Consider the following 72,089-nt stretch of genomic DNA (forward strand, 5'->3'; position numbering starts at 1 on the left):
CATAGCCATGTATACTTGCAGGCCACTTTTCAGGGCAGGTGTGCCTGAAGCACTCAATTTCTTATCCAATGCCATGTCCAAACCATGGACCTGTTTCTGTACACCATATGGAGCTGCATAATATGTTGCAGTGTGTGGTTGCTGCTGGGGTGCCCATATCATCACTGCAATTGCAGCAGGAAAGGGAGAGAGCAGAAACATCTTGGCCTCATAAGCGCAAGCGCCATATGTCACTACTGCAACTACTTTATGAATAAACAGCACTGGTTGCAGCAGTGCCACGGTGGTAGCACTGGTGGCTGCAGAACCGCAGCAGCAGCACAAAACGATTTCTGGAAGAACCACGCGGTGGCAAAACTAGCACAAATAACCTCCAGTACAACACCTTTCTCGAACCTCCCTTGATACTTCTCTTGCACACAGTGGCAAACACTCTCCTGCATCCAATAAATGAACTCAGCTCTGCGAACAAGAGGGTAGGCCTTAGGATGCAAGTCCCTTGGACCATCCTTGACATCATCAATCATATCCCTCCCCTCATCCACATCGGCATCTACATGCTGTGGTTGAGATTGGCTACTGATTTCCCATGCTGAAAACGGAACCTGGATCAACTCCCACCCCATGACCTGGTGCAACAAATACATAGAAGAAGAAGCAAAAGACCCATGAGGTTCATCATCAACGTCCAATTCTTCCACCCCAGTGGTTCCTTGTGTCTCCTGAACCAGAGTATCATCCATGATAATATCAACCTCAACCTGCTCGTCATGCAGTCCAATTCTACTGAAATGGCAAACAAAAAATCTCCATTCACCCTTTGGAGGATCAAAATAAATAAATTTATCGCCTTGCCGTTGGTTCGTGATTCGAGATAATCTAAGAGGCGGATCTTGTTTGACTTTGTCTGAAACTTGTAATTTCTTTTGGAGTAGTAGTGTAACTTCAGTCGTCAACCTTTTATTTTTTGAAGCTGGCTTGGCACCGGGTTTGATGTTAGAACCTAGTCCCACCATTTATGAAACTAAAATAAGACCATCTACAGGACCCCCATGAATACGATGTCCCCGATTCATTGCATACCAGTACACGACATTTTTCTTGGGCAATTCATCAAACAGCTGCAATGCCTCATACATCTTCCCTTTCTTCCCCACAGATTGCAAAACAAATAGAGAACGTGTTCTAATACCACTGCCTAATGAAGCAACCTGGTCCAGATAATAAGCAAAGGGAAGCAAGACTATGCAATCCACAAACAAAATTGTGAAAACTGCTTTGATCCTTAGATCAACCTCATTCAAATCTCTCCAACAAATTCCAGCAGGCAAATTAGTCAGGGACTACAATTGAAAAGAAGAGGGAAAACTTGATTCCAATTTCTGAGACACATACCCAACCACACCCTCAACGTCTAGAATAGCAACATCTGCAGTCTCTAATTCACCTTGCTTATCATGCAGGAGCATCCCAATAAGCACAAACCGATATGGGAAATCCACCCTGCTGGTGGTCTCATCAACAGAAAGAATAAACAGCCCCACAATTTCAATTGGGCAATGACCATACACACAAGTATTGTGTGCATCAACATAAAAACAAAGTTCCTTCAAAAAAAATTTGCCGAGACGCTTACCCCCCCCCCCCCCCCCCCCCCCCCAAATTGAAATTTGGGTTTGTGCTGGTCTGCTGAGAAGTAGATTGCGAGTGGGATGTGTTGGCCGGAAATCCAATCCCACCGGAGTTGTGTTCGACGGCGCTGACGGAGCCTCCTCCGTGTCCGGTGGCAAAAGGCAGCCCTTTGGGGCTTCGCCTCTTGGTTATTTTCCGCGACCAAGGGCTCTAGGAAACGCCTCCTTGTCGGACGAATTGCTTTTGCTGGCCGCGAGGAGGGGTTTGTTGAGGATGAACCCAAGTCAACCCTTACCAACAGGTTTGTGGTCGTATACCCCTCCGATTTCTGATTTCCAAGGTCCTTCTTGGCGTCTGCCTCTTCTACAGGGACGTCTGCCTCTTCTGGGAAGTCGGCCGGAAAAGAAGATAAAATCATGAAAAACCATAATCGAAGTCCTGAAAATAAAAGCTCTGATACCATGTTGATTTTCAGGACTCCATGAATTTAGCTCATGGAGAAAAAGGGAAAGAAACTCATTGGGAGATAATTGGAGGAAGAAGGGTTATGGAATTGATTATTAACCCTCCCCCTGAAGCTCTATTTATAGATTTATGAAACTATTATATTACAATAATACCCCTGAACTTAGGGTTTAGGGTTTTAACCCTGGAACTTTAACATAATTACATCAATTCCATCTCTATGAGATGACCGTTTATTTACCATCCTACCATCACTGTATGTGGGCCTATGGGGCTTCTCCTTGATTTATGGGCCTTGAGCCCGTCTTCTATTTTCTCTAGGATCCATGGGTCTTCCTTGGTCTTATGGGCTTGGGCCCATTTTCTAATACACTTTGATATGTGGGCCTTCCTTGGTCGTGTGGGCTTGGGCCCTATCTTCCAATGTTTGTCAACCTATGTTTCATTACCCATGGTGTTGATGCTTCCACCTCGAATTTTTGGTTGCGTTGTGTTCGTTAATCTCCAAAAAAATTAACGCACAAAACTTGATCCTTGTGCTATTCGGTGTCATTTTTGCAATATGCGGTACATCGAAAAGGGTATTGATGCTATGATCCAACTACTCGACGTACATATGTGACTATGGATGTCAAATTCCTAGAATATGATACTTTCTACTCTCTTGCTACATCCAATTCTTCTCTTTAGGGGGAGACACGAGAAGGAGAGCTGGATTGGTTGACATTTTACTGGTTCATTGACACTATACAACGACATCTCTGGAAGTTGAAGTAGTAGAACCTAATCTAGAGCCGACATCTCTGGAAGTTGAAGTAGTAGTACCCCTCCTCTCCTCAGTATCCAACAACCCATCTCCTGAGAATATCAGTGAGGTAAGTACTCCTACCACACCTCAAAATTCTAATTATACAGATACTCCTGTCTTGGCTATTACTTATTAGGCATAATCAGGGCAAATCACTGAACAAATATTCTCCTGAAGTGAAGGAACAAAGATCAAGATATCCGATTTCCAATTATGTATCTACAAAAGAACTGTCTGAACCCTTCAAGAACTTTGTAAGTGAACTCTCCTCACACAATATTCCCACAAGTGTCGATGAAGCTCTGAAAGACCCTAGGTGGGTTCAAGCTATAAGGGAAGAAATGGACGCATTAATGAAAAATGAGACATGGAATCTTGTTCCATTACCTGAAGGTTAAAAAACAGTGGGCTATAAATGGGTATTCTCCATCAAGTACAAATGGATCGATTGAATGCTACAAGGAAAGGCTAGTAGCAAAAAGATACACACAGACATATGGCATAGACTATCAAGAGACATTCTCACCAGTGGCCAAATTAAGTACTGTTAGGGTGTTGTTATCTCTTGCAGCTAACCTTGATTGGTTATTACACCAGCTTGACGTTAAAAATACTTTTCTCCATGGAGATCTTACAAGAAGAAATCTACATAGATATTCTTTCGAGATATATGGAAAATTCAGAAGTGAGGGTGGTGTGGAAGCTATAGTAAACGTTATATGGCTTGAAGCAATCTCTTAGAGCTTGGTTTGGGTGATTGAGCTTGGCAATAAGGAAATTTGGTTTTCAACAAAGTAACTCAGATCATACGCAATTCTTAAAGCATCAATAGGGTAAGGTAACAACCTTGATTGTTTATGTAGATGATATGATCATTATAGAAGATAATCCAAAAGAAATAGCAAGACGTCAAGAGCAAGTGGAAACAAAATATTTTATGGGAATTTGTTATGGACTCAATAACACTGAGTCATCTACTTTACTTTTATTATTTATGTTGCTTTTAATTTTGAATTTTATTGATTTGTAATAAGACTTAAAGGTAGGGGTAGAATTGGGTTTTATAACCCTAACCTATTTTGATGTTAATTACCCTATTTAAGGGGTAAGGATGGAGAAATAAAGCAAGTTCGGAATTAGCATAAACTAGGGTAATTTAGGTTCCTTCTAGGCTCCCTATTCTAGGGTTCTTGGCATGAACTCTCTTGGGGGTTTGCTGCATCCATTGGGGAGTCTTTGAGGAGATCTTGGAAGGAAAAAGAAGAGGAATTACCTTTCTCTTCCGAGCTGCAAGAGAAGATCATCTCTTTCATGAAAATTCTAGAAAGGGAGAAGGGTTGGCGTGAGCTAACCAGGAAGGAGGACGAATTCTGGTTGCTGGATTGGTGTTGACGTTAAGAGGTATTTGCTAATCTTATTCCAATAATTAAGATTAGATTTATGTTTCTCTTTTACGTAAGGAACCAGTGCTGCATGAAATTGAAAACCCTAGCTTGACGTGAGCTATAAGAAAGGGGGTTCCACGTTGGGGCTTCAAGGAGCTTCCTTGACTAGTTGGGTTCATTCATAACTAAGAAAAGGAAACTCCTTTTCAAGGGGAATGAATTCAGTAAAGGGAAAGGGATTGTTCTTGAGTCATTACAGCAAGTAAAACCCTCTTGACGTGAATCATAAAAGAGGGGTTTCATATCTGAGTGCTTAAATAGTCCTTTAACTTGCTGGTTGCATCTATAATTAAGAAAAGCAAAATCCTTTTCAATCCTAACATGAAAGGAGAAGTATAAGAGAGTTCTTTTCACAAAAGCGTGATAAGAAACCCTCAAACAGTGCTGGATTCATATTCAACTCTCCGAGTTACTAGATCCATGGCTAGGGACCATAACAAAATTGAAGTTGCTAGATCAAAGCAAGGCATATTCCTTTTCGAACGAAAATATATCCTAGATTTATTAACTGAAGTTGGACTTTTGGAGTGTAAGCTTGCAGATACCCCAATAATCCAAAATCACAAGCTTAGAGAATATCCAAACCAAGTGTCAACAGATAAAGGAAGGTATTAGAGATTGGTTGGGAAACTTATTTATCTCTCCCATACACGATCTCACGTTGCCAATGCAGTAAGTGTAGTAAGATAATTCACACACTATCCAAGTGAAGATCATATGAATACTATGAAAACCTTGAGGCTAAAATAATTCAATTTTTCGTTTATTAAATCTGAAGACCATTTGCCAAACATACTTACAAAAGTGGTATGCAATAAGAACTTCTACAACTCACTTGGCAAGTTGGGCATAAAAGATCTATATGCACCAACTTGAGGGGGGACTGTTGGCATGAGTTGTCTCCTGAGAAATTAGAGGAGGAAATCCTCTTTTTTATCCTCTAAGAGATTACAGGCGGAAATTTTGTAATCTATGTAATCATTTTTTGTATAAATTGTGTAAACTGTAAAGTGTAAAGCTGAATTGAAATACGAGTGAAAGAGGTTTTTTTGACATGAATGATCCTATGCTTTAACATGTTTGAAAAGATGTATATGATATTTTAAAACATGTATGAAGACAATATATGTCCTAAAGCTCTAAGTTGTCATTGTACCTCAAATCGAAGAGTTTGGACAACTCTCTTTTACATAGACTAAGTTTTGACATATCTCAATAGAACCTAAACTCTAGTCTTCATATTCCAAGGGTGCTTCTTCAAGAGTTTGACTTTCCATGAAGTTTGAGGTCTTTGAGTGGTTTAATTTGTTTGAAGTTTTAGACCTTGTGATACATGTCTCTTGAAGGTAAAATATCTAAAATAATTAATTTGTAATTTGTCTATTCTATTTAGTTATGTTATCATCAAAATGTCTCTTGAAGGTAAAATATCTAAAATACTTAATTTGTAATTTATCTATTGTATTTAGTTATGTTATAATCAAAAGGAAGAAGCGAGTCAACCTACGATTAACATGCCTCACACACCATGCAAGAGCTACCACCTTATACGTCCACCTCATAAACCATGCAAGAGCTGCCACTTCATTCAATCATTCATAAATAGGACCACTACAAAGATCTCTAGATGATTCTCTTACAAAATCTATCACTCAACCAACTCAATTAGTGAAAGACAATCAAGGTCAATTCTTCCCTCAAACTACTCAATCAATATGAGAAGATCAAGATCAAGTCAATCAATCAAGAGAAGAAGAACAAACTTCAACAAATCATGAAAAAAATGGAAGGAAAATTCTTTGATTTGCTAATGATAGAATGCCAACAAGGTGACACAATGAAGCCAATGTGTACCTCATTCTTTCTTTTCTTTTTATGTGTTGTAAAAAAACTATATAAACCCCTTTGTACCTCTCTTATCTTTAATGAATTTTATTGAAGCATACATTTTCTTTCTCATGGTCTCTCTTCCCATTCTCACTTGGTGATTTAAGATTTCTCTCAAGGTGAAGAGTAATGATGGGCAAATGAGTATGTTAAGAGGAAGGACATCGGGGTTTGTAAGGTATGTTGTGTTGCTTTATAAATGTGTAATATTTAATACATCTCAAATTGGAAAGATAATGTTATGTTATATTCTCGAGCTTTTTCAAATATTACAACAAATATAATGGAATTATATCATGATTCGGAATATGAATGACGCTTTTGCGCCTAGTTGCGCGGACAGCGTCGCTTTGCCATTTTTTTTCTCGTTGCCTTTTTTCCAACGAAGGCAGTCGAAGAGTGACCAACAGCAGCCATACGAGAGACGTGCCGCCTCTGGACTCTAGACCTCCTCTGAGTTTAACAGCACCCTCTCTTCTATCACTCCCTGAACCTAACGCTCCACTATGGCCGTCGGCGTCCTGGCTTTACAGGGCTCTTTCAATGAACACATTGCTGGTGTGTTTCCTTCTGTAACCCAACTCATTCCATTAATCAATTATTACACTTTCTGTCGCATTTACTGTCATTTGTGTGATTGATGGTGTTGCAGCGCTTCGGAGGATTGGAGTGAAGGGGGTGGAGATAAGAAAGCCGGAGCAACTGGAGGCTGTGAGTGCTCTTATCATTCCTGGTGGAGAGAGCACTACCATGGCCAAGATTGCGGAGTACCACAACCTGGTTGGCTTTTCTTTATAACCGCTATAGGTCTTCTAATGCTTCTCTTTGTTCCGTTTCATTCTGTCATCATTGTGCTTACTGTTGTGCGTATTGATGTTTAGTAGAAATCGCAAAAGCACTGACAGTGTTTCCATTTGATTTGCAGTTTCCTGCTCTTCGCGACTTCATTAAAATGGGGAAACCTGTTTGGGGGACTTGTGCAGGGCTTATTTTTTTGGCCAACAAAGCGGTCGGTGAGTGAAACTGTGGTCCGGATGTTGCTTTCAGGAATCCCAACTCAACTATTTGGCTTGAAGTTATTAAACCAAAATTGGTTACTCAGGGCAAAAGTCCGGGGGGCAGGAACTTCTTGGTGGCCTAGATTGCACTGTACATCGCAATTTTTTTGGTGGTCAGGTACTTCATGGACTTTTCAAATTGAATTCTGTTATTTTGTTCGCTTGGATGGGGTATTATACTCGTGTCAGTATCATTCTTACGAATGTGCTTAATCTAACTTTTTGGTATCTCCAGCTTTACAGTTTTGAAGCAGAGGTTCTAGTACCTGAGCTCGCAGCAAAGGAAGGTGGCCCTGAAACCTTTCGTGGTGTGTTTATCCGTTCGCCTGCCATCCTTGAAGCTGGGCCTGATGTTGAAATTTTAGCTGCCTTGTCTGTTCCATCTGATGAATCTACAAAATCAATTAGCGAAAATCCAGAGGTCTGGTGGTTTCTCGTTTCTTTTTCCTTTCTATTGCTTTGTAAGTTGTAACTGCTTGTGAGATATTATTACCTATTCGTCCGTTTCTGAATATGCTACCACTGATGCTAACTTTTGGAATATATTAACTTCTTATCAAACCATGATAGATATTTATGGAACATCCTTATGGATTGATTAGCTGGTTTTATGCACCATCCACGTTCTTTATTAGTCTTTATTGATAACATTCTGTCTGAGTTGCAAGTGGTGTTGGGTTTATAAAGTTCTTTGTCAACAGCAATATTATCACTGCATGTTATTTCAAATTGCTCATGCACTTTGGAACTTATAGAGCAGTTCATGTATTTGTAACAATTACGTGTCTGGCTGCTACAAGTTATTAATATTGTGTCTTATGTAGTTTCCAACATGTAGTGATGCTGTATTGGATTAAGATCGTTTATGGTTTGTTAAGGATTTTTTTTTTCTAACAGTGAGTGAACAAAATGCTTCTGAGTCCATGTTTCATCAATGTCAACACAAGCTAAACAAATGCGAAATTATTCTTAACCTGTTTCTTGGAAATACTATTTGAGCTAGTATCTTGCTGTTTTGGGCTGATTCATATCGACATAAACATTAAATGCATTCACTAAATGAGCATGCTGAGAATTTAATTGGGCATGAAGTTTTATGTGAAAAAGAACTGCCTTTGATGAATTTATGGGAGTAACGTCCTAATCAACTAATCAAGTTATGATTATCTTGCCAATGCTTGTACTTCTATTCCCATGCCAGTGTTGTTGCTGAATATCTTTTTCTTCTTCAAAATCCTCTCATTTGGAGTTTAAAAGCTCAAATTGGTGCAAATGCAATGAGAATGTTTCTCTGAACATTGTTGGTTATGCTGCAGGAGAAGAGTCAGACTCCAGAAAAAGTGATTATAGCTGTAAAGCAAGGGAATCTGCTTGGAACTGTTTTCCATCCAGAATTGACAGCAGATACTCGATGGTATGTACTCTTGTTAGGTGTTTCCCATGTCAACTGGTCTTTGAAAATTGTTGATCAACAAACATTGAAAACGTATAAGTAGAAGTTGGAAATTGAGAAGAGAGGACATAACAAAGCACGAGAGATAGGAGAAGGCTGCGTTTTTGCAGCACTTGTTGGTTATCTGAAATCGACCTCCAACTCTATTAAAGAATCATTTAAATAAAAATTATAGTACAATGCCAATAAAACCCCTCTATAGTGAACTCTATATACATGTCATAAAAGACTGAAAATTTAATCAAATAACTACCATATGAAGCAAAACACTCCCTACTCTAGAGGGATAATCTGAAGAAGGTAAAATGACCATAATACCATATAATTCAAAACTTATTAAGAGAACAATTTGGAAGCTCCTTGTGTTAGCTTCAACATTATCCATTTCCTGTCTGTGTAGTTTCCAGTATACCATAATCTTGTAGTCTTTCAGTCTTTTAGAATGTCATAACTTGTCTTTTGTTATTGACAAGAAGGCTTGTAGAACTAATAAAAAAATGTTGGAACACGGGAGAGTAAAGAATTAGGTCTTCAGTAAAGTCCCTTGTTGTGTTTGCCATGTCCTTGTTTATGTATTTAGTCCTACTTCAGTGCAAGATACTGTAGCTTCACCTCAATGGATATGAGCTATGAATGAGGAGATGATTACTTTGGTTTGTTGGGGCATGTGGAGTCTTTGTGACCTTTTTGTTGGAGCAGATGTTGTGGGCCGTCGTTAGGTGTGCACAATAAAGTATAAAGCTGATGGGAGCATTGAATGATACAAATGGTTGGTTGTGAAGGTGTACACTGAAACAATTGTGTGGATGTGTTGATAACATTTTCTGCAATTGCTAGACTTATTAGTGTTCGAATTTTGATTTTTGCGGAAAGGGGACCTTTATTTCAGTTTGATATTAAAAATACATTTCTTTACAGTGAGTTGAAGGAAGAGGTCTATATGGAGCAACCTCTTAGGTATGTTACTCAAGGAGAGACAAGGAAGGTGTGCAGGTTGAAGAAATTTATTTATGGCCTTAAGCAAAGTCTCAAAGCATGGTTCGAGAAATTTGGCAAAGTGGTTATGGAGTTTGGATTTTGTGGGAGTTATTGTGATCACTCTATGTTTGTGTTATGGAGACAATTAGGTATAGTGGTTTTGTTAGGATCCTGGGTTAAGTACCTATGCCTTCCGCTCCTAACAAGCCGGTCTTTTGGGTAGTATTGTCTAGGTGTTTAACATTTGGTATTAGAGCTGGCGCTACGTCACGAGTTCGAATACCCGAGGGGAATCCCGGCATGGGCGATCGCGAATCCCAGACGCAGTGTCCGTAAGGGAGTATGGGCTCCTGACCCGGACCCCGTCACTAAGTGTTAAGCCGCCGTGGACATCGGCTCGTGAAGGTGGGTGTACTGTTAGTATCCTGGGTTAAGTACCTATGCCTTCCACTCCTAACAGGGCGGTCTTTTGGGTAGTATTGGCTAAGTGCTTAATAGGTTCTAGTTGTATAAGTGAACGATATTGTATCATCTAGGAGTGACTATGAGGGGATTCAAGAGGTTAAAGAGTATCTAGCAAGACACTTCCAGACAAAGGATTTGGAGTAGTTGAAATATATGCTTGGAATTGATGTAGCTCGAAGTCGAAAAAGGATGGTCTTATATCAGCAGGAGTATGTAGTGGACATATCAAAGGAGTATGGATTATTGAGTGCTCGTTCTGTAGAGACACCCATGGAAGTTAATCATGATCTTCATGACGACAGAAGCCCTGAGCTCAAGGACAAAACATAGTGTAGACATCTGGTTGGGAAATTATTGTATGCTACAGTTACAAAACCAAACATTTCCTTTGTAGATGGTGTAGTCAATCAGTTCATGGAATCTCCACGAAGGATATTTTTAAAGGTTGTCCATAGAATTTTGAAGTATCTAAAAAGAGCTCTTGGAAAAGTGTTGTGGTACACTTCACATGATATAGTTGATGTTATGAGATTTTTTGATGTTGATCATGCTAGATCAAAATCAGATTGAATGTCTACAACAAGATATTGTTGTTATGTAGGAGGTAATTTGGGTAGTTAAAAGAGTAAAAAACAGTGTAGCCTCTAGATCAAGTGTAAAGGCTGAGTACAGAACCATGACACCTACAGTGAGTGAACTCCTTGGAAAAAAGTAAGAAGAAAGAAGTTGAAGAGAGAATGAGAGGGAGAGAGAGTAGAGAAGGTTAAATTGAGAAAGAAACTGAGATGAGGGACCTGCATGTCTCCCAACTTCTATTTATAACTTAGGGTCGAGTGGGTTGAGTGCAATTTACAACATTGCCCCTACTTTAAGTGAAAACCCTAATTCTCTATATCTCTTATTCTATGTGTTCTCTTTACATGAAATTTGGTCCATAACATAGTTTGTTATGTAGAACAAGATTACATCAAGAAACATAAATAACGATAAGGTAAAATGACCAAAAAACCCTTGTTCTTGTTTTTAAACATTCCAACTTGCCACAAAAGTTCAGGAATTCACGCTTTCCCAGTGCTTTAGTTAGGATATCACCGAGTTGATAACCAGACCGAACATATGGAGCAGTTACCTCTTTCCTCATTATTGTATCTTGGATGAAATGACAATCTTCCTGCTATATGTTTTGTTCTTTCTTGAAAGACCTTGCTTGTAATGAAGACTGCTGCTTGTTTATCACAATACATAGTCATAAGATCCTTCTAATCATGGACAAATTCCTGGACAACAGATTTTATCCATATTAACTCACTGATAGTGTGGGCCATTGCTCTATATTCAGCTTCTGCACTGGACCGAGCAACAACATTTTGCTTTTTATTTTTCCAATTGAGTAGATTTCCTCCCAAAAATAATAGTATCCAGTGGTTGATTTTCTGTCAAGCTTGCAGCCTTCATAGTCAGCATTAGAGAAAGCTTCAATCCTCAAGTGATTATTAGGTTTGAAAAGGAGACCTTTTTTTGGTGCTCCCTTTAGATATCTCAAGATTCTTTATGTAGCCTCTAGGTGAATCTTATGTGGATATGCTCCATGAACTGGCTCACTACACTCACTGCAAATGAAATATCTAGTCTAGTAATTGTAGCATAGATGAGTTTACCTACTAATCTGCAAATGAAGATCAAGTCTTACCTCCATAGGTGTATCTGTAGGTTTAGCCCCCAGAAGACCATATTCTTAAAGCATATCAGTAACATATTTCCTCCGAGTTAGTGTTGTTCCTTCCATGCTTCTCGCTACCTCAATACCTAGAAAATATTTCAGCTGACCTAGATCCTTAGTTTGAAAGTGATTCGCCAAATGGTATTTAACTGTTTCAATACCTGATCTGTCCTTTTCAAAAAAAAAAAAAAAATACCTGATCTGTCACTCCTAAATAGGATGATATCATCTACGTATACCATTAAGATAATAATTCCAGATGGTTGTTTCAAAATAAATAATGAGTGATCACAATGGCTTCTACAAAATCTCATGGATATAACTACTTGACTAAAATTTTCAAACTAAGTCTGCGGATTCTGTTTTAAGCCATAACAAGCCTTCTTGAGTCGAAAAACCTTATGTGTCTCCCCCTAAGCAATATACCTTGGAGGTTGCTCCATATAAACTTCTTCCTCAAGGTCACCATATAAGAATGCATTTTTAATATCTAGTTGGAAAAGAGGCCAGTTTTGATGGATTGCAATAGAAATAAGTATACGAATAGAGAACAAGCGAATAACACGAGAAAAAGTCTCAAAAACATCTACCCCAAATGTCTATGTATACCCTTTGGCAACAAAACGAGCCTTATACTAAAACTTTTCCATCTGAGTTATATTGAATAGTATAAACCCATGGACACCCAACTACAACAACACCTGGAGGTAAGTCACGTAACTCCCAAGTCCCTCTATTAGTTAATGCTTCCATCTCAACATCCATGACATTCTTCCTATGAGGTTGCAACAAGGCCTCCTACACTGAAGAAGGAATAGTGAAAGTGGAGATGGACAAAGCAAACTTATGAAAGTTATCAAATAAGGAATCAAAGGAGAAAATAAAATAAAAGATGACGGGTACCTTTGCGAACACCTTTCCAAAGGGCAATAGGAAGGTGCAGACCACTTACCTCAGGATCAGAAGATGATGAAGAATCATGGTTGGATGTGAGGAGGGGGTCTGGATCAGAATGAGACGGTTGTTGTTGGCATTGGTATACCTGCAATTGTTTTTAGTAGGAACATCTTGTGAGGCTAGAGCACATTCATCAATTGGAAGAGGGTTCAGGTGGAATCGACTTAGATTTAGAAGATTCAAAAAATGAAACATCCTCGAAGAAGGTAATATCAGTAGATACAAATTTTTTTCTCATAGATATACAAACATTTGTACCCTTTCTAGCTTCAAGAATACCCCATAAATACACATTTAATAGACCGTGGAGACAACTTTGTTATGCACACAATAACATTATTATTTTAGTTGTTTTTCGTTAATTTACTTTATTTTCTTTCAGTTTAGGCCATAGGGGTATTTTTGGAATATTTTATTTATAAGGGTATTTTTGGAATATTTTATTTACAGGGGCATTTTTGTATTACTTTATATTAAACCCTAACATGGTGAACCCTATTTAAGGGGTAAGAGTAATGAGAAAGATAAGCATTGAGAATTAGGTTAAATCTAGCGTAAACAGGCTTGAGATCACCTTCTTGATCTCGAGGTTAGGGTTTTCCTCAAAAACTCACGTATTCTCTCATCCTCCATTGATCTTCGTCTTCCCCATGTTTTCCTACTATCCCTACAGTTATGCATGGCAGACTCGTAACCTGTGGCAGATCCAAGATCCTCCCAACGAATCCTTGTGTCAGATCCAGGACCGTAACAACTGGTATCAGAGTAGGAACACGATGAACCAAGAAGATGAAATGGTGGCTATGCATAGACAAATCAGAGAAATGGCTGCAGCAGGCATTGGAGCGGAACGAATACAGAAATGGCGTGCAACTTGGGTGAAGTATTTTTTATCAATGGAGGAACGTGAGGCAGTCGATCGAGAAGTTGTTCTGGCCGAGCAGAGTGTAAGCATAGATGGGAAAGCAGCAGAAGTCTCGGACTGGGAAACAAACCACGGGCTGGAAAAATCAAAACGTTCGTCCGAAGTCTCTGCGGAGGATTTGGGAGCAACCTCAAATCCGGACGAACAGAAGACGCAAGAACTCGAAGAGTTCTCTGTATCTCCGGCGGCGCGACATCTGATTGTGGGGATTCAGAAATTCCAAAAACAGAAGGGTATTCAGCACACCCTTCGTCAGAAAATCGGGAATGGGAAATCTCCAAGTAGGAAACTCCAGCGACGGCCCCGTCAAAATTGATTTCCGGATCATGAAAATCTGATGAGCAAGACCCTGAACTTCCAAAATCGAAGTCGATATCAACTCCGAAACCAGCCTTAGCACTTCCGAAATCAGACAGCGGGACATCAGATTTTAGGACACCGGACGGGTTTTTTGCCAAAACGTCGAATCCGACTCTGGGGACCTTGCAAATCTCCAAGGACCCGGGAAAGCCGAAATCGGAGAGGTATTTTGCTACACCCTCATCGGCCCTGGAAATACGTCAGGCGCAAATATCCCTAGCTGGGCGATGGGACCTAGAAATTTTGCAATCAAACCTCCCCTGCTCAGGGCAAGCCACACTCCGTGCTGAGAGAAGGAAAATTTTCCGACCGCTGTTCCGACCAGGAAATATTTTCAAGAGCTCTCTGTCTCAGAAAATTTCCAAGCGGTGAAGCCTCCAAAGGCTGTTGTTCACCACTGGAGAAGGGGGAGACTCCGTCGGGTCCGTCGGACAAGTTTTTGCTCCACCTCGGCCTCAAAAGCCCAACGGGGAACCATCTTCATCGCAATTAGGGGTAAACTTTGGAAGCTGTCTCGATTTGTAGATCAAAACATGGCTTTCAAAGCGTTGATGTGGCTCAAAAGGGCTGAGCAGCAGCAACGCTGCTCGAAAATTAGAGATGAAGGTTCTCTATGTCGTGACGCAGAGAATCAATGGCCAATTGATGGAATATCGAATTTGGGGTATGCAGTGCGAGCTGAATTTTTTTGGAGGATGCCAGGATCCGTTGGCAAATTTTTTTGGGGACCTCTGAAATTTTTTTTTCGGGTGGCTTGGTTGGTTTGTGGATTATTTGTATGCTGCTCGGGCCCTGTTCGTGCTGAATGGGATGTCTTCGATTGTGGTGAAGGAATACAGCAGCAGTGTGGCGGTTTTGGGTTATTTTTTGGGTAATTGTGTGCTGAATGGGCTGTATTCATTGGTTCTTGGTGAATTTTTTACTGAGATCTCTTCCATGTGCAAAAAAATGGAGGCTATAAAAATTCTTCTGTTACTCCTTTGTTTGGATTTGTCTTCCCTGGCTGTTATTGCAGTAGGGCCACCTATGTGTCCTGCTGATGTTGATGCAAGATGTGATGATGGAGCTTCGGATGAATGGGAAGGTGGATTTTTCCCTAATGTTCCCCAAATTAAGTTTGAGGGTCCTACTAGCATGCACCCTCTTGCATTTACATGGTATAATGCTGATGAAGTGCTCCTCGGGAACAAAATGAAAGATTGGATGAGATTTAGTGTGGCATTGTGGCATTGCTGCTACTACAACAAGCTTTCTACTCAAATACGATCTTTCAGGGGAACTCAAACTCAACCGTGCGTGTAACCATGTTACACTATCCAACCACAGTTATTTCCATGAGCTTGAAACTGCAAGGATCAGTGGGTTGCTTGGAAACATTGAGGCAACCACCGGCGACCCCCAGATTGGTGGGGATACTGATCAATTCCTCGTGGACATCGGCGAGGCAACTCTGCTTGTGCTTAATGTGATGCTGAAATTTTTTTGTGGAGGGCTTTATTTCGCTGTTGATGAGCATAGTGGCTTGGTAGTCCTGCACGATGTGAGGGCCATATGGCTGCGCAATCCCAAAGAGGTTACTGCTGAAGAGTCCTACAATTTTTACCATTCTCCTGCAAAGGACTTTGGTGATGAAATGCCAATGGCTTGGAGTCACTTCATTGCTGAAGATGATGTAATGTTCAAAGCTGTCCTGTCTGTTCCTCCTCAGGCTTCACCTGATTTGTATGGGAGTTACTACACTACCAACAAAGCCAATTTGAAGTTGTATGTGCGAGTCTTCCTCTCAAATGAATTTGATGAGCTTCTTCCAAAATATTTAAGCTTTTTGAAGGGTTTGGAATCAAATATTGGGCATGCCATGATAGTCAGATTCTGCCACGCCAGGAATGCTGGGGAAGTACTGCGTGTCTTTAAGGAGAGGGCAAAACAGCAGGGGAGGAAACAGGAGGCAGCTGCTGGTTTTGCAGCCCTTAAGTTCTTCCACAACTTGTGGTGTGCTGCTGCTTTGACAGTGCAGAAATGGACTCAACCGACCACAATAGAACCCAGAAAACTTATTGATCCATCGCTAGGCCAGCAGCATAACCATGTGTATTGGAAGTATGGTAGTTTTCCCTATTGTTCCAGCGCAATCCACTGCATTCCTGGATTGTACAGCGCGGTTTTGACACTGCAGAAAACAGTCCTACCACTTGCAGGAACTCTTCTATGGGCAGGTGCTGGAGTTGGTCACTCTGGGATTGGCATGGTGCAAAATGACATAGTCAAGCTTTTTGACAGTTTGGAACATCCTGAGGATGACCACGCAGAACTGAATGTGACTGACTTTCAAATCGGGTGCCCTATGAAGGACACAAAGTACCCAACGGAATGTGCTGATACAGTTATCACTTTTCTTGGATTTGATAATCAGAACATGGAAAAATGGATGGGCGACGCAAATGCTGCTGCTGACAATCCGGTGCTGCACAAAGCGCACGATGCTCAAGTTGGTAAGAGTTCCAGGGGTTATTTTACCATTCTGCCTACACTTCTTATTCATAATAGCCAGTGTCTAGGGACGTTAGAGGAGGGTGCTGTACTGAAGGCTAGTTGTGATGGGTTTGAGGAAACTTTTGAAGCTATTGTTGGTTTGGGTAATGATATTCAGCACAATGAATGCTTGAGCATCAATGGGGGTTGTTGGCGAGATAAAATGGTGACTTTAACAGCTTGCAAGGACACCTTCCGTGGTAGAGTCAGTGAGTGTCCCTGGCTAGGAGTGCAATTCAGGGGGGATGGTTATACCCATTGTGCAGCAAGTGGGCTTGGACGATGCTAAACAATGGAGGCTATTGGCATGCTGCTCCTGATGGACATTCCGTCTCAGCTTGTCAGGAGGCTGAGGGCAGTAAAGGCCCATGTCCAGCTGGATTCAGGGATGCGTGGGGGTGTGCACATGTTCTTGATAGGGACGAGAGGTTTCACCAAAGGTACAACCTGGAATTGGTGGATCTTGACAAAGCAGGCGACCTCACTATTGTTGACATCATGCTCAGTGTTACAGCCATGATACTTTCGTGGAGTATGCGAGGCAATTGGGTGAACATGGATTGGGTCCAAAGAATGAGGTTATCAGGGATATGTTGTTTTTTGCCAATGCGGCAAATGCTGGGGCAGCTCCCCCAACGGCTGTTAATGTTGAATCAGTAGTTACCAGTTTGGCGCAGGTAACAATTCCACTTGTTGTTCGTTTGCTTCCCGGATTGGGGTATGCTACAGCAAGTGCAGTGACGAAAAAAAAAAAAAATAGCTCCAGTTTTAGGTAAAACAATCTGAATAGGAATCTTGCCATCAAGAGTGTTGATTTTTAGGCCCAACACATAAACACAAGAGATCTCAAGGGAAGGAGAGAAGAGAGGAACTCTAGCTTTTGGAAAAGAGGATAGAAGAAACCAAGGGAGAGGAAGAGAAAAAGAAAGAGAGGTGTATAGACAAATTTGAGCCAAGAGGAAGAGGCTTGAATGCTCTATCCCATACCCTTAGGGCTACAAGCGTCAAAAGGAAAAAGACATAAGAGGACATACACCAGCTTGCATAACTACATTTCTATGCCATCTCTATGAAAGTTCTTCTTATTTACTAGCGATGCCACCCCTATACACTTGGGTGTCTTTTAACACTTCCCCTTAAGGTGGTCATTGTAACTTCACTTTGCAAATATTCTTGGTCAAGAAACTTGTTTGCTCGAAAAAGAAATTTTGATTGCCTTGATTTGATTCATCTTCTTTTGGTTCACATCTTGCTTGTAGTCTTCATCTTGTTCTCATTTTGCCTCCCCCTTAGTTGGATATTTTAGCCACATAAAACTTGATGACCACAACATGTGGAATTCTTCATTGTTGGTTACATCTGTCTTGTACTTCTTCTTCTGCTTCTCCTCCTCAAGCTGGGGATCTCTTTGTCAAGAGACCCAACTTGCACAACATAATGGTGAGAAAAGAAAAATCACTCCTAGCTATATGACAAAGCTCTATACACTAGTCAAAACGGTAATAGTTTGAAACACACTCCACTCAATTTTAATGGCAGAAAAATAGCCCAACTTTAGGACACAACAAAGAGACTACTTGCTTTCTAAGGGTAGCTTAAATAAAAAAACACCTCTTGGATGAAGAATAAAAAGACTTGACTTAAGTTGGATGATGGGCTCACTCCTATACTTTTTAGGTAGTGGGTCTATAGGCATTGAAGTGATTTTAACAAAAATAAATTGAAAAGAATACTTTGAGGAATTAAGGGTGTGAATAAAAAGATAAAAAATCTCATACTTCAAAAAGGAGGCTCACAATGCAGCTCTTCATACTTCAAGTAAGAAGGAGACGTTTTTAGACCAATAAATGGATAAAAAGTGATCAGGTTTTATTCAAGAGGGAGGTAAAAAAAAATTCTTCTATTAAAATGATGATCAAGGAAAACCCCAGTAAGAAAGTTTTGAGATGGAACATAATAATGAAAATTTTCTAAAAAGAAACATATTAAATAAGATAATTAGTTTTTAACACAACTTGACCAATTTGGAAAGAAAATATTCAAGAGAGAATTTCTGGAATGAGAGAAGTTTTATGACACTAAGATATGGAATTTAGAATGAGCAAACAAGACTTTTTATTTAAAAAATTGTAGACTTTCTAAAAAAGGAAAATAGGGAAAAACTTCTTTTAAGGAAATTAATGTAATGTCAGATCAAACAAAAGAAACTTTTAAGAAAAGAAAGATACTCAAGTTGCTAAAATCTTCATTTTGAAAACAAATTGGAAACTCAACCAACATAAGCAACTCAAAAAGTGAAACAAAAAATTTGGCTTAAATTCTGTTCTTCGCATGCAACAGGATACCAGCATGACCTTTGATTATTCGTGGATATCTCTTTATAGGAAGATTAAATTGAGAAACAGTTTATTGGGATAGAAAATAGACTCACATAACTTTCTTTTGAGATGTAATTAACTTTTCTATTGCTTAACCTTTGTTACTTCAGATGTTGATTTCTCTTTCTAGAAAAACCTGATTTCAACAATTCTTTTTGAGTTGGAAACTAGACTCAAAAATCTTTCCAACGGTATATAATTTGCTATATGAGACATACAGTAAGAGAGTGAAACATCTAATGAAAAATAGGAATTGGGAAAGAAGACTTAAGGAAAAACGAGAAAATCCTATTTTTCTTCTTCTTCTTCTTCCTCCCTTTCTTCTCCATCTTCTTCTCTTTTTCCATCTCAGTTCTTTGCCTGCTCTGATACCATGTTGATTTCTAGGGCCAACACATAAACACGAGATCTCAAGGGAAGGTGAGAAGAGAGGAACTCTAGCTCTTGGAATATAGGAGAGAAGAAACCAAGGGAGAGAAAAAAGAGGAAAAGAAAGAGAGGTGTATGAACGAATTTGAGTCAAGAAGAAGAGGCTTGAATGCTCTATCCCATGCTTTGAGTTTGTATTTATAGTTGTGTAAGTGTTTACAATGACTACAGTGCCCATAGGGCTACATGCTTCAAAAGGAAAAAATGAATAAGAGCAACTTGCATAATTACAATTTTATGCCATCTCTATGAAAGGTCGCCTTATTTACTAGTTATGCAACTCCTGCACATGTGGGTGTCTTTTAACATTGAGCATAAGACAATGCTCTATTTATCAAAAAACATGCAATAAGAAGAGCATCACCCCATTAAGTCTACATTCATGTGAATCAACATAATGCGAGCTACCTCAAGTAAATGACGATTCTTGCGCTCAACAACTCCATTTTGTTGTAGAGTGAATACACAAGAAATTTGATGAATGATTCCTTGTGACTAACTGAAAGAGCAAAATTTACGATTCATAAACTCAAGACCATTGTCTGTATGCAAGATATGGATAGAAGTTGCAAAATAGTTGATTTCATTATAAAATAGTTGCAAGATATGGATTCTTGATTTTATTATAAAATAGTTGAAATACATCAAAAGCTTCAGATTTTTTTCGCATGCTATAGATCCAAGTACATCTACTAAAATCATCAATAAAAGAAATAAAATACGTATGACCAAACTAACTAGTCACAAGACAAGGACCTCATACATTATAGTGGACTAGCTCAAAAAGTTTACTTGTCTTATGAGATGAAACAGGAAATGAGCTCCTGTGATGCTTGCCCAGTTGACATGGCTCGCATTGAAAATAATACTAGAAGGAATATTGGGAACTACTCGAATCAATTTTGTTGGAGATAGATGACCAAGTTTGAGATGCCACTAAAGAGGTGAATCAGTTGTGTGTAGTCCATGTAAAGTACTATCTGAGTTATGGCTGTCCAAATTGTAGTCCCCCTTTCTCATGAGCGGAACCAATCATCTTCTTCGTCATGAGATCCTAAAAGAAACAATGAGTAGGGTAAAAAGTTAGAGAACATTTCATAGACTTAGCCACCTGACTGACAGATAGCAGATTTAAAGGACATTTTTAAACTAACAGTGCAGATTGAGGGGAAAGAAAAAGTGTAGGAGTAACATTTCCCATTGTACTAGTGAAACTGACCCATCAACAAGATTAACATGCTTAACGAGAACATACACTTTTAAATCAAAAAATAGTGAGGACATACCTGATATGTGTTTTGTGGCACCATAATCAAGAACCCAAGATGGGGAATGAGACACTAAGAGTGTAGACATACCTACAGGAGGAGTCATATGTGCCAAGGATGTAGAGGGAATAGATAGTTGTGTCATATGTTGGAGAATTTGTTGCTTCTGCTGTGAGATTTGTTGTTGCTATTGAATCAATTTCTGTAATTCATCTGGAGCACCAGTGGGATTGTAATCTCTGACCTTGGTGTTGTACCTTCATGTGTAATAGCATTTTCCCACGTAGACCCCCAAATTTTACCCAACATCTTTCTGAGTAATGATTGGTGTGTCCGCAATGAACACCCTTGCGCTCAGATTTATCATCTCCTCGGCCTCGGCCTTTGCTAGAATTATCTCTACCTCTGCCTCTACCAGTCCCTATGCGTCCCTTGGATGTATGAGTAGAGAATCAAATGTTGTAGCTGATGTATTAAGGGCAGTAACTTCACCCACTTTAGTATCTTTTCCAGCTCTAGACACAACAATCTTTTTAGCTCTCAGTACCCTATTAAAGGTAGTAGAGAGGTTAGGTATTTCATTTGAGACTGAAATTTGTACCTTTATGTTGTCAAATTCAGCACCCAATCCATCTAGAAATTTCGCCACTAGAAGTTGACTCTGTTGTTTTCGGAGTTCCCTTTCATCCGTAGTAAAAAAGATGAAAGACATTAATTTCCTGCCAGATGCTCAGAAAAAAAACTATAGTAGTTTGTCACAGTTCTGTTACCCCTTTTTAAACCAAAAAATTCTGTATATAATTCATAAACCCTGGAAAGATTGCTCTCTTGTCTATAAAGAGCTTCCAAGGACAGCCACATAGCCTTGGCTGTTTTAAAGTTCATAACTTGACTTCCAATATTAAATTTCATGCTGTTGATAAGCCAATTCATCACTTGACTGTCTTTAGCCTCCCAATCATCATCTTGAGGAACAGGAAGGTTATCTCTAATAAATTTCAGCTTTTTCTTGCCCTTAAAGTACATTCTAATAGATCTAGTTATCACTATTCAACTTATCAAAGATGATAGTAATAATATCTTTACTATCAGGATTATATGACTCCTTCGCTGGAGTGTAAATCTCACCAGAGTCAGCCATATAAGATATATAAGAATACTAAATAGATCAAATAAACCTTCTAAAAAGTTCCAAATCAGCCAGATCAAGTGGGCCCCACAACGTAAAATCACAGTTAGGGCAAATATAAGATGTGTGCAGATCAAACAATCCAAAAAATCCAACAAGGCGATCAAATTGAGAAGATAAAGTGCACTGGAACCTGCACTAGGGCTGATGTCAGTAAGTGCATAGATGACGTTAGCAGTCACAGTTCTGGAACTATGGCACACACCTCTAGATCAGCATAAAAAAATCCTCTTTGGGCAGTTTAGAACATCGGAATTTGTTCTTAGAGTAGTAGAACCAGTAACCCTGGGGTTATGGCAGAAAGAAAAGGAGCAAAAATTGGATTTTTACTAAATAGTAGCTAAAACTTGGAAAAAGATCCTTCCTTTATGTAGACGTCTGCTTCAAAGAGGAAAAAAAACTTACAAAAATCCTTCCCAAATGTGCTCTACTGCTTTGATACCATGAAAAAAGTAAGAAGAAAGAAGGTCGAAGAGAGAGAATGAGAGGGAGAGAAAGTGGAGAAGAGTAAATTGAGAAATAAATTGAGATGAGGGACCTGCACATCCCCCAACTATTTATAACTGAGGGTTGAGTACAATTTGCAACATTGCCCCTACTTTAAGTGAAAACCCTAATTCTCTATATCTCCTTTTCTACGTGTCCCATTTACATGAAATTTGGTCCATAGACATAGTTTGACATATAGAACAAGATTACATCAAGAAATAAAAATAACGACTAGGTAAAATAACCAAAAAGGCCCTATTCAGTTCTTGTTGAGACGGGACTTCAAGTCAATGAGCCTATAGTTAGGAAGTGTGACAATCGGGCAGTTATATTCATCACAAATAATCTGGTATTCCATGAGATGATGAAGCACATTGAAGTGGATTGTCATTTTATCCGAAATGTTATTATGCAAGGAAAGGTAATTATACCTTATCTAAAATCTTTTGAACAATTGGGAGACATATTTATTGAATCCCTTGGGAAACGTCAGCAGATGATCCTTTTTAATAAGCTGGGATTGTTAGATAGTTACATTCCAGCTTGAGGAGTGTTAGAAAATGAGATTAGGGGTATTTTTGGTATTTCTATCTGTGTGATATCTACTTTTAGTGGCTAGATAGCAGTATAGGAAGTTACTCCATAAGTCTGTTCTATTTTTTGTTCATTTTATGCCTTTATATGTAGTGTATTATGAATTCTTGTTCTTAGGAGCATTTTAGCCATTTTGTGACATTTTTCACTTAAGTGGTATAAAACCTCTTAGGGATCAAATTCTCCTCCAAATAAGAGCAGCCTCTCACGCTGCCTTCTCTTCTTTTCTCTATTCTTCATTATCTCTTCTCTCTTCTCTCTAGCATCTAAATCTCAAACTTTACAACTTATACTTGGTGGTGCAGATTTATCATAGATGTTAATTTGTTACAGACCTATGATAATTGAGCTGATCGCATTGCTTTTATATACTTGTCTAGTAGCTGATGTTGTTATAAATGATGCTGAGTGGAATAACATTGTTCTGAACCTTCTCTTTAAAAAAATGAGAGTCAACCTCAACATGTCGGGAGATTTTAAAACCGGCTTTAGTGGCTTCTCAGGTTTATGTTCTTCCTTCCCTTGGTTTGGACTTCACTTTTGTTTTCCCAACTCCTTCAAGGAGTTAATTGACCTGGGCTTTGCTATCGCCCTTCCTAGAGGTGGCAAATCTCAGTGGAGATGTCTCCTGCTGCTATCCCTTGAAATGACCTCGGTTTTGCAAGCAAAGCTAAATCTATTGGAGGCATTATTGAAGCATGCTTGCATTCAATCCTCTACTGGTCCAATCTTTCCAAAGAACCAGGTGGTGTAATCAGGCAAAAATTGTGGTCTTTTTCAAATCTTACTATAGAAGACCCAAAAAGTGGTATAGTGGTTCCCTCAACTTGAAGGATCTCTCAAGCTAAATTTGGATTTGGTGGTTCTTGGATAACCCTGGACTGGGTGCAAGTGGTGTTGGTGTTTGAAGGCATAGTGGTAAGACATTGCTGGCCTTCTTGGGATCAATTTTAGATTCCATCCAATGGGTATTTCTATTATTCTTATGCTCATATTGGTATAGTTTAGGAAGTAGGGTGTAAATGGGATATGAGGAGAATAACTTCAATTTATAGAGATACTATAGTCTTTAGGTATCATGTAGGTTTTATAATCCTCTATTTAATCAGAATTTGTGGTTGAGTAGGGTAGCTAAGAAAAACTCTACTCTGTTTTTTTTTCTTTGTATGTCTTCTTGCAAAAGCTCGAGCACAAGCGTTGAGTCACCTATCTTATTCTTTTTCCTTGAAGAAACCTTTATTCCCATTGTCAAGTAATCTCTTCTGCTCCATTGGACACCCAAGAAGGTTTGTTATAATTGTTATCTGAACACTTCATTCCTTGGATAAAGAGAAGGTCTAGTTTTCTGTCATGAGTTAAAGGAGAGCAGAAATTTTATGTGAACTGTAAATCCTTCTGCTTCCATGGTTTTTCTATATCAAATTATGTCTTGATGGAAAGCCCTTGGAGTCTACTTTCCACTGCATTTAATAGTTTCTCATTCCACTTTTTCTAAAAAAGGTAATTGACATAAGAAGTAGTGAAAGTTGGGTAGGAAGAAAGTCTGGAGTGGCAAAACAGAGCTTCATTCAGTCAAATATTTTTGCAATCAAGAGCTGGTCTTTATATTTCAAATTATACCTTGAAAGAAAACTCAGGGAATCTACTTTTTAACACAAAAAATCAACTTGTCTATCCAATTTTTCTACAGGGAGAAATAAATAACAGAAGAAGCAAAAATCATGCTGGAGCAGGTTATGAGTAGCAGAAAACGACTTTGACTTTTAAACTTTTTTTTGAGTCGACATGACCAGATCCAGATGGCTTCCAATGTGCATTTAATACAGGGATTTGGAGGATTGTCTTTTTCTAATCTTAGATAACTTTGAGATCAAATTTAAAGCTATACTCTGGGAAAATACGACTCAATTTCTCCATGATCTCACTTCGAAGCTTGAAATTACAGCAACTGAAGGCATGCCCTTGCTTCCCCTAGCAGATATGCAAGAGTTGGTTACAACTTCTTCACCAAAGGAGGCACCCATGCCATCAATTGTAATTGTCCAATTGGAGAGCCTGAAAGGTTTGTTCTTGCTTGCCCGTTTAGCTAAGGTTGACCAACCAATAGATGAAAACATCACTACTACTAAGGCCCAAATACACATGGATTGCTTGGACTTGTTGAAGCACAACTTCGATAAGGACCCCACCGATTCACCTTATGTCGATGTCCCATTTGCTGGCCTCCGCAGGGTTTTGGTGACTTCAAGCCACACATGTAATGCTTCTTGGTCAGTTTGAAAGTAGGGCTCCCCTAACCAGTTGACCATGCTTCAACCTTGCTAAGATCTCGGCCCTCACATATCAGACATGCGAATGGCCTTCGGTGGTTGAAGACAATTGAGCAATGTGATTGTCAATTGGGTGTGGATGCCTACAAAGGTTCAGGACCATGTGTCAAAGAATGACATGTAGCACCAATCATGGCTGAACCTCGAGGATGTGATTCTCAGAAGAGGGGTGGAATGTTAGAATCCATCCTAAGAGTATGTCTGTTATACATTTAAAAAAAAAGTCTTTCTGTTATTCTTATGCTTATAGAGGAAAAGTGTAGGAAGTTGGCTGTACATGGGCTATAGGGGAATAACTTCAATTTATAGAGGTAGTATACTCAATAGGTATCAATTAGGTTAATCTCAGGGATCTATTTATTGATAAATTTGTGGTTGAATAGGACAATTAAAGAAAACCCTACTTTGTTCTTGTTTTGTTAACATTGGGTCCAATACGCTTCCTAAAATAACTAGGCAAGTTTGGAAGTCTCTTTCCCAACTAATAAATGAAGATCTTTCTATTCTTTAACACTCCCCTTGTGTTTGAGCCATTTTTGTGAGGAAGAAGGAGCTCAAAGATTTACCCATATTTTGATGATTAAAAACATAGAAATTTGATTACTTTGCTATTGAGTGTGAACAGATTGGTTCTAAGTTGAATTGTAAAAAGGAGTCGACTTCATATCATAAGAGTTGAGCACATATGCAAGAAGAAGCCAACTGAATTCAAAAATTCAATAGCTACCACTTTAAGAAGCAAAAAAGTCAAACACACACTATTGGAGTTGAGCACAAACTATTGGAGTTGAGCGCAAAGTGAAAAGACAAGAATTTTTTTTTTGAAAAGTCATTAAAGACAACAATTGGAAAGAAAAGAAGTCAAACACATCCACATATGGAGTCGAGCCCAAAGAAACAAAATTTCAACACAACTCCATATTGAAACACAAAAAGGAGTGGACCCCATAGGGAAGGAGTCAATCCTATAAAGCTAGCAGCAAGGAACAAGGAGTCAAACCCAGGGAATAGTAAGTTGAGTCGACCTCTGTAGGAAAGAGCAGTGTATAGGAGTCGACTTCATGAAGAGGATTTGATCCCAATTGAAGATAAAAAATAGGGAAGATTCCACTCTTGCAAAAAGGAGCCAACCCCTATGGGGAATAGAAGACCTAGGATTCAATTTTGACAAAGGTTTCAACCTCCAAAAGAGCCATTGGAGCAAAAAAGATTCTACTCAAGGCAAAGGATTCGATCCCAAATTGTAAATATGGAAATCCAAGAGTTTCTAGAAGCCATAACTTTGGTTGTAGGTCTTCAAATTGTGTAAGTGACCTACCAAAATGATAAGCAGCACAAATAAAATTTAATAAGTATTTTTTATAGTTTTTGAAATATTTTCCTTGATTTTTGTCAAGATTTAGGAGAATGCCTGATTTTATGCAACAACTAGTTTTTTGAACTGGGTTTTTGTCCTTTAATATCCAAATATTTCTAGCCTTAACAAACACTCCATGCATGAAATTTTCAAATCTCTCTTGTCATCTTCAGTGGTTTTTAAGTGTTGGATTTTGAAATATGAGGTTTGAAGTCTCCTACCCAAACTTTAGTTCCAAAGAGTTAAGTATTCTTGCTTTCATTTTCGTATCTACTGAATACTTTTCAAAGTTACAAAGTTTTGATTACATCTTCTATTTGAACTTATTGTTTTCAAATTCAAAACTTCTATTCAGTTAGCATCATTTGAATTAATTTTGATATATATTTTAGTGTTGCTGATCATTTTGTAGTTCACCCAGGAGTTCGGTGTAACTAAATATTGTTTGCAATTTGATATCTACTTAACAAAGAGGCATTTGTAAACTCTATTGTAAATGCAAAGAACCATTCCTCATAAGTCAATTAGGCTAGATTGACTAAGTTGTATTCTAAATCACTTTTGGGTCTAGGTGCCTGTACCTAGAGCTGCTGACCATAGGTCCCTAGGTGTAAGTCAATCAAGCTAGATTGTATTCTAAATCACTTTTGGGTCTAGGTTCCTGTACCTAGAGCTGCTGACCATAGGTCCCAAGGTGTAACTCAATCAAACTAGATTGTATTCTAAATCACTTTTGGGTCTAGGTGCCTGTACCTAGAGCTGCTGACCATAGGTAGGTGTTTGGGCTGTAATTTAACCTTTGCAATTCTTAGCTGTAGATATTGTTTGAGAATTTATGGTGGATGTTTTAATTCCAAGGTAAGGGAACCTTGGGAGTGGAGTAGCAATTTGAAATAGTGATCGTGAACCGTTATAAAAATTCTGGTATAGTGAATGTGCTTGTGAAATATCTAAAGTTATTTAATTTTGATAAACCTATTCACCTTCCCCTTTAAGTTGATCTGAGCAAAACCTTTTCACTTTGTGACTCCTACATAGAGATTGTTTGAGTGGAGGCCCTCTTACAAGCACTTGGTCTAATACTATGTTAAAGTTGGGTCCAATGCCCATCCTCTAATGACTAGCCAAGTTAAGATGTTTCTTCCCCAACTGATGGGCACAAGACTTTTCTACTGTGGGTCTATTTTTGTAACATGCTTCTTTTTGTGTCTTGTTGCTAAAGCTTAAGAGCTTTGACCAAGTTGTCTTTTCTTTTCCTTCGAGAAACCCATATTCCGATTGTCGAACACTCTATTCTCTTTCCGTTGGAGCCTAAGTGTTAGGAATTAGACGCTCTAATTCCAAACTAACGAGAGCAATAATAATAATCGTAGAAGAAGGAAAAACAAGCAACGAGAACAAATAACAACAAGATTTATATAAGTTCGCCTAAAGGTGAGACTACGTCTTGTCTTCCGCCGCTGCTGTAATCCACTATAAAGATGAAATAGTTTACAAGAGAAATCGCACACACTTACAAGTGTCTTCTCTAACCTCTCTAGGGCTGCAACTCCAGCTCCCTCTCGGTGATGATAATCATAAAACCCTAATAGCAGTGCCCTCCCAATATAAAGAGAAAACTAGGGCAACTGCTTTACAAGAGTGAAATTCCCAAACCACCCTTAATGAAACAATAGTTAATGAAACAAGGTTGATCCGCGTACCGACTCAGTGTAGGGCATTGATTATGCTCAACAACTTAACAATCTCCCACTTGGAGACTAATCCATCATCAATGTCTCCTTTGCAGCAGCAACAACTTCTCATTCCTCAAAAGTCCAACTGAAGTTACACACAACTTCAGTTTCTCAATAGTAACAGTTTTTGTCAACATATTAGCCGAATTCTGACTTTCTTGAATCTTCTCAAGTGGTAAGACTCCATCCTCTAGAGTCGATCTGATGAAGTGATGACGCACCTGTATGTGCTTTGTTCTGGCATGATAAATATGATTCTTTGTTAAATGAATAGCACTCTGACTGTCACAATGCAACACATTCTTTCCATGCTTGAGACCTAATTCTTTCCAGAAGGATTGCAACCATACCATTTCTTTGCTGGCTTCGGTCACAACAACATATTTTGCCTTAGTAATGGAAAGAACAACTTTCTTCTGCAACTTGGAGACCTAGCTAACCAATGTACCACCCAATGTGTATACATATCCGGTGGTACTCTTCCTGCCATCAATGTCTCCAGCCATGTCAGTATCTACATAACATTGTAATTCTAAGTCTGACTTTCTGAAACATAAGGCTGAATCTGTAGTGCCTCTCAAATAGGGGTGGCATCGAGCCGAGCCGAGCCCGAACCTGCCTATGTTCGAGCCGACCTTGATTTAAATATTTCGAGCCGAGCTTCGAGCCGAACCTCGTCTTGAGCCTAAAATTGTTATCGAGTTCGAACCCAAAAATTTTAACCGAGTTTGAGCCGAGTTTGAGCTTCAACATACATTTAAAATTTTTCAAAAAATATATATAAAATAAATTATATATAAAATTATGCATATATTTTACATAAAATTGGGCATAACCTATATATATTATAACACATGTATAAGATTGGGCATGACCTCTACTTAAAATTGAGCATAATCTATGTATATAATATATATATAAAATTCGGTATGACCTCTACTTAAAATTGGGCATAATCTATATACATAATACCTGCATAAACACTCCATAAAATTGTCTATACATTCCATAAACACTCCATGAAATTGTTTATACACTCCATAAAATAGTCTAAACACTCCATACATTGCATAACATTATGAATAAACTCCATACAATAATCAAACACAACAAAATTAAATGAAATATCACTATCAATTTACAATCACCCAAATAAAACTATAAATCCTTTAAATAAAATCCTATTACTATTAGAGACTTACTAGAAAATTACAAGAAATATTTTAAATTTTTCTTAGGAAAGTTAAATGGACCTCTTATTGCCTTTTCTAAGGAAATAAATAAAAATTAATAATTAATCTAATCTATTATTATACTTATCGATAAATTTTTAATCAAATAAAATGTCAAACACAAAATTGCTATGAAAATTGCCTCATGCTAAAAGTATTATATCATCAAGTGTCAAATACTTATTCAAAATTTTTCTATACAGTTTTCTAGCCCATCTTGGCAAGAAAATCTTACTTAGAAAATTATATGATTTTTTAACAAGAATTTATAATTAGAAAAATATTTTCAAAAAACATGAGGCACTAATGGTCCCTGTATTTCTACTAAAAATGTCTTTTCAACATTTATTGAAAAAACCACTAATAGTCTATAGAAATGTATTTCTACTAAAATATATTTTCAATTTCTTTAAGAGTCATGAGGAAGGGACAAAGAGTTTTTTTTTCCTTTGTTTATGATCTCGCACGTAGGGGAGGTTTCAAATAAATTATATATAAAATTAGGCATACATTTTAAAAAAAAGAATGATAGGGGAAGTTCAGGTTTGAATTTCAATAATGGATTAAAATGCACCAATATAATTTTTTTTTACTCACAATTGTTGTCTAGCTTGTTTTGTAATTTTTGAATCTGGCCATAAATTTACTATGGCCTCCTTAGTGCCCATAGATGAAAATTTATATTCTAAGAAAAACTAGAAATATTTGTCCTATGATACATATTCCCAAAAAAAACTTTAAATAAAATCCTATTACTTTTAGTGACTTGGTAGAAAATTACAAAAAATATTTTAAAATTTTCTTACGAAAGTTAAATGGACCTTTTATTGCATCTTTTAGGGAAATAAATAAAAATTAATAATCAATCTAATATATTATTATACTTATCGATAAATTTTTAATCAAATAAAATGTCAAACACAAAATTGCAAAGAAAATTGCTTCATGCTAAAAGTATTACAGCATAAATATTTATTCAAAATTTTTTTATACAGTTTTCTTCCTCATCTTGGTAGAAAAATCTTAGTTAGAAAATTATATGATTTTTAAGAAGAATTTTCAATTTAAAAAATATTTTAAAAAAAACTTGAGACACTAATAGTTCATATAAACTTATTTTTATAAAATGTATTTTTATTTTTTTACTTTATGATCTCGCACGTGTGAAATCATTTTCACGCGGGGGAGGAGGGAGATTATTTCTCCCCTAATTTCTCCCCTGGTTCTGGTTTTCCACTGAGACGATGAGGAGGGAAGGGGCTTACGGCTCCGGGGAGGACCTGTCGTCGGGGATGACGGCTGCGACGGAGGCGGCGACGACGAAAGCGGCGGTGATGGAAATGGCGGCGACGGAAACAGAGGCGACGACGAGGAGAGGAAGAAATCGAACGGACAGCCACAGAGGCGGCCGGTGAATAGCTGTAGACGGCGGTAGAGGCGGCGACAACAACCGACGGGAGGGGAGGAAAATTTTTTCCCCCCCTTGCTCCTGCTCCCTCGCTCCCGACCCGATACCGATCCTGACTCACCTTGAGCCAGCTCGCGAGCCGACGAACCGAACCTGGCTTTGGTCGAGCTCGGCTCGAACTCGATAGATAACGAATCGAACCGAGCCGAACCCGAGCAGCTCGCGAGCTGGCTCGGTTCGAAGCCACCCCTACTCTCTAATACTTGAGAATCCCACTGCATGAGCTATGTCTAGTCTAGTGCACACCATGGCATACATGAGACTGCCAAGAGTAGAAACATAAGGCAAATTGGCCATGTGGGCTCGCTTCTGCTATGTAGAAGGTGATTGCTCCTTAGATAGCCTAAAGTAACTAGCCAAAGGAGTACTCACTAGTTTTGCATCATTCATGTCGAATCTACTCAACACCTTCTTCACATTTTCTTTTTGTTACAGTTTCAAGACATTAGTATCTCTAATAGTCCTCATCCCAAGGATTTTTTTTTTTTTTTTTTGTAGCACCCAAATCCTTCATTGCAAACTTCTTGGACAACTCCCTTTTCAACTTTTCTATTTCCTGTTTGCAAACACCTGCTATCAAAATGTCATTAACATATAGCAGAAGAATGATGTAGCAGTTATCAAGCTTCTTCACATAACAACAATGATTTGCCTGGCACCTCAAAAAACCATTACTATTCATAAAGGTGTCAAACTTCTTATACCACCATCTTGGTGCTTGTTTAAGACCATACAAGCTCTTTTGAAGTCTGCACACCATTTTCTCCTTTCCTTGTGCTTATGTTGGAAGATGGGCCCAAGCCCACACGATCAAGGAAGACCCACATATCCAAGTGTGTTGGAAGATGGACCCAAGCCCATAAGATATGGACCCACCATGATCATGAGCTGGTGGGACTCACCATGATCACGTGAGGTGGCATGAGAAGTCTTACACAATAAGAAGTCTTACTGAGCCAGAATTATTATGAAAGCAGGTCTCACATATGAGTTTTAGTTTAAAAGTGTTTTAGTCATGTTAGTCTTCTATTTATATTGGGTTATTTAATTATGCTAGGACTTATCTTTAAGTGTTAGAGTTTCGGTGTAATTGGGACAAAGGTAGTTTAATTGTAGTTGGCCTCTACTACCTTCCTCTATTATAAATAGAGGTTCATGTACTCTGATTACGAATAAGTCAATGAAGTATTTCTCTTTTTCATAAATTCAACATGGTATTAAAGCAGGTTGTGTGAGTTGACTCAGTCAACCCACAAAGGTAATGTGATCCTTTTTTGATTTATTATCTCTAGCAGTTTAGGTTCATATTTCTCTTTTTTCAGTCCCGATACCCGTTATTTGATTTACGTTTTCACCTCTATACTAAGCTTTTCATATTGCATATTATATATTGACGGAAAGATATTCGAGTCTACTTTCCAAGGAAAAACGATTTTTTGCAATCAGAGTTATCTACAAAGAGAAATCGATATATAAAGCAGCAAAGGTCAGATTGCAAAAGAGGTTTGTGCAGCAGTTGAAGGCTTCAACTTCTGAGCTATTTTATGCTATCAAGAATGAGACTTTATATGGAGTATTATATATCAAAAGAAAGATATGTAAGACTATTTTCTTACCTATTTAACCAATTCTTGGTCTGAGTTTTTTATATGGAGATGATCTTGGAAGAGTCAATGGTCATGCTGGAAAAAGGGGAAAGAGTACTTAGTTCGGTAGAGACCGAAATCTATCAGATTATATTTCTCAATAGAAGTATATTTTATGAAGAGAATTTATACTTGGATGAAAGGTATTTAAGTATAATTTCAGAAGGAGAAAATTTCATGTCAATTTGATCTATATTTAAAGATATATTCGCATTGTTGCATTGAAACATCCAAATTTAAGCCGGTTGTTTTGTGTCACTTTTTGAGTTGCTATTATTTATCAACTATATTAGGAAAATATCTCACTTACCCATTTTTCGGTTACTGCATCTATGTTAATTGATTTAGGCTGGGAACACGGTCATTACCTCCCAACTTGAGGGGGACAAGTAGAAGAAGTACAAGAAAGAGGTATTTTATTCCATATGTTGTGGTAAGTTTTATGTGACCAAAATATTCAAGAAAGGGGAAGCACAAAGGATGAAGCTTTTGCGTCTAAGAAGATTTTTTTTGCAACAAAGAAAATTGAAGATCAAGAATCGTGACTTGCAGTAATAATTGTAGTAATTATTGGTGATACCTAACTCGGCTCGACTCGATTCTATTTCTCCGGTTGGATTATGCTTTTGAGGTATTCGCAACATATTCCTTGGTCAACATATTATTTGGTGCAGATACTCGCATCAGATTATTTCATGGGTCCTTTTACAAGGGTTTCATTATTTTGGTTCGTGTTATATGGGCCCATGCCCATTTCAGTTGCAGTTGTTGTGTCTCTTTGGATGAGACATTATTATTGAAGAAGTGGTGGCCTCAACATCTTATCTTCTACTTTACCCATTACCTATTAGTTATTTGACAACCTTACTCCTACCATCCTTTATTTGATTCTCACATACTTCTTTGGGCCAACCTCTTGCGTGTTGCTTCGGTTGGGAGTTTAAGTCCATCATGGTTGGGTGTTTTAAGTCCATTGAGACTTATATATATATATATATATATATATATACCCGTGGGTCTTTTATCGCCATCTTGTGAATGACAGACATTACCCACTTATCATGTTTTTTATTGCCGTCTTGTGAATAATAGACACTTATTACATATCACGTCTTTTATCGCCGTCTTGTGAATGACAAGCATTTATCACCCATTTCTACTTGTGAGATTCGGTGGCCTGGGTTGGGACACCGTGATGGAGGAGCTTATTACTACATATATGTTATCCCCTAATTGGTATTTATTACTCCTACCACTTGAGAGTCGTTGTCCTGTGGAGGGACACGGTGATGGAGGAGTTTTTACTACACTTCTGAGTACTACGTATAGACCCACTGCCTGTGAAAGATAGGAGTGCCACTACCTGAGAATGATAGGGGTGTGCCCTACATCCAACATGGGTGATGACTGGAGTTTGGAGCAATGTCATAAGGCTTGAAGTGATTTTACTCTCACTTATCTTATGCCAGTTGCGCCTCATGGAAGAGAGCACCAATTTGAGTGGGTGTGTTAGAAGATATGGAGGATTACCATTTTATACGAGAAGATCCTATACATCATTTGCAGCAATCTGGGAGTTCATGATGTTTTCTCACCTCCAGCTTGAGGGGGAGTGTTGGAAGATGGGCCAAAGCCCGCATAGCCAAGGAAGGCCTACATATCCAAGTGTGTTGGAAGATGGGCCCAAACCCATAAGATATGGACCTACCATGATCACACGAGTTGGTGGGACCCACTGTGATCATGTGAAGTGACATTATGAGTTTTACACAATAAGAAGTCTTACACAAGAAGAAGTCTTAAAAAGCCACAATTATTATGGAAGGAGGTCTCACAGAAGAGTTTTTGTTGAATGGTGTTTTAGTCATGTTAGTCTTCTATTTATATTGGGTTATTTAATTATGCTAAGACTTATCTTTAAGTGTTAGAGTTTGGGTGTAATTGGAACAAAGGTAGTTTAATTGTAGTTGGACTCTACTACTTCCTCTATGATAAATAGAGGTTCGTGTACTTTGATTACGTATAAATCAATGCAGTATTTATCTTTTCGATAAATTCAACCAAAACCCTGTGGCTGCATCATATAAATTTCTTCCTCCGAATCACCATGAAGAAATATTGTCTTTACATCCAACTACTCTAAGTGCAAGTCTTCATTTGCCACTAGTCCAAACACTGTTCTAATAGTAGTCAATTTCACTTATGGAGTGAAAATCACAGTGTAGTCAATGCCTTCTTTTTGTTGAAGGCCTTTTACCACCAGTCTTGCCTTGTACCGCTTGCTGCCATCATGTTCGTTTTTTATTCGGTACACCCTTTTGTTCTGTAAGGCCTTCTTCCCTTTTGGTAGCTTGGTCAATTGCCATGTTTATTGGATAACAGTGAATCCATCTCATCCTTCATGGCTAACTCCACTTGGTTGATTCATCAACTTGCACGACTTCCTCATAACTTTCTGGTTCACCTTTATTAGTCAACAAAATATAATTCAGTGCAGGGGAGTACTTTTGTGGTAATCTGTTAGTTCTGGCAGATCTCCCGAGTTCTGTCACATGAATGTTCTAATTTATATCTGGGGGTATGTTTTCCTTGTCTTCTTGAGCAATATTCTTCATCTCAATAACTGGAAAATCTCTCAACTAAATTACTTCAGACTTCTTGGTTTCATCATTTGTGCTCTCAGACTCTGTTCTCAACCTGTCTTTATACAGGGCGCCTTCATTGAAGATCACTTCCTTTCTCCTGATAACTTTACGATTTTGGTCATTCCAGAAGCGAAAACCAAACTTGGTACCATCATAGCCAATAAAGAAACATATTTTAGATTTAACATTAAATTTATTGCTAATAGAAAAATCAATATGAATATAAGAAACACAACCAAAAACTTTCAAGAAAGAAAGGTTTATCTTTTTGCCGCTCCAGACTTCTTCTGGTATTTTGCAATTCAATGGTGTTGAGGGACCTCTGTTGATCAAATAGGTAGCAATGCTAATAGCCTCAGACCAGAACATCTTTGGCAATCCTGCATGCAATCTCATGTTCCTTGCACGCTCGTTCAAAGTCCTATTCATCCTCTTTGCCATACCATTGTGTTGAGGTTTTCTAAGAATTGTCTTCTTCATCTTGATTCCATTATCAATACAGTACCTCTTGAAATCATCATCTATGTATACTCCCCCATTATCTGACTGCAAGCACTTCACCTTCAAATCTGTCTCATTATCAACCATTGCTCTCCATTTGTTGAAGTTATCAAAGACATCAGATTTCTTTTTCAGGAAATAAACCCATATTTTTCTGTTTGCATCATTAATAAATCTCAGATAGTAATTGGAACCACTAAGGGAGGTAACAGCTGATGGCCCCCACACATCAGTGTGAACCAACTCTAATTTTGCTGTCTTTTGCTCCTTTCCAACCTTAAAAAAGCTAACCCTTTTTTGCTTGCTGAAAAATACAACCTTCTGACAAACTGTTGTTTACAGTTTTCAACCCTGGTAGTTTTCCTTTGGATTGAAGCACTTCCCTTCTCACTCATGTGACCGAGCTTGTAATATCACAAATTAGAATCAGTAACAGTATCAACAACTGCAATTGTGTCTCTGTAATTGGAAGTGATGTAAAGAGTTCCAGTTTTAACTCCTCGTGCAACAACCATGTCTCCCTTAGTGACTTTCCAGGCTTTTCTTTTTTGGTTTTTGAATGAAGATGTATAAGCTATTAAAAAGAGGGAAAAAATTACAATACCTAGCTAAATAGGGCTTTCCTCCACAACAAGGTATTGGAGTGAAACACCTAACAAGGTGTTCCATGCAGCACCATTAAAAGTCACATTATGACCTTCATCATCAAGCTGCCCTACTGAGATCAGATTACATATCAGTTTTGGTACACGTCTCACCTTATGAATTTTTCACACTGACCCGTTTGACATCCTCAAACTGACATACCAATACCAATAATATCCAAAGGTTCTCCATCAACAAGATACACCTTCCCGTGATCTCCAACAACATAAATTCTCCATGATCTCATGATGTGCAGTCGTGTGAAAAAAAGCTCCCGAATCTAACACCCAAGAGTCAATAGGGCTATCAACCGACAAGAGTAAAACATCTTGTACTTCTTCAGTCACCGCATTTGTAACATCGTTTTTCTTTTCATCCTTCTTTGGTGCTCTACAGTTCTTTTTTATGTGACCAGACTTGCCACAATTCTAGCATTCCACATTTCTTCTGAATTTGGACCTACTTCTACCATTCCTTGACTTTCCTCTACCATTGCCCTTGTTGGAATTCCTCTCGAAGTTCCTGCCCCTAGTATCGACATTTAGGGCATGATTAGATGTCGACGATTCTTTAGTCTTTTTTATGAACTTCCTCCACAAGAATGGTATCCCGAACATCATTAAAGATCAACTTCCCATTGCTTACATAGTTGTTGACCGCAACCCTCAGGCTCCCAACAATTTGGCAGAGACGCCAAAAGAATTAAAGCACGAACCTCGTCATCAAGTTTAATTTGAATGGAGGTCAATTGATTGGCAATTGTACTAAACTCCTTCAAATGCGATGCCACTGATGTATTTTCTGTCATCTTTAAATTGAAGAGTTCTTTCATGAGATGTACCTTATTATTTGCGGAAGGGTTCTTGTTAAGGAATAATCCCATTATGAGTATACAGAAGACCTTTTCCAGGTGCACCCTTCAAGTACTTCAAAATCCTCCGAGCAGTTTCTAAATGGACTTTTTGAGGATTTTCCATGAATTGGTTCACAACTCCCACATCAAACGAAATATCCGGCCTGGTAATTGTACAGTCGTCGCTCTCGTACTCCTACATTGCCTCCAACAATTACCTCTACAGAGCTCTCTCCTCATGATCCACCAGCTTCCTCATTGCTTGCAGATCCTGTTGTCTCTGATTTGGACCTACCTATTAGTCTACGAAAAGGTAAATGATCTTGTACTTCTCATCCGATATCCAAATATGTGTCGCTTGATTTTTTGTCCCCATCCTTCAAGTCCTTTGCTATGTCATTGTCTACTTCCCATATACCTCGTTCGGTGCAGGAAGCCTTGTGCTCTCCAAAATGGAAACAAGCTATGGATGATGAGATGAGTGCTTTGGTGTCTCGGGGAACATGGAATCTATGTGATCCACCTGCAGGAGCTGCTATTGTGGGGTGTCGTTGGGTTTATACTATCAAATATAATGCTGATGGCTCTATTGAACGGTACAAAGCTCGACTGGTAGTGAAAGGGTATACACAGACTTTTGGAGTTGATGTCTTTGAGATATTCTCTCCTGTGGCCCGACTTGCTTCGGTACGTATCTTAATATCTGTGGCTATTAATAAGGGTTGGCCTCTCTTTCAACTAGATGTGAAGAATGCCTTTTTATATGGTGATCTACATGAGGAAGTGTATATGGAGCAACCTCCTAGGTATGTTGCTTAGGGGGAGACAAAAAAGGTGTGTAAGCTACAAAAGGCTATTTATGGACTTAAACAGAGTCCACGGGCCTGGTTTGAAAAGTTTAGTGATGTGGTACTACAATTTGGGTTTTATAGGAGTCATTGTGATCATTCTATGTTCCTACTTAAAAGGAAGACTGGTATGGTGGTTTTGGTTGTCTATGAAGATGACATTGTGTTATCTGGTGATGATCTTGATGGTATTACAGAAGTTAAACAATATCTGGCCACACATTTTCAGACAAAGGATTTGGGCTCTCTCAAGTACTTCCTTGGCATTGAAGTCGCTCGTAGCAAGCAAGGTATTGTTCTTTCTCAGAGAAAATATATATTGGATATGTTACAGGAGTATGGTTTATTAGGTACTAAACCTATAGACACCCCCATGGAAGTTAATCATAGTCTACATGACACCCAGGGTCCTACACTCAAGGATAAAACTCAATATCGACAGTTAGTAGGTAAACTAATCTATGTGGGATTATTCCTTAACAGTTCTCATATATGTTGGACAAAATCTTCATCATCCTCGGTGTGGTTTTCTCCAATGCCACGTTGTGAGCAACGTTATTCGACAGTGTTAACCGGACTACTCCCAACACCTGTTTATCGAGGAAATTCCACTCATCATCTTTCATACCTTCTGGTTTCATATCCAGAAATGGTGCATGCAACTTTTTACTGTACAAATAATCTTTGATCTATATCCTCCAGAATGCAAAATCCATACCATCGAACTTGTTGATTCCTAGTACTGATCCTTCTCTACTAGCCATTACTCTCTATCATGAACCAAAGCTCTGATACCACTTATTAGGAATTAGATGCCCTAATTCCAAACTAACGAGAGCAATAATAATAATAATCGATGAAGAAGGAAAAACAAGCAACGAGAACAAATAACAACAAGATATATACTGGTTTGCCTCAAGGTGAGACTACGTCCTGTTTTCCGCCGCTATAGTAATTCACTTTAAAGATGAAATAGTTTACAAGAGAAATCGTACACACTTACAGGTGTTTTCTCTAACCTCTCTCGGGCTACAACTCCCGCTCCCTCTTGGTGATGATAATCATAAAACCCTAATAGTAGCGCCCCCCCAATATGTAGAGAAAACTAGGGCAACCGCATTATAAGAGTGAAACTCCTAAACTACCCTTAATGAAACAAGGTCAATCCTTGTACCGACTCAGTGTAGGGCGTTGATTAGGCTCTACAGCTTAACACTAAAAAGTTTCATAATAACCAATCGGTGACAAAGGTTCTCTTGGGGTAGAAGCTCACCATGCTACAAGGTCTGAAGCAGTATAAAGATTTCGTTGTAGAGGGAGACTCTAAGGTGGTCATCAGTTGGACGAAGAATGGATCCTATACCCTATGGAGACTTTAGCCTCTCCTTGCAAAGGCAAGGAAGATTATCAGGATTCTTAATGTTTCTTGGAGCCATACTCTTAGGTCCAAAAATGATATTATGGATTTGTTTGCTAAGGATGGAGCTAGCTGGGAACGCCTTGTTGTGGGGCGTGGTTTGCCTTTCTAATGCTATTTTTTGTTTTGCTGGGCTTTGGCCCTTGTTTTTCTCCTCTTGCTTGATAAAATCACCTTCATTCAAAAAAGAAGAAGTCAAACTGTCTTTTTAGTCTATGGAGTTTTAACTGGAAAGAAAAAGCAAAAGAAAAGAAAAGAAAAGTAAATGATAGAGTTCTCTTTCCTATAATCATGAGTTGTTGAGGTGCATGCTTTTGTTATGTGGATTTCTCAGAGAGAGGGTGACAGACCTCATACGCAAGGATTTCAAAACTCACGTATGTAGGTGTATTTTGAATAATTAGTTGCGTGCACACTAAGTGCACGCAAATCTATCATGAAATAAGTTTACCGTTGCTATTGTTATTTATAACAATTCTCAGATGTTTTTAAATTAATTTGGATGGATACATTAGCTCTTAATCTTGAACTTAATGCAGACAGATTCTCTAGCTATTTATCCTCATCTTGCGTGTGTAGGCACAGTTACTTCTTGAAAATGGTGGGCGACGCAAATTTGCAGAGTAGCTCTTCCACAGAGGGAGTTCCTGATGACAGTCAACTGCTTCCAGATCTCCCAATATATCAATAGCATTCAGGAATAGTACACCAGAACTGTTTTGCTTTGCTCCGGAAGCGGAGAAATTTGTTTGCAGGATCAGCCTCTGTAGATAACAATGATGTTGCTCAAAATGGATCTCTTTTTGGGGTTCTTTTGTATTTTGTCCAAGTCCACTGTTTGTATTTGCTATCCTGTCTAAATGCTCTATATTTCATGTTAAGTTTGACCAATATTCCATGACACCAGTTCACTTTGGTCCTGGCTTCTTTCAAAAAGCTTACAACTTCTTGAGAGTCTGCGTTTGAACCAGAGGATTACGATCCAAGCAGTCATATTCGTTGCCATGTACAGGGAGTAACTCGTCCACTTGTAAAATAAAAGTAAATCATCATTTGAAGTCATAAAATCAGCTGGAGAGGTCGAGAGTAATATTAAAACTTTGTGAAGGGATGAAGTCATCATTTTTTCATATATATATTCAACAGAGTTTGAGAGGTTTTGCCGTCTCTTTCAATGTAAAAATTAGCGTCTTTCAATTTGGGATCCGGATTTGACCTAAGTTGTCAAAATTTGGAAAAACCATAGTAAAAATAGAGTTGAACATCCTCAATATTAGAATATATGGTCCGCCATTGACCATATAATTCCTGAATGGGTTCAGGAAGAATAGAGATGGAAGACCCATAGTTAACCCACCATATATATACCCAAAAAGGAATAGTTATTTTATTTTGGAAGAATAGAGATGGAAGACGCATATTTAACCCACCATTTATATACCCAAAAAGGAATACTTATTTTATTTTGTAGGTTCTTCTTAATTTCAGCACCAAGTATAACAAACCAGGTATGTTTATGGGTAAGGTTTTGATAATAAAACATGTTGAACCACACATTGACATAATCCCAATAATTGTACCCTTTACCATTAGGAGCAATTTCTTCCTCAAAAAAATTATGTTTACCCTAAATCATTGGAGAGATGAATTTGATTATTGTGTAACTACTGTAAGAACTTGGACTGTCCAATTTGTTAATATTGGACAAAATATGATGACTAATGACAAATTGAGTATGAGTTAGAATTGCCTCATAATCAAACCAGATTTGTGGTTGGTCATTGGAAAGAAAGATTCTTTCAACCACTTTGGAACATATTTTCCAAAAGATTAGGCAGTCATGAACATATCCTCCTGATTGATGACCAAAATTTCTTCCATAATTGGAAGAGTTTTAAAATTGGGTTTGGCAATGTTCTTCATTGACATTGATGAGGATAATTCAAAAACTTTATTTTTCCCTTTATTCATCCCTTATTAGGATTTGACCTGCCTCGACCTCTTCCTCCTTGGGCAGAGAGAGGATTTCCTCTACTGGGAAATATTAGTTTATCCCTGCAAAAATTCAAGAGTGAGAAAGTCAGGTAGAGAGTTATATTCTCCCTTGATATATTAGATATCAAAATCAAAGGCGTTTAATTCCGCCTGCCATCGAACAAATATTTGTTTAGATGCTAAAATTTTCACATCATTTTTAAGATTTTTTTTTTACCACAAGACGATCTACTCTTAAAAGGAATTATTGATTAAGTAAATTGTCCTGAAATTTACCAATGCCGCGTGGCATTTGGTCTCCACCAGCGTTGTTTTCAAATGGTTTGGTGAATTTGAATGTTGTTGAAAATTTTTGAAGTGCTATGGAATATTTTTGCCATATGGTGAAGAGATTCGGGTGTTATACATATCCACCACATGGTATTCTATTTAAGATCCAAGTAAAAATTGTACATGCTTGTTGCATACTACACAATTATATACGTGGAGAGGATTATGATGATATATTTGAAGATGAAGATGATGATTAAGATGGCGAGCTCGGTGGAGGAGGTGATGCGGTCCAATTAGGTGCAATGGATGATACAAACATCAACAATTGCATGGTCTTGAGGATGTGGGTAGCCAAGTAACATGCTTTCAGAGGCAGAGTGCATTAGAATCCACAAGAGCCGCACAATTTCGAGATGCCATATCGACTTCCATGTGGAACGATAAATTATGGTTGTATCTTATTATTTTTGAACATGTGTCGTTCATATGTACTAAACTTGTAACTTGATGATTTTAATATTAAGGCACAAACTCGTTATTTGAATAATCTTTCTTTTAGGTTATTAATAAAGTTGTATATGTATTTATTTATTATTTTTGTTCAATTTTATTACTATATTAAACTTCATATTTATTGTTCCGGGAAATAAAATATAATTAAAGTATGCATTTGATTAATTAATTACTTTTAATTTTGATAAAATATATTAGTAATTAATACCATGTAAAAAATCTATCTTATGTTATTAATATAATAATTTTTTATTTATTAATTATATTTATTTTTTATTTACGCTATTGTATTAGCGATTTAATAGTTGTAATTAAAATATTATTAACTCAAGCATTTGGTTTAATTAACTCATTTTTATAATTAATAAAATCAATGATTTTAAATTTCGAAGATGAAGATGAAGATGAACTTGTCCACAGTAACACCATCTTCGAACATGAACTTGTCCACACTAATACCCATTTCGAAGATGAAGATCATGTAGATACATGAGATGAAGATGAAGATGAAGAACAAATTTCTAGTTTGTTGACTAAAGTTTAATTCAATTCTTCAATTCAATTCAAGTTCATTGTGGACTAACCCCCATAGCCTAACTTGGATTCTCTATGATTCGTCTCGAGACGAATTCAACGCCTCCAAAATCACTTTATAAAATTTGATCTTGATCTTGATCTTCATCTTCATTTCATGTATCTATAAGAACTTCATCTTCGAAATGGGTGTTTATGTTATTAATATAATACTTTTTTATTTATTAATCATATTTATTTTTTATTTACTCTATTGTATTAGTGATTTAATAGTGGTAATTAAAATATTGTTATCTCAAGCACTTGGTTTAATTAAATCATTTTTATAATTAATAAAATCAATGGTTTTAAATTTAATGGAGAAATATTTTTAATTAATAATATGTAAAAATATATAGTGTGTTAAAGTTAGTATTCGATAGATTTTTCCATTTTAATCATGACTTTTTTATGTTAAAGAACACCATATATTATCAATAAATTAATATCTAAATGTATTATATTCGTTTATGTTATTTTTAACGTTATTTTTTTTATGATTAATCATGTGCACAATTAATTGACTTACGTAATTATTGTATTAATGTACAATAAACAGTAATCTTTAACTAATATAATATATAATTAAATTAATTAGTACATTAATATATTTTAGTTATATATTAAATTAGTTATTCATGTAGTAATAATGTTTATTTTACCTAATTTAATGTTTAAGTATTATATTTTAATTGAGTATACTTTACAAGTTACTAATTCTCTTATTTTCTGTGTTTTCCTCATTTGGGGGCACTAACACTGGAAATTGTTTTCCAGTGGACATGAACTTGTCCACACTTAAGATGAATTTTTTACATGGTATTAATTAATAATATATTTTGACAAAATAAAAATTAACTAATTAATCAAATGCATACTTTAATTATATTTTATTTACTAGAGACTTAAATATGAAGTTTAATATAGTAATAAAATTTAACAAAATCAGAATAAGGGAAATCGAAAATTTAACAAAATCGGAAGGTATTTTGGGGGAAAAGAGAATAGCGAGAGAGAGAAAGGAGTGGGAGGCTGAAAGGGAGCAAAGAGGGAGAAGAAAGAGAAGATAGGGAGGCGCGGAGACGAGAGAGGGCGAGTCCGAGAGAAGACCGAGAGACAGAGGCCGGAGAAGAGAGGGAGCAGAGACGGAGAGAGGGGGTGCAGGAGAGAGGGAGAAAAAAATGAAAATGAGAAGAGAGTGACAGAGGGCGATGTAGGGAGAGAGAGGGGAAAAAAATAAACGTCGAGGGTTCGAACCCCGCGTTTCGTTCATCCGGATGATTGGCAAAAAGGGTTGGAAACCAGATTCCATTTTTTATAACATGGAGATGATGTTCCGCTTCATCTCCCGCATCCAGATGACATGAAGTCTGGCGCTCCACTAATGACGTAAACTGATGAACGACGTAATGCGACTGATCTTCATCTTACCCTTCAAGTTGACTAACCTCCCCCTTAATTGAACGTCTGTGTTGAAGATGTCCTCATGTGTGCACAATGTGCACCTACAGCCTCGGGATGCGTAAAAAAACCTCCTCAAAAACATTCTTGACACAACAGGTAGGGGTGGCTTTAGAACCAAGCCGGCTCGAGTTCGTCTCGGTTCGATTCGTTTTATCTATCGAGCTCGAGCTCTGAAATCGACTCATTTACCTTAACGAGCCGAGCTCGACCGAAGCCAGATTCGGTTCGTCGGCTCGCGAGCCGGCTCGAGGTGAGTCGGGATCAGTATCGGGAGTAGGGGAGTGGCAGCGGTAGCGTGAGCGTGAACGAGAGCTAGGGGGGGAATTTTTTTCCTCCCCTCGTCACCGCCGAGCCCCCCCATCGGTTGTTGTCGCCACCTCTACTGCCGTCAACAGTTACTCGTCGGCCACCGCTGTGGCTGTCCATTCGATTTCTTCCTCTCCTCGCCGTCGCCTCTGTTTCCGTCGCAGCCCCCTTCCCTCCGTGTCGTCTCGTCAGAAAACCTGAATCAGTAAGTTTAGGGGAGAAATTAGGGGAGAAATAATCTCCCCCCTCCCCCGTGAGAGATGATTTCGCACGTGCGATTTCCTTAAACTCTCCTTCCTCATAGCTCTTGGAAAAATTAAAAATACATTTTATAGAAATAAGTTTCTATGATCTATTAGTGTCTCATTTTTTTTAAACATTTTTCTAATTGAAAATTCTTATTAAAAATCATATAATTTTCTAAGTAAAATTTTCTTACCAAGATGGGGTAGAAAACTGTATAGAAAATTTTTGAATAAGTATTTAACAGTTGATGTTGTAATACTTTTAGCATGAAGCAATTTTCATTGCAATTTTGTGTTTGACATTTTACTTGATTAAAAATTTATTGATAAGTATAATAATATATTAGATTGATTATTAATTTTTATTTATTTCCCTAGAAGATGCAATAAAAGGTCCATTTAAGTTTCCTAAGAAAATTTTAAAATATTTCTTGTAATTTTCTAATAAGTCACTAATAGTAATAGGATTTTATTTAAAGGTTTTTTTTTGGAATATGTATCGTAGAAAAAATATTTCTAGTTTTTCCTAGAATATAAAATTTCATCTAGGGGCACTAAGAAGGCCATAGTAAATTTATGGCCAGATTCAAAAATTACAAAACAAGTTAGACAACAATTGGAGTAAAAAGATTAATATTAGTACATTTTAATCCATTATTGAAATTCAATCCTGAACCTCCCCCATCACTATTTTTTTTAAATATAGGCATAATTTTATATATAATTTATTCAAAGCCACCCCTACGTGCGAGATCATAAACAAGGAAAAATAAAATTTGTCCCTTCCTCATAGCTCTTGAAAAAATTGAAAAACTATTTTAGTAGAAATACGTTTCTAGAGACTATTAGTGGTTTTCTCAATAAATAATGAAAAAACATTTTTAGTAGAAATATAGGGACAATTAGTGCCTCATGTGTTTTTGAAAATATTTTTCTAATTATAAATTCTTGTTAAAAAATCATATAATTTTCTAAGTAAGAGTTTCTTGCCAAGATGGGCTAGAAAACCGTATAGAAAAATTTTGAATAAGTATTTGACAGTTGATGATATAATCCTTTTAGCATGAGGCAATTTTCATAATAATTTTGTGTTTGACTTTTTATTTGATTAAAAATTTATCGATAAGTATAATTATATATTAGATTAATTATTAATTATTATTTATTTCCTTAGAAAAGGTAATAAGAGGTCCATTTTACTTTCCTAAGAAAAATTTAAAATATTTCTTGTAATTTTCTAGTAAGTCTCTAATAGTAATAGGATTTTATTTAAAGGATTTATAATTTTATTTGGGTGATTATAAATTGATAGTAATATTTCATTTAATTTTGTTGTGTTTGATTATTGTATGGAGTTTATTCATAATGTTATGTATTATAGAGTGTTTAGACTATTTTATGGAGTGCATATAATATATAAACAATTTCATGAAATGTTTATAGAATGTATAGATAATTTTATAGAGTGTTTATGCAGGTATTATATATATAGATTATGTCAAATTTTAAGTAAAGGTCATGTCGAATTTTATATAAGTATTATATATATATATATATATATATATATTATACTTAATTTTAAGTAAAAGTCATACCTAATCTTATACATATATTATATATATAAATTATACCCAATTTTATGTAAAATATATGCATAATTTTATGTATAATTTATTATATATATATTTTAAAAAAAAATAAATATATGTTAAATTTCGAGCTCGGCTCCGTGCCACCAGCGTCAGCGTCAGGCGCCTCGTGTCAGGCAACCCTCGGGTGCAGATTTCCTGAAATCGAGGTTCAGAAGCAGAATTTTTTTTTCTTCACGTTCGTTTCGCGACGTTCTCGTTTCCGGCTCTGGCGTCCTGTCCCCTCCCGCGGTCTCCGGCAGCCCGTGGCCTCCCGCGACGCTTCTCCTCTCCTGGTTCCATCGTCCCGCGCGATGATCCCTTTTTTTCTCTTCACGGTCGTCCCGCGCGACGACGAGCATCGTCGTCCTCCAGCGTCCTACCGTGGCGAACTCACGACAGCCTTGTGCCTCTCGTCGTCTCCGGCGGCCCGTCTCCGTTAGCAGCGCCGTAGAGATTTATCGTTGCCGAGCCTCAGAGATCCCGCGCAACTTTCACGTTTCCATCGTCCCGCGCGATGGTTTCTCTCTCGCTGATGGTCCCTCTCCCGCTTCAGTCGTGCTGCGCGATGTTGTCTCCATCGTCGTCCCCGGCAGCGGCGCCGTAGATCGTCGCCGAGCATAGAAAAAAAACCCTCTTTTTTTTTTTCTCTGCGTTTTCTCACCGGAGAAACCACAAACTCGGCGTCGTCTTCGGCGACGCGTTGCTGGCAGAGACGATTTCTCACACGTTGCCTGAAAAGACTGCTATCGGACGGCGCTTTTCCTTCGACAATTTTGCACAGCAGCCCCGCGTTCTCCGTCGCCGCCCGTCGTCTCCGGCAGTGACGGCGTAAGTTATCGTCGCCGAACTCGCGCCGAGACCTTCACGGAACTATGGACAAAGATCTCTCCTCCTGAGGCCACGTCAACAATCCTGCGTCGTCGCCGAACTCTGGGTATAACACTCTCCCCGGTATATAAAATTCTCCAGCGTCCTACTCCTTATTCAACTCATTATGCCAAAATCAAATAGAGATATAAAATTCTAGAATCAACAAATAAAATACCTAGTCTAACCTTCAATTCCAGAAAATTCCATACTCAACATTCAACTAACTATGCTTACATTGATTAAAAAAATATGAAATTTCTGCACTTAAATCTCATCAGTCGATCCCAGATCTTCAATTTCAATGCTTCTTATAATTTACTCAGTTAACTATGTCTAAATCAAGTAAAGATGTCAAATTCCAGAAATCAAACCAATAAAAATATTCAACTCAGACCTTCAATTCCAGAAATCTATACTCAACATTCAACTAATTGTGCTTACAGTGCTCAAAAATACAAATTTAAGTAATTAAATCCACACCCATCTATCCTAGATTTCTAATTTCAATACTTGTTACTCCTTAATTAACTATGCCAAAATCAAGTAAAGGTATCAAATTCCAGAAATCAAATCAGCTAAATATCCAATTCAGACCTTCAATTCCAGAAATCTATACTCAACATTTAACTAACTATACTTAAATTGCTCAAAAATATAAAATTTCAGCAATTAAATCTACACCATCTATCCTAAATTTCCAATTTCAATGCTTCTTACTCACTCAATTAACTATGCCCAAATCAAGTAAAGATCAAATTTCAGAAATCTATTCTCAACCTTCTACTAACTATGCTTAAATTGCTCAAAAATATGAATTTCAGCAATTAAATCCACACCCATCTATCCTAAATCTCCTATTTCAAAGCTTCATACGCTATACTCAAATAAAAATCGAATAGAGATATCAATCTTCAGAAATCAAATGAATTAAAAATCCAACTAAGACCTCCAATTCCAGAAATCGATACTCAGCACTCAACTAGTTATACTTAAATTGATCAAAAGTGTGAAATTTCAGCAAGTAAAAACCATGCAGATCTGTCCCAAGCCTTCAATTCTAGTGCGTCGCACCCCTTACTCCATTAATTACACCAAAATCGAATAGAGCTGTTAAAATTCAAAAATCAAATGAATTAGAAACAAATCCAACTACCCAATTCCAGATATCCATACTGAGTACACTATTCATACATAAATCTAGCAGTACAAAATCTCAGAAACTTAAACAACCCTAATTCAAATCAGAACCCTTGATTTAAAAAAATTTCAAACTCGATACATGACCATTCATGCATGAATTGAAGTAAACTTAAATTTTTTGAAACCTAACCATCCTAACCTAAACCCAAAACCACCAATTTAAAAAATTAGAACCAATACACAATCAATTATGCATAAACTGAACAAGGCATATAATTTTTTAGTTCTATAGGTTTCTGAACTCAAACTCCTTGGTTCAAACAAATGATCAATTATTTCTTTTAAAAATTGAACTAAAAAAAGAAGAAGACGTATTAAAGACATCAACGAGAAAACAGACAGTGACTTTGGATTCAAACATACCCTTCCCCCCTTTTCTCCTTTTCTCCTTCTTTGTTAAACAAAAGATTAAATAAAAATCTTACCTCCTTCCGATGGACCATCGCTTTCTTCTCGTCGGCGAGGAAGAACTTTGAATGAAGAAATCGAAGAGGAAGAAGAGAAAGAAATTGCAGAGGAAGAAGATAAAGAAATCACAGTGGAAGAAATTGAGGAATCAAAGAGGGAAAGGGAGAACGAGGGATTTGAAGACCAAATCCCCCATTTCCCCTTAATACTTGCCGACTGACAACGATTTCCGCGAGATATCATACTGAAATGGCAGAGAGAAGTAAGGGTTTTGCAGGCGGCAAGACGAAATGGAAAGACATGACTCTCTTTCCCGAAAAATTTCCAAATCCCCTGATCCCCGAATCGCTCGTTAAATTAACGAGTTGGTTCGCGAGCCGGTGAGCCGAACTTGGCTCTGCTCGAGCTCGAAACATAACGAATCGAACCGAGCCGGCACCGATCCAAACTCTAGCGGCTCACGAACCGGCTCGGTTTGAAGCCACCCCCAGTCATCGCCTTTTCGGAGTTCCAGTCCTTGTCTTATCTTGTGGGTCTCACATAATCTTCCAGCTCATGTAGATAGATATACCAGCTCGTGGTATCTTTGTGGGTCCCGCTTTATCTTCAAATCTTCTATTTAATTCTAGCACATGTTCCTTATCTCTTTGCTAGAACCACATTGTATGAGGACTCTTGTTGACAACTCTCGAGCTCATGGTGGGTCCCACCAGCTTGTAGGGCCATGGTGGGTCCCATATTGTAAACACTCCCCTTCAAGTTGGGGGTGAGAAAACACCGTAGATGTCCAACTTGCTGCAAATGTTGGATAAAATTTTGTGAGTGATTGGTTTGGTGAGAATGTCTACAACCTGGTTCTGTGAAGATACATGTTGGAGAGATAAGATGCCAGTAGTGAATTTTTCTCTTATGAAGTGGCAGTGTATTTCTAAACGCTTTGTTCTCTCATGGAAGACTGGATTTGATGTGATGTGAATTGCAACCTGATTATAGCAATATAGATTTATAGGAGCTTCTTTGTAAAAACCCAGTTCAGTTAGGAGAGATCTGATCCAAATGAGTTCACTGACTGTGTGTGACATGGCTTTGTACTCTATTTCTGCACTAGACCTTGCAACTACATTTAGTTTCTTGCTCCACCATGTAACCAAGTTTCCTCCAACCATCGTACAATATCCCAAAGTAGATTTTCTGTCATCCGGGGATCCGGCCCCCAGTTTGCATCCGAGAATAATTCGATGTTGAAGAGTCCATGATTTTTATAGAGGAGCCCTCTTCCTGGTACTCCTTTCAGACATTGTAATATCCGTTCTAGTGCTTGCCAATGACTGAGTTGTGGTTTGTGCATATATTGACTTACCACACTGACTGCATATGAAATATCTGGCCTTGTTATGCAGAGATAAATAAGTCTTCCCACCAATCTTTGATATTTTCCGACATCTACTTCTTCTCCAATACTTGCACATAATTTTGTATTCGAGTCCATAGGATTTTCTGCTGGTCTACATCCCAACATTCCCCTCTCCTCCAGTAGGTCAAGGACATACATCCTTTGAGATAATATAATTCCATGTTTGGATTGTAGTACTTCAATACCCAAAAAATATTTGAGCAGTTCGAGATCCTTTATCTTGAATTCAGTACATATCTTTTCTTTTGTCTTTTGGATACCCTCAGGATCACTGCTAGTTATAATAACGTCATCAACATATACGGCTAGAATTACCTTGCCCTTCGGTGTGTCTTTAATAAAGACAGATTGATCTCCAGAGCATCTGTGAAATCCGGCCCATATGAGTGCTTGGCTAAAATTTTCAGACTATGCACGAGGCGACTGTTTGAGACCATAAATAGATTTTTGTGGTCGACATACGAAGTCCCCTTCAACCACATACCCAGGTGGTTGTTTCATATAAATGTCTTCCTTTATCTCCCTTTCAAAAAAGCATTTTTGACATCAAGTTGGTAGACTTTCCAGGAAGAGTTAGCTGCCAGAGATAATAACAAACATACTGAGTTTAATTTAGCCACTGGAGAGAAGGTTTCTTCATAATCAATGCCATAACATTATGTATAGCCTTTATCAACAAGGCGAGCTTTCAACCAAGCCACGGACCCATTCGGATTGTGTTTCATCGTAAATACCCATTTGCAACCGACAAGTTTCTTATCTGAAGGAAGTGGGACTAGAGTGTTATGGACTCTATAGCATCACAAGTTACCAACAGGCGTAGGAATTAATGAATGTGTTTTTCAATTTCCATGTAATTGTTTCTTGATTTGGTTTTGTCTTTGGTTTGGGTTGGTTTAGCTTTTATTGGTTTGAACCATAGGTCTTTAGGGTTTTGGACGTCCTCAACCCTATTTAAGGGGACGGCTAGGGTAATGAGAATTATGAATTGAGTTCACTTTAGCTAGCGTAATTTAGATAAACAGGTCAAGAGCTCCTTCAAGCTCTCTTCCATTTTTCCCCCAATTCTCCTTTCCGAAATTCAATTCCCATCAACCCCTCATTCCATCTCAACGTCAAGCAAGGTAATGGAAGGAAGAGAAGAGAGGAGGGTGACAAGATCCGTGACTCGTGAGGATCCTAACAACGTGGTATCAGACAGGTCCACCCTCGGTGATTCCTCTTCTCCAGAGGACATACGTCAAGTACTTTCAGAAGATCAACAACGATCCACTCTTCAAGGTACTAAAATTTCTCACATCAATAATACCTTACAAACACTGGAATCATCTCTACAAACCATCCTCCGAAAACTTGCTACACTTCAAGCACCAACGCCACCACCAGCAACCAATTTTCAACCACAACCAGTTCCCCACCAACAATTCACGCCACCACCAAATCCACCCCTGTGCCAACCAATGGGTTCAATGGCCACTCACGCACAAGGACCATCAACGGTTCCCAGGTACTTTAAACTTAACTTTCCTACATATGATGGCTCTAAAGATCCTTTACTGTGGTTCACGAAATGTGAAAAATTCTTCTATCATCAACAAACGGTGGAAATGGACAAGGTTACTTTGGCCGCCTACCACATGCTCGATGAAGTGCTCATGTGGTTCCATCACTACCGAAATATCCATTCCATTCAGGATTGGCTGCACTTTAAACATGCTTGCCAGTTGAGGTTCGGACCTCCAGCTAGCAGCAACCCAATGGGGGAATTGATCAACTATAAACAGACCAACACCTTAGAAGTTTACCAAAAAACGTTCCAAGAAAGGTTGGCCCGAGCTAGTGAATTTGTTCCTCCTCACCTACATGTTCAGATTTTTAATGCTGGATTGACGGAGGCAATTAGATTGGAAGTGGAATTACTTGGTCCGACAGATTTGGACTCAACAATGAATTATGCCAGAGCTGTGGAACACAAACAGAGAGTTCTAAAAGAGTCTTTACAGCGAAAACCATTTTGGAACAACAGAATACAGGGTATTGCATTTGGGCCACGTTTTGGGTCCTCTACCCCTAACCGAGCAGATCAGGCTACCAATGTGCCTCCACAGACTATGCCACGTAAATTTTTGACTAAACAGGGAATGGACCCTCGAAAGGCAAAGGGCCTATGTTTTAATTGTAACGAACAATTCCTCCCAGGCCATACTTGTAAACGCTTATTCAGTATTGAACTATTGGAAGAAGATTCAGAAGAGCTTATTGAAAATGAAATTGTTGAAGAGGTACAACAAGAACCAGAGCTCTCCCTCCATGCCATGCATGACCCACATACTTCTAATACCATGCAGGTAAAGGCCAGGTTACATCATCTCATGCTACTTGCTTTAGTTGATTTGGGCAGCACACGTAATTTTATTAGTGAACCAGCCGCGCAACAATTGGGATTGGCCATTCAACAACAAAGGGGACTCTCAGTTTCTGTGGCCAATGGGGCCAAAATTGCTAGTGTGGGGTTATGTGTTAACACCCCTTTCACCATTGAAGGGCATTCATTTCAGGCGGATTTATTAGCCATTCCATTGGCTGGATTTGATTTGCTGATCGGGGTCAAATGGCTCCAGTTATTAGGACCGATATTATGGGACTTTCAGGCTCGGACTATGACATTTTCAACACCACAGGGCCAGATTACATTACAAGGCATTGTGGCACAGGTACCTAACGCACTTCACACTTTGCAGATTCAACACACTGGTGATGATCAATTAGCCCATTTACTTACAACATTTGTGGATTTATTTAATGACCCTATGGGTCTACCACCAGTGCGTCATTGCGATCACCGCATTCGTTTAAAGTTGGGAACTGATCCAGTAGTGGTGCGGCCTTATCATTACCGGCATATCCAGAAAGATGAAATCAAACGACAATGCATGCATATGCTCGCTCAGGGTGTGATCCAGCCCAGTCGATCTCCTTTCTCCTCACCAGTGTTACTTGTACGTAAAAAAGATAAATCTTGGAGATTTTGTGTCGACTATAGGAAACTCAACTTGCACACAGTTAAGGACAAGTTCCCCATTCCAGTCGTGGACGAGTTGATGGATGAGTTACATGGTGCTACAATTTTTACCAAATTAGATTTAAAAATGGGCTATCATCAAATACGAGTTCACTCGGCGGATGTGGAGAAGACTGCCTTCCACACACATCACGGTCATTTCGAGTTCCTCGTCATGCCCTTCGGTCTCTCCAATGCACCATCCACCTTTCAGGCCCTCATGAATGAGGTCTTTTCATCACTTCTGCGCAACTATGTGTTAGTCTTTTTTTATGACATTTTGGTCTACAACAAAATTGGGAAGAACATCTCCACCACCTCCATCAGGTATTTACCATTCTACGCTCTCATCATTTGGTTTTGAATAAATCAAAATGTTTTGTGGGTACATCTGAGGTGGCATATTTGGGCCACGTCATATCAGCTGTGGGCGTGAAAGTTGACCAGAGCAAGATACAAGCATTTATAGATTGGCCGATTCCCACCTCCATCACAGCATTAAAGGGATTTTTGGGCTTAGCGGGATATTATAGAAAATTTATCCAATCTTATGGCCAGATAGCTGCACCACTCAATAACCTGCTAAAAAAAATGCCTTCCACTGGTCTTCTTCAGCAAAACAGGCCTTTAACCTGTTAAAGGAGGCCTTAGCCTCAGCGCCAGTCCTACAATTACCAGATTTTGAGGGAGACTTTGTGGTGGAATGTGATGCCTCCGGGGGAGGTATAGGGGCAGTGTTACAACAATTCAGACACCCCATTGCTTATTTCAGCCGTCAGTTGGGACAACACCACCATAAGTTAGCTGCATATGAGAGGGAATTGATTGGGTTAGCCAAGGCTGTCCAACATTGGCGACCTTATCTTTGGGGACGACCGTTTCTCATTCGTACAGATCATTTCAGCCTCAAGTATCTTCTTGAACAATGCCTCACCACATCCCCACAACAGCATTGGTTAACTAAACTCATGGGCTTCGATTTTACGGTTCATTATAAGCCAGGTAGTTCGAATTTGGGGGCTGATGCCTTATCACGTCGGGATATTTCCGCCACACAAATTTATGCTATTAGTCACCCACGTGCACTGGTATTAGATTCTATTCATGAGGAAGTACATCAATATCCGCATCTCATGTCATTATATCAGGATATTCAACAGGGGACAGCTGCTCCTCATTGGACGATTCAGGATCGTCTCATTCTCTACAAAAACAAGATCTTTTTGCATAATACATCCCCACTTCTTCACACCATCCTGTCCTCTATCCATGATAGCTCACATGAGGGTCGACAGAAAACATATTTTCGAATCAGTCGGGACTTTTACTAGAAGGACATGAAGAGCACAATTGCTAATTATGTAGTTGCTTGTCAGATTTGTCAAAGAAACAGGGCCGGATCTTTAAGTCCGGCCGCCCTACTGCAACCTCTGCAACTACCATCTCAAATTTGGTCTGATATTTCCATGGACTTCATTGCTGGACTTCCCATTTCATTAGGTAAATCGGTGATATTCATTATCGTTGATCGGTTTTCAAAATATGGGCACTTCATTGCTTTGGCACATCCATATACTGCTGCTCAGGTCGCTCAATTATTTATGGACAACATTGTCCGATTACATGGAATTCCCTCATCCATTATCAGTGACAGGGATGCCATTTTTACCAGTATCTTTTGGAAGGAATTATTCAAATTACAGGGCACCCAATTGGCATTTTCGTCTGTCTATCATCCACAAACGGACGGCCAAACAGAGGTTGTCAATCGCACGATTGAAATGTATCTTCGTTGTTTTGTGGGGGACGTACCAAGAAGATGGGTGAAATGGCTTTCATGGGCAGAATTTTGCTATAACACATCTTACCACACAACACTGGGCACTACTCCTTTCAGGGTAGTTTATGGCAGAGATCCACCTTGTCTGTTACCATATGAACCTGGGGCAGTCGTCACTTTGGACCAAGCATTAGCTGAAAGAGACGCTATGCTCGTTGAGGTACGTACACATCTACAAGAGGCCCAACACTCTATGAAACGCTTTTATGATAAAAAGCACCGAGAGGCATCTTATTTCCCTGGAGACTATGTGTGGTTAAAGCTTCAACACTACTGCCAACTGTCCCTGACTACATCAAAGCGCCATAAGCTGTCTCCAAAATATTATGGTCCATTTCAGATATTGGACAAAATCGGGCCCGTGGCATACCGCTTGCAGCTACCACCGGAATCAAAGATCCACAATGTCTTTCATGTCTCCCAATTGAAGCCCTTCTAGGGTGACTCGCCCCTACTACACACTCCACTGCCACCACTACATGAGGGTAGAGTCCTTTCTATTCCGGCTCAGGTAATACAAGCACGCCACATTCAAGGTGATTGGGAAATTCTTGTCCAGTGGGCAGATGCCGATCCCAGTGACACCACATTGGAGCCGTTATCTGCATTTTGACTTTTATATCCTTCATTCGAGCTTGAGGACAAGCTCTTTCTCCAGGAGGGGGGTGATGTTATGGACTCTATAGCATCACGAGTTACCAACAGGCGTAGGAATTAATGAATGTGTTTTTCAATTTCCATGTAATTGTTTCGTGGTTTGGTTTTGTCTTTGGTTTGGGTTGGTTTAGCATTTTTTGGTTTGAACCATTGACCTAAGTGGTCTTTAGGGTTTTGGACGTCCTCAACCCTATTTAAGGGGACGGCTAGGGTAATGAGAATTATGAATTGAGTTCACTTTAGCTAGCGTAATTTAGATAAACAGGTCAAGAGCTCCTTCAAGCTCTCTTCCATTTTTCCCCCAATTCTCCTTTCCGAAATTCAATTCCCATCAACCCCTCATTCCATCTCAATGTCAAGCAAGGTAATGGAAGGAATAGAAGAGAGGAGGGTGACAAGATCCATGGCTCATGAGGATCCTAACATAGAACCCATGTCTGATTTTCATAAAGGGCCTGCATTTCTTCATCCAAAGCCGACTTCTACCCTAGATGTTTGAGAGCCTCCTGATAGGACTGTGGTATAGGTATGGAGGAAATAGCCGATATAAATTGACAACAAACAGGGGATAGATGATGAGGAAACACAAAGTTTGTTATAGGATGAGAAGTAGAAGACATGGTGCATGATCTGGACTCTTTTCTAACAGCAATAGGATGAAAGTATCATATTCTGGGCAAAAAATAATTGGAGAAGATGGACTTACCTTGGTAGGATCCTACAACTCAGCAGGTGTGGAATCAACCAGTGTTTATGGGGGCAGAGTAGTTTCTGCAGCATGGGGCACAACCGGTCGAGAAGAACCTGGTACTGAAGATAAACCTGGAGGATCATTATCAGAATAATATGGAGAGTCTTCAATAAATGTGACATCCCTAGACACAAGTCAACGCTGAAGAGAGGGATTATAACAAACATAACCCTTTTGTGTGCGAGAGTATCCTAAGAAGATACACTTCACATATTTGGGATCAAGTTTAATGTGTTTTGGGGAGGAAATATGAACAAAACATTGACAACCGAAGACTCTCATGGGGAGTGAAAAAGGATCATCATCAGGTAATAATAGAGAGTAGGGAGAATTTTTACCAAGAACGGAAGAGGGTAACCGGTTTATAAGAAAACATGTAGTAAGAATTACATGCGGCCAATAAAAGTATGGAACTTGCATGACATATAGTAAACCACAAACTACCTCAAGAATATGATGGTTCTTCCGTTCAGATACACCATTTTGTTGAGGGTGTAGGCACATGATGTCTAATGAATAATGTCATTTTCTTGACAAAGCAAGTCAAGATATTTGGATGTGTATTCTTTGGCATTATCTGACTAAATGACTTTAATTTTTTTCCCAAACTGAGTGAGTACCATTGCATGAAAAGATTTAAAAATCAATGGTATTTCATAACGTTCTTTAAAAAAAAATAACCAAGTTATACGAGTAAAGTCATCAATGAATGTAATAAAATATTTCACTTGAGAAATGTTGGAGAGACTTAAGGTCCCCATACATTAGTATGAATTAAGGAAAAAGGAGAGACGCTTTTAATTTCTGGACGAGGTGAGTATGTAGACCTCTGATGTTTACTCATTTGACATGCTTAACAACGAAGGTCCAACTGTGCTTTAGGAAAAATATGATGAAGAGATTGGGAGGATGGATGTCCCAATCGATTGTGCCATAACCTGGTTTTAGTGTCACAGGTGGATGCAGTATTTAGTTGTGGCACATCTAGGTAGTAGAGCCCCTCTTGTTCACGGCCTCCACCAATCACCCACTTCGTTGTAAGATCTTGAAACACACATGAATTGGGTGAGAAAGTGATAGAGCAATTAAAATGTCTGGTGAGCTGACTAATTGATAAAAGATTCAAAGGGAAAGTAGGAACGAAAAGGATATCAGTGAGCATAAGTGATGGTGTAACAGAAGTGGATCCTTTTCCTTGAACTTTAGTTTGTGAACCATAAACAATGGTAACAAATTTATGTGAAAGACATGGAGAAATTGAGTATAGAAGATGTTTGTTACCTGTAAGATTCTCGGAGGCTCTTGAGTCAATTATCTAGGATGAAGAGGAGGCAGAAAACATACCTGAAGCGGTGGTGGCAACGGTTGGTGAAGAAGTACTTGGGAGGACCCCATCATGGTCTTCATTTTCTGGAATAGTTCATAGTCTTCATCAGTAAAAGTATGTTTGGAGTTGTTTTGGTAGACTACTCTACCTTTGTATCATTCACTAAGGCTTAGTTAGCCTTATTCTCACTAGTTTTATAACATCTTTCGTGAGAGTGGCCTAATCTACCACATATAGAGCATTATTTCAAGTGAAAGCATGTGTCTCTAGTGTGGCCATATCCCTTACAATGGGTGCATTCATTCCTATCTGTTCGGTCAAAACCAGTCCTTCCACCTCTTCCTCTTCCTCCTTTATAAAATCTGCCTCGGCCTCGGCCTTGGTCAGATGGTGTTCCCCTATGTCTAGAGTACATCGTAGAAGGTGTTTTTGTAGTAGAAGGAGAAATGTCTAGAATATAGAGAAGTGTAGCACATACTTCATAAAAAGTGGGAACCGTGGAAGAGCTAGGAAGGTGAGTCTTAGCAACTTCAAGATGCGGTTTAATGTTAGCAAAGCATATGGCAGTAATCAAGGCCTCTTTCTAATTACGTTGGATAGAGATATCTGTAGAGGTTGGCTGGGCAAGTTTCCATTCTTGAAGAAAGCCTCGAAAGTGGGCCAAATATTCATGTATAATGTCACCTTGTTTGGTCGTAAACATTCGTTGTAAAATATCATATGGCCTTTGTAAGTTGTCGGAGCTTGAATACAACTTTGGCGCATGTCTCCCAAATTTGTTTGGCTGTCTCTAGATGAATAATATTATTGGTGACATGTTCCTGCATACTGTTGATAAGCCAACTAATAACCAATGTATCCTCCTTTAACCATTTGGTATAAAATATATCATCTTCATTAATATGTGGTTCATGGTTGGTGAGATGATCAACTAGGTCCTTTGTGCTAAGAAACTGACGAACTGATGTGGACTAGTTCATAAAATTTGATACCTAGGGTACAATGGTGATTCTGAGTATGTCACTCTTGTGACTCGTATTATCTTCAGCCATAGTAGGCAAATCAAGTAAAATAGTTCTCCAATCAAGTAATCAAAATATGACCAAGTGGAAGGCTTTCACCAACTTAGTTAATGGAGATGCTTAGCATAAATGATAAGTAATTTTAATGGATAATGACTCATAAATGGTTCAACATCATTATTCTTTATCCGGGAATCTTGTTCCCACAGATTTATAAAAAACAACCAATATGCACTGGTCACGGTGAGAGTATTGTGCAAACCGCCAAAAACTGCCTTGATAATCTCTTCTAATCAAAGATAATCCAAGATGCATATATTATCATAATTTTATAAGATGAAAACATGCATAAGGACATATCTAAACCACCTCTTAATACCAAAAACCAGTAGTATAAAATTAATAATATAAAAAATAAATACTTATCTCTTGAGCTTCAATCTTGCTTCATAAGGAGCCTTCTATGAGCAACTTTTAATCATATCTTCATAGACTATAATGGGGATCCTAAATTGGTAGCTCTTATACCATGTTGAATTTAGGACCCCATGTATAATAACTCGAGCAAGGGGAGAGAGAAAGAAAAAAAGGAAAAAGAGAAGAGCTCTCGGGTATAGAGAGAAGAGAAGGAAAGTAAAGGAGAGAAGAGAGAGAGCCCATCACACGAGAGAGTAGTAAGAAAAAAGAAACTTGCTTGATATTTCCGAGTTAAAATCACCCCTCTTTATAGTCGAGGAGGTGATAGAGTCTATGTACAATTAACCTTAGGACTCCTAATCACATTCCAACTAGAACTCTCTAAGATAAACCTATTATGATAAGATTACATTATCTATTCGAGAGACTAATTTAACTCAACTACAACCACCTTCTTAAGGATGTGTATCAAGCTAGAGAACCAGCTATTGGTCTTATCTTGTGGGTCCCACATGATCTTCCAACTCATGTAGATAGAGAAACCAGCTCGTGGTATCTTTGTGGCTCCCACTTGATCTTCAAATCTTCTATTTAATTCCAGCACTTGTTCCTTATCTCTTAGCTAGAGCCACTTTGTATGAGGACTCTTGTTGACACCTCTCGAGCTCATGGTGGGTCCCACCAACTTGTAGGGCCATGGTGGGACCCACATTGTAACACTGGAGCACCTTTTAAGTATCGTAGTATTCTCTCCAATGCTTGCCAATGAGTAATTTGTGGTTTGTGCATAAATTGACTTACCACACTCATAGCATATGATATATCTGGCCTGGTTACCGTGAGATAGATCAATTTTCCCACAAGTCTTTGATATTTGCCAGTGTCAACATCTTCTCTAGTTGTGGAACACAATTTTTCAGAAGCATCCATAGGTGTATCAACTGGTCTACAACCCTTCTTTCTTGTTTCTTCAAGAAGATCCAAGACGTATTTTCTTTGAGACAATACTATTCCATGGTTTGACTGAAGGACTTCTATACCTAGAAAATATTTGAGGTTACCCAAATATTTAGTCTTGAACTTTTGAAATATCTTATTCTTCACTTCTTGTATACTATGAACATCATTCCCAGTCAAGATAATATCATCAACATAGACGACCAATAATACCTTCCCTTTGATAGTATCTTTAACATATACTGAGTGATTAACCGAGCACCTATGAAAGCCAAATCGTAGAAGCGCTTGATTGAATTTATCAAACCAGGCCCGAGATCACTGTTTAAGCCCATATATAGATTTCTTTAACCGACATATGGACTCCCTCTCAATGACATATCCTGGTGGTTGGACCATATAATTTCTTCGCATTTATAACCATTTAAAAATGCATTTTTACATTGAGCTGATATACTGGCCAAGATGAGTTAGCAGCAATAGAGAGGATGATACATACCGAGTTCAGTTTTCCAACCAGAGAGAAAGTCTCTTCATAATCTATCTCATAGCATTGAGTATAACCTTTTGAAACTAGGTGTGCTTTAAGGCGAGCAATTGACCCATCTGGGTTGTGTTTCACCAAAAAAACCCATCTACAGCCAACCAGACTTTTCCATTTTGGGAGCGATGCCAATGTCTATGTTTGATTTTCATATAATACATGAATTTCTTCATCCATAGACGCCTTCCATCCTAGATACTTCAGGGCCTTCTGATAGGATTGTGGTCTGGAAACAGACGAAAAAGAAGCAAGAAACTGAACACACTTAGAAGATAAGCGATGAGAAGATATAAAATTAGCAATTGGATGAGACTTATTACAAGAACAGGTTTCCTTTTGTAATGCAATAGGTCGAGTATCAAATTCAGGCCCTAACATAGGAGGAGGAGAAAGACTTACCTCAAGTGGATCAGACAACTCCACAGGTGAGGGGATGACCGGTGCTTCAGGGGGTTGAGTAATATCTTCATTAAAGGGCATAATGGGCATGGAGTAGTAAGAAGAAATGTAAACCCTAGAGGAGCCTCATGTGAGGAGTAGAAGGAAGTGTCTTCAAAGAAAGTCACATCCCAAGATACCATCAACCTTCGAAGTATAGGATTATAACAAATATATCATTTATGAGTTCAAGAATACCTAAAAAAATACACCTCAAAGACCGATGATCAAGTTTACTTTTATGTGGTGAAGTATCATGAACAAAACATGTGCAACCAAATACTTTAAGAGGAAGCGAAAATGAATCTTCACCATGCAACAATACAGAACACAATGTTTTATTTCTAAGTACTCATGAAGGTAACCTATTGATGAGAAAACATTCTGTAAGAATAGCATGAGGTCAATAAAAGTAGGGTACCTTCATGGAGTAGAGGAGGCCCGGAGCAACTTCAAGGAGGTGACGATTTTTTCTTTCAGCAACACCATTTTTTTGAGGGTATATGCACATGATGTTTGAAGAAGCCCATTACCCTTTCAAAATGATTTAAACTCATTAGAAAAATATTCCTTAACATTATCGGATCTATGGATTTGATTTTTTTTCCAAATTGCGTTAGAATGTTATGGTCCCGGATCTGACACAAGGATTCGTGGTTATGGTTCTGGTTCGGCCATGGGGAATTGTAGAAATACATGGTGGAATTGTCGGGAGACATGGAGAGGAAGATGAAAGTCAAACCAAAGGGAAGCTTGAAAACCCTAGAGCTCGTTGAGGAGAACTCTAAGCCTATTTACCCTAAAATTAACCTAAAATCAATGCTTGTCTTTCTAATTACTCTTACCCCTTAAATAGGGTTCACCCTTGTAGGTTTTAATATAAAATATTACAAAAATACCCCTTTAAATAAAATATTCCAAAAATACCCATATAAATAAAATACCCCTATAAATAAAATATTCCAAAAACACCCTTGTGGCCTAAAACTAAAATAAAGTAAAGTAAATTAGGGAAAAATAATAAAATAATAATGTTATTGTGTTCATAACATTACACCCCCTGGAAGAACGAGCTTGTCCTCAAGCTCGAAGGTAGGTCTACTTGCCCATGCCGATAGGTCATCGTGTTCTATCGGTTCATCCTCCTTGTCTTCTTCGTTGTCATCATCTTCGTTGTCATTCTCGTCTTCCTTCTCATCAGTAGAGTCAACATCCTTATTCTTCATCCATATGTCCTCTGCATCCTTCTTCGCATACCCGGGGTCAACACATATTAGAATGATGTCCAACAAAGTACCTGATTTCACCTGCCACAACTCAACTGCAACAAATTTCAAGTTGGGGAAGACATACCAATAGGGATCGTTCTTAAAATCAGGGTTATCAATCATAGGTGCTTTCCATTTGCCCTTGTAGTTTGGGTTCTTTATTTTCTTTTGCTTCCATGCTTCCATATACTTGGGATTTGGAATAGTAGGCGGTCCATTCACCATCTTCCTCATCGTCCCAATCGTCAGGCTTCTTTGCATCAGGATCAGTTATTTCTTTTGGGATGTCATCGTACCCCTCATGCTTTGTATCTTCTGGGTCTGGAATATATTCATTATCATCCCAATCCTCCGACTTCTTAGCAACATGATCCTTCATTTGTTTTGGAGGGAGTAAGTCCCAATTGGAATACAGGCTTCCAGTCTGTTTCTCATTGTTATCGATCAGTATACTGTATGTAGCATCCAGATGGATGATGAAAGTGTAAACATGTGTTAGCTGGTCTGTTTCACAGGGAATGTCCTTCTTTATCAAGTGGTTCTTCCCATCACGGGTCAAGATCGCATGAACCTTCCTAGTGCTATAGCCACATAAGTCAGGTCCAAACATAATGCTGTATGGAGTCTCTCCACCAAAGTTCTTTAGATCCACATCACTGCTAAGCAACTTCATGTACCCACCACCACAACCAAGCTTCTGCTCATGCTTAATAGAAAATTGAAAGACCAAGGTCTTGTCTTTGTTAGAGATCTCAGGAAACAGGGAAGAGATAGCAAAAAATTTGTAGTCTGGAGAAGTTTGGATGCCTTTATTAGTGGGATCACCACTCCATTTTCCCGAAGTGTGCACCCAATCACCTGCCATGCCTTCATCTTTTTTCCAATCTGATTTCACCCAACATATTTGATGGGGCTGCTCTCCTACAATTAATTTCATTGATCTAGGGTAGTGACCAAATCTGTTTGGTTCCAGAAACCAGCCGAGATGAAAATCTCTTGCCCTTTGAGCTGCTCCGATATCGTTGATTCGCTCACTAGAAGGTTCATACCACAAGAAATCTAACACGATTTCAATGCTGATTGGAATAGCAACAGACCCAATAGTAGTTTCAACACTATTAGCAGAACCAGACAGCACGAATGCATCCTTATCATTAGATACAGGGTCCCTTCTCTCAGCCAACAAAAAACCCAACAAAATGTCTATTAACACACACCCTCTGTGATAATTAGGCCCTTTCTCAAACAGAAAAGGAACAACTTCGGTGAGCCCATTATCAATGGCATTCAGCTCCCTCCAACTCACTCCAGAAATTCCAACAAAATTTCCAGCAGGCAACTGAGTCATGGACAAAAATGGAAAAGGAGAGGTAAAAGAGGATTCCAATTTCTGTGGTCTCACTTGTAGTGCATAATGACAACTTTTTGTGCAAACAATTATGGAACCCAAAAAATTAAACCCAACTCTGTAAATTAGATCCAAAACAAACTCACCACTGTTGGTCCCAAAAATAGAAAACCAATTCATCCACAGAATTATTTCAACCCTGAGCTGAATACCCAACAAAATATTATCACCCACGGTAAGAATTTTGACAAACAGTGGAGGAGGAGCATACAAAACATCTAACAGATTAAACACAAGGGTGCTAATTGAATGAAGGACAATAACACTGCTGCTGGTCGCGGCAGGAGAATAAGAAAATGACATCCAGAAATTTTTTGCGATCATTCCTGGCATCTCTAGAAAAATTCCCTCTCAAAATTCATACACACCAATCGTAAGTTTGGTAAAACGATGTTGGTTGTGTTTCTTTGCTTCCCTGAATAGAAACACACTAGGCCAAAAAGTTGAATTTGAAATTCGTGGCCGAACAACATACAGGGGATCCAGAAAATTAAACCCCACATCTAAAATTTGAAGATTCACATCCGCACAGGTACTGTGCTCATCCATAGAAAAACGAAGCCCCTCAAAAAAATATTCTGAGACATTTTCTCAGTTAACTACACAAATTTTCTGAACTTTCCAAAATATGCAATGCAAAAATGAGGTTGCCGATACTTACACCCCCTCCCCTCCTCCCATTTTGGTACTTGGGTTTGCTCTGGGCTACTGAAAAGTGGATTACGAGTGGGAGGTGGTGGCCAGAAGTCACATCCCACTGAACATGTTCCTAACGGCACCGACGAAGCCTCCTTCGTGTCCAATGGCGAAGGGTAGCCCTTTTGGGCTTCACCGCTTGTGTCTTCGTCGGAACAGTCGCCGGAAGAGGTGCTAGCCGTGAGCATAAGTGGGTTGAGTTCAGAATTTCTGGGTCCCATTGCCCTGCTAAGGATTTTTGTGCGGGACGTTCTTGCTCAGAGATTTCCCTTGTCCCCAATTTCGGAATTGAGGTCGCCCCCAAATCGTCCAGTGCCGACGATTTCAGAATTTCTTTTGTTCGGATTTGTGTTACCTCCCCGCTGTTTGGCTTTGGATTTCTCTGCGCCTTTGGTTCGGAGAGACGCACGACGTCCATTGGGAAAGGATTTGATGCCGAACCCCATTTTGGATTTTCCGACGAAGGAATGTTTGAATACCCTTCCATTTTTGGAATTTCTGAATCCCCAAATTTGGATGTTGTCGCCTCCAGAGATACAGGAACTCTTTGTGTTATTGCGTCTTCTGTTCATCCGAGAGAGCATCTCCCGCCACAATTTTATCTACTGCAACAATGAGATGAGGATTTCCGTCCAAGAGAGCGTCTGTTGCCTCTCGTTCTGTGGATTTTTCGTGCTTGGAGAATTTAGGTCGTATGATCTTTTTTGCGGAAGCCAGTTGCTTCCTTGCAAGAAATTTTTTCACGTAGGTTGCACGCCATTCCCATATTTTTTCCTCTTTAATGTCAATCCACCGCATTTCTCTGATTTCTCTGTGCATCGCCATCCATTCTTCTAGGGATATGTCTTTGTGTATCGCCATCCATTCTTCTAGGGATATAGAATGGCTCATTGTGTTCCCGCTCTGATACCAGTTGTTATGGTCCCAAATCTGACATAAAGATTCATGGTTACGGTTCCGGTTCGGCCATGGGAAATTCTAGAAAGACATGGTGGAATTACAGGGAGACATGGAGAGGAAGATGAAAATCAAACAAAAGGGAAGCTTGAAAATCCTAGAGCTCTTTGAGAAGAACTCTAAGCATGTTTACCCTAAAATCAATGTTTGTCTTTCTCATTACTCTTACCCCTTAAATAGGGTTCACCCTATTAGGGTTTAATATAAAATATTACAAAAATACCCCTATAAATAAAATATTCCAAAAATACTCCTATAAATAAAATATTCCAAAATACCCATGTGGCGTAAAACTGAAATAAAATAAAGTAAATTAGGGAAAAAACAATAAAATAATAATATTATTGTGTTCATAACATAGAACCATTGCATGAAAGTTTTTAAAAATAGAAAGAATTTCTGATTGTTCTTTAAACAAAAACAACGAAGTCACTCGGGTAAAATTGTCCACAAAAGTAACAAAATATTGAACTTGAGAAATGTTAGAGACCTTTAAGGGGCCCCATATATCAGAATGTATTAATACAAATGGAGCAGTACTAGTAGTTGTAAGATGAGAAAAATATGTACTCCTAACATGCTTACTTAATTGACATGCCTCACAATTGAAATTAGACAAAGATTTAAGAGATGGAACTAAAGAACGAAGTGACGATGTTGATGGATGACCAAGCCGGTAGTGCCACAGTTGAACCTTGGATGTAGTGGATGAAATAACCGCTACTGGTGGAACAGTAAAATAGTATAAACCCCCTTTTTCATGGCTGCCACCAATCACATGTTTGGTAGTTAGATCCTGAAATATATACGAAGATGGTGAGAAGGTGACAGATCAATTCAATTGTTTGGTTAATTGACTAAAGGAAAACAAATTTAACGGAAATATAGGAAAAAATAACACATCTTGGAGAGGAATAGACACGGTAAGAGAGGAGAGACCTTGCTGAGCACCTTGGTTTGGGAACCATTAGCAATAGTGACAGATTTATGAGGAAGACATGAAGACAATGAATGAAGCATGTGTTTTTTACCAGACAAGTGTTCGGAAGCCCCAATGTCAATGATCCAAGAGGAAGGGGTTGAAGAGGAAGAAAGCATACCTAAGGCAATGGTGGTGGCAGCAGTAGGGCCTGGTGGAGTAGAGAACTGATTCAATAAGGATTTTCGCTTATGAATTCCAGCATAGTCTATCACAGAAATAGTCACATTCGCGGAATGAGAATTAGTTCTATCTTCCTTTTTCTCAACATTAACTGAGGCTGGATTGGTTGTCGCCCAATCAGGCTTACCGTCGAGTTTCCATCATGAATCCACAAGGTGGTTCTAACCACCACAATAAGTGCACAATCGAGGTTTAGTGCGGGAATGGGTCAGACCTGTTTGACTACCTCTATTGCATCCTCCTCTTATATTTCTGCCACGTCCTCGAAATGGGCATAATGTACCTCGTCAAAGTTGGGAAGTTGTAATACTGGCGAGGATGTGAGGGCAGCTTTGAGTGCCACAAACAACTTGGTGGCCTCCTCATTCCAAATAAAGGAATTTTTCTTGAGCAGACTGGTCAATGGTGCTGCCACCGGCCCATAGTTCTGAATAAATTTGCGGTAGCCCGAAAGACCCAAAAAACCCCGTAATGCAGAACAAGTCTATGGCTTCGGCCACTCGTGAATAACTCAGATCTTCTCGGGATCCACCGTAACCCCCTCATGTGAGATAATGTGTCCCAGATACCCCACATGTGAAGTCACAAAAGAACACAAGGAATGCTTCAAATAGAGTTGATGTGCTCATAACAAGCCGAAAACAATCCTCAAGTGTGCCAAGTGCTCCTCAACTGACTTGCTATATATAAGAATATCATCGAAAAACACAAGAAATTTTTTTCGAAGATAGGGGTTAAATACCTCGTTCATCGAAGCTTGAAAAGTGGAGGGTGCATTAGATAACCCGAACGGCATGACAATGAACTCAAAGTGGCCATGGTGCGTGTGGAACGCCATCTTCTCGATATCAGAGGGGTGCATCCGGACCTAATGGTATCCCGAACGGAGGTTGAGTTTAGTGAATAACCACAACCCATGTAACTCATCCAGGAGGTCATCCACTACCGGAATCAGAAACTTGTCTTTCACTGTCTACACGTTCAACTCCCGATAATCCACGCAGAACCTCCATGTCCCATCATGTTTCTTCACAAGTAAGATGGGTGAAGAGAATGGGGAGCGACTGGGATGAATAAGACCCTGTTTCAACATCTCCTGGCACTGACACTCTTTCTCATCCTTCTGAAGGTGTGGGTAACGGTACGGTCGCACGACCACTACCTCAGATCCTGGTTTCAGACAGATCCTGTGGTCACAGTGCCTCAGGGGAGGCAAACCCGAAGGCTCCTGGAAGAGGTCAAAGAACTCCTCAACCAGACCATCACTAGTACTGTCAGGTTGTTCCTGTGTCTGCAAAGTGTGCATGCGGTGGGCCCTGTCCACCTGACAGCCCTGTAAGAGCACCCGACTCTTGGCCAAATCAAAGCTCATGGTTAAAGCCGAAAAGTCCCACAGAATGGGCCCCAACTTTTGTAACCATTTAATGCCTAATACCATATCAAATCCCGCTGGGGGAATAAAAAAAAATTCAGAATTAAACGAAGTAGAGCCAATGGAAAAAGTTACCGCCTTTCTAATCCCATAGTTAGGACCTTCTCACCATTGGCCACTGAGACGGTGACTGTCGGATGAGTGTGTATATAGAGCTGGAGATGCTGTGCGGCTATCAAACTCAAAAAATTGTGTGTACTCCCCAGTCAACTAGTCCCACCAATTCTCGATCGATGACATGAGCTCGGACTTGCATTGTATTAGGCGATTTCTGCCCAGTAATAGCATTCAAGGATATCTCTGGTGGTTCCTCCTCGATAATATCCTCTGGATCCTCTGAACCCTCCACCTCGAGCCAAAACAATCATTTGCATTGGTGCCCCACTCGATACTGCTCATCGCAGTTATAACAAAAAATTTTGGACCGCCTTTCTGCCATCTCCACACTCGTTAATTTTTTGATAAAGTTCGAGGGCGGGGATCGGCTACCCAAGTCGTAGTCGGATTGTGTATGGAGGATGGGGCTGCTGGAGATGCTCCCTGAGATGAAGTATAGCGGTGCCCTTGCCATGTGGAGGAAGTGTTCCTCTCACCCGACCAACCCGGCTTACGTTGCTGCAACTGTTGTCGTTGTTCCATTGCTCGGGCCATATTCATTGCATGAGCTAAACCGTAGGCATAAGGAGTTCTACCTCTAGCCATAAATACTCATTGAGACCCGTTGTGAATATGGAGACCTGTTGGTCGACCAATACCCTCTCTGTTATGGACTCTATAGCATCACGAGTTGCCAACAAGCGTAGGAATTAATGAATGTGTTTTTCAATTTCCATGTAATTGTTTCTTGGTTTGGTTTTGTCTTTGGTTTGGGTTGGTTTAGCATTTATTGGTTTGAACCATTGACCCAAGAGGTCTTTAGTGTTTTGGACGTCCTCAACCCTATTTAAGGGGACGGCTAGGGTAATGAGAATTATGAATTGAGTCTACTTTAGCTAGAGTAAATTAGATAAACAGGTCAAGAGCTCCTTCAACCTCTCTTCCGTTTTTTCCCCAATTCTCCTTTCCGAAATTCAATACCCATCAATCCCTCATTCAATCTCAACGTCAAGCAAGGTAATGGGAGGAAGAGAAGAGAGGAGGGTGACAAGATCCATGGCTCGTGAGGATCCTAACAATGTGGTATCAGACAGGTCCACCCTCGGTGATTCCTCTTCTCCAGAGGACATACGATAAGTACTTTCAGAATTTCAACATTGATCCACTCTTCAAGGTACTGAAATTTCTCACATCAATAATACATTACACACACTGGAATCATCTCTCCAAACCATCATCCGACAACTTGCTGCACTTCAAGCACCAATGCCACCACCAGCAACCAATTTTCAACCACAACCAGTACCTCACCAACAATTCACGCCACCACCAAATCCACCCCTGCGCCAACCAATGGTTTCCATGGCAACTCACGCACAAAGACCATCAACGGTTCCAAGGTACTTTAAACTTATCTTTCCTACATATGATGGCTCTAAAGATCCTTTACTGTGGTTCACGAAATATGAACAATTCTTCTATCATCAACAAACGGTGGAAATGGACAAGGTTACTTTGGCCACCTACCACTTGCTCGATGAAGCGCTCATGTGGTTCCATCACTACCGAAATGTCCATTCCATTCAGGATTGGCTGCACTTTAAACATGCTTGCCAGTTGAGGTTCGGACCTCCAGCTAGCAGCAACCCAGTGGGGGAATTGATCAACTATAAATAGACAGGCACCTTAGAAGCTCACCAAAAAAGGTTCCAAGAAAGGTTGGCCCGAGCTAGTGAATTTGTTCCTCCTCACCTACATGTTCAGATTTTTAATGTTGGATTGACAGAGGCGGTTAGATTGGAAGTGGAATTACTTGGTCCGATAGATTTGGACTCAACAATGAATTATGCCAGAGCTGTGGAACACAAACAGAGAGTTCTAAAAGAGTCTTTACACCGAAAACCATTTTGGAACAACAGAATATAGGGTACTGCTTTTGGTCCACGTTTTGTGTCCTCTACCCCTAACCTAGCAGATCAGGCTACCAGTGTGCCTCCACACACTATGCCACGTAAATTTTTGACTAAACAAGAAATGGACGCTAGAAAGGCAAAGGGCCTATGTTTTAATTGTGATGAACAATTCCTGCCAGGACATACCTGTAAATGCTTATTCAGTATTGAACTGTTAGAAGAAGATTCAGAAGAGCTTCTTGAAAATGAATTTTTTGAAGAGGTACAACAAGAACCAAAGCTCTCCCTCCATGCCATGCATGGCCTGCGTAGTTCTAATACCATGCAGGTAAAGGCCAGGTTACATAACCTCATGCTACTTGCTTTAGTTGAATCGGGCAGCACACATAATTTTATCAGTGAACCAGCCGCGCAACAATTGGGATTGGCAATTCAACAACAAAGGGGACTCTCAGTTTCAGTGGCCAATGGGGCTAAAAATGCAAGTGTGGGGTTATGTGCTAACACCCCTTTCACCATTGAGGGGCATTCATTTCAGGCAGATTTACTAGTCATTCCATTGGCTGGATTTGATTTGGTGCTCGGGGTCAAATGGCTCCAGTTATTAGGACCTATATTATGGGACTTTTAGGCTCGGACTGACATTTTCAGCACCACAGGGTCAGATTACATTACAAGGTATTGTGGCACAGGTACCTAACGCAGTTCACACTTTACAGCTTTAGCACACTGGTGATGCTCAGTTAGCTCCTTTACTTACAACATTTGTGGATTTATTTAATGATCCTACGGGTCTACCACCAGTGCGTCATTGGGATCACCGCATTCATTTAAAGTTGGGAACTGATCTAGTAGTGGTGCGGCCTTATCGTTACCTGCATATACCGAAAGATGAAATAGAACGACAGTGCATGCATATGCTCGCTCAGGGTGTGATCCAGCCCAGTCAATCTCCTTTTTCCTCACCAGTGTTACTAGTACGTAAAAAGGATAAATCATGGAGATTTTGTGTCGACTATAGGCAACTCAACTTGCAAACAATTAAGGACAAGTTCCCCATTCTAGTCGTGGACGAGTTGCTGGATGGGTTACATGGTGCTACAATTTTTACCAAATCAGATTTGAAATTGGGCTATCATCAAATAAGAGTTCACCCGGCGGATGTAGAGAAGACTGCGTTCCACGCACATCACGGTCATTTCGAGTTCCTTGTCATGCCCTTTGGTCTCTCCAATGCACCCTCCACTTTCAGGCCCTCATGAATGAGGTCTTTTCATCACTTCTGCGCAACTATGTGTTAGTCTTTTTTTATGACATTCTGGTCTACAGCAAAAATTGGGAAGAACATCTCCACCATCTCCATCAGGTATTTGCCATTCTACGCTCTCTTCATTTGGTTTTGAATAAATCAAAATGTTCTATGGGTACATCTGAAGTGGCATATTTGGGCCACGTCATATCAGTTGTGGGGGTGAAAGTTGACCAGAGCAAGATACAAGCAGTAACAGATTGGCCGATTCCCACCTCCATCACAGCAATAA

The 72,089-nt window shown here is 38.9% G+C and overlaps 1 protein-coding gene and 1 pseudogene across 1 annotated transcript; one reads left to right on the plus strand and one right to left on the minus strand.

The window, feature by feature from the left end:
- The first annotated feature begins 6,600 nt into the window (after nucleotides 1–6,600).
- LOC137963685 (probable pyridoxal 5'-phosphate synthase subunit PDX2) lies at nucleotides 6,601–40,613 on the plus strand. The gene is made up of 7 exons (XM_068810845.1): nucleotides 6,601–6,795; nucleotides 6,890–7,017; nucleotides 7,163–7,250; nucleotides 7,340–7,413; nucleotides 7,531–7,716; nucleotides 8,612–8,709; nucleotides 40,290–40,613. The coding sequence occupies exons 1-7, from the start codon at nucleotides 6,744–6,746 to the stop codon at nucleotides 40,399–40,401; spliced, it is 738 nt and encodes a 245-aa protein (XP_068666946.1). The 5' UTR covers nucleotides 6,601–6,743; the 3' UTR covers nucleotides 40,402–40,613.
- A 22,046-nt stretch (nucleotides 40,614–62,659) lies between these two features.
- On the minus strand, nucleotides 62,660–64,232 carry LOC137963093 (calreticulin-like; annotated as a pseudogene).
- Nucleotides 64,233–72,089: the final 7,857 nt, after the last annotated feature.

This window comes from Aristolochia californica, unplaced genomic scaffold (genome assembly GCF_029961685.1).
Source record: "Aristolochia californica isolate CCGP_79_NKW_82.1479 unplaced genomic scaffold, dmAriCali1.0.hap1 SCAF_4, whole genome shotgun sequence".
Lineage (NCBI taxonomy): Eukaryota > Viridiplantae > Streptophyta > Magnoliopsida > Piperales > Aristolochiaceae > Aristolochia > Aristolochia californica.

What these genes read in the sequence shown, in the direction of transcription:
- LOC137963685 (XM_068810845.1), top strand. Translation starts at nt 6,744, where the DNA reads ATGGCCGTCGGCGTCCTGGCTTTACAGGGCTCTTTCAATGAACACATT. An exon ending in TTTCAATGAACACATTGCTG is followed by an intron (nt 6,796 to 6,889) that starts GTGTGTTTCCTT and finishes ATGGTGTTGCAG; the next exon opens with CGCTTCGGAGGATTGGAGTG. An exon ending in GCAATTTTTTTGGTGGTCAG is followed by an intron (nt 7,414 to 7,530) that starts GTACTTCATGGA and finishes TGGTATCTCCAG; the next exon opens with CTTTACAGTTTTGAAGCAGA.